The following is a 65,245-nucleotide window of genomic DNA, read 5'->3' on the forward strand; positions in this document are numbered from 1 at the left end:
AATTTTGCGCTCTGTTGGAGGCAGGATTATTCTTTTGTTGCCGAGCAATTTGCAAACGCAGATAGGACACCTTCATCCAAAGCAGCCACTCTGGGGTGGAGAGGGGGGGAATGGGGAGGGAGCAAACCCGGCCATATCAGCCGACCTGCAGGGGATGCTGTTCTTCCTGGGAAAGTTAACTTTTCACAGATGCACTTAAAATAGACCGGATGTTTTGAGGTTTGGATAATGGTGCATTGAAAAATGTGGGGTTTGCTAAATGTTTAAGGGCAGCACCTGCCCATTGAGACTGAGCAGGCACCTTCACTGTACTCTTTGGCACCTGCTAAAAACATTCTTATTTAAACAAGTCTACCCAGATCCTTAGAAGACTGAGGAAATTTTAATCTCAGAATTTTAACTTTTATACGGTTTAAAATATGGTTGTATTTCCCCCCTCTGTTTTATTATTATATATTTTTAAAGCCACTCGAAGGTTGGTTTGTTTTTACAATCAAGAGTTGTGGAAATTTTATGAAATAAAAATAAACCAATAAGATAAACAAATAACACCCCATGAACAAATCAGGCTGAATGCAGGACAAATGTTCATTGTCATATAACCTCCTGTAAACAAATCAGAACAAATGCTCTATAAAGACCAGATATAGTCTAATCACCATGTAAGCTTTGTGCAAGCAAATCAGGACAAAAGCCCAAGAAACAGGTTGCCTGCAAAATCCTTGACTTGGTGACTGCTGCTTTTTGGCAAATCTAACTGAGAGCCACCAGGGGGCAGCAACATCCCATTATGGACAGAGGAGAAGCATGAGATAACACTTCTGGTTTGCGAAAGAGAGGCTAGGACAGTGATGGCAGACCTTTTAGAGACCGAGTGCCCAAACTGCAACCCAAAACCACTCATTTATCGCAAAGTGCCAACAAGGCAATTTAACCTGAATACTGAGGTTTTAGTTGAGAAGAGGAGGTTGGAGCATCCATGTGGAGAGAGAGTGGAGCAATACAGTGGAACCTCAGTTTTCCAACAGCTTAGTTCTTGAACTACTTGGAACTCAAACACTTCAAACCTGGAAATGAGTGGTCCGGTTTTCGATCTTTTTCCGGAAGCGGAACATGTTCTGTTCTGAGTATAACTTCTGTTTTGAGTGCTACACTTCCGTTTTCAGAGTGAGGGAAGGTGGGCCGGGCGGCAAGCGAGCAGGCAAGGGATGTTGCCGCCACCCCCACCCCCACCCCCACCCAGCCTGCTCCTGCTTGCCGGCAAGTAGGAGTGGGATTGGGCTGCCCTGCTAGGCAGCATTGCTGCTTGCGCAGGAACAGGAGCTGGATCGGGGCTGTGGCTGCACTCTCCTCAAGGGAGAAGTTTAAAGGAGCCCCCACCTCCGCATCAGATCCCCTCAACCCCGTGAAGGCAGTCAGGCTGAATAGTTGGTGAGGTTGGGGGAGGTGGAGGCAGCCCGGAAGCTGCATCTGAGAGCCCCTGCACCACCTGAAGGCAGCTAGGCGCTCCTCAGCTGAGCTGCCTGATCCCACTCCTACTTGCGTGCAAGCAGGAGTGGAGGAGGGGATCTCTCAGAAGTGGAGGCTTCGCACTTCCCAGCTGAGACATCCCTGCCCTGCTCCTGCTTGCACGCAAGTAGGAGTGGGATCCAGCTGGGGTGCGGGAAGCCTCCATTCCACTTATGACTCCATCCACTCCCATTGGCCACAGCCAGAGGGTGTGTAAAGCCTCAACCTTGCAGCAGGAGGAAGGCGGCTGTTCAGAACTCTTGGTGACGCTTCTGAGCCCTCCCCACCCACAGCGGAGGCTCCCCAAGAGAAAACGCGTGCCCTGGAGGTTGTGGCTCCGTTTTGCACACACACATACCCGACGCCCCATCTGAGGCACTTCTCCTTGGACACAAGTTGAGCTGAGGACTCAACACACTGCCCTCGCCTTCTGCCAGCTCTGTGCTGGGGTAAGGGCTCGCTTGCCCACAGAGAAGGCTCTGAGTGCCCCCTCTGGCAAAGGTTCGGCACCACTGGCCGAGGGGTTATCTTTGGGGGCCAGGTTGCAGACTGTGGACCTTTTATGAAAGCCTGGGTTCAATCATAAAAGCTGCAAAAGGGAAGATCTTAAGGGTTCCATTGGACACCAATTACATACAATACACAGCACACACAGGAAAACGCAAAAGCCAGCATGAGTACAACCACTGTAAAATCAGAACAAAACCACCACACTCCCCAAGTGGCCCTCCACCCTATCCCATGCACTGCTTCCTCCAGTGGTATTCTGCAGAACGATTTATTTGTGTGAATGAGGTTCACTGTGTTTCAACAGTTGATCAGCTGTGCAGTTGGAATTCACTTGTGGGCACTTTCAGACTGCCTGTTTTTGGGGCAATCGTCCTGATTTCATTGCAGTGAGATGAGATGGCATTGGCTGTTTAATGAGAGTCCAGGGATGTTGCATCAAAGCAAGTGTCACTCCACATTTCCAATGCATTTCCCCATCACTTTACTTACTGCAAAAAAAAATGATATTTTGGGGAAGCGGATTTGTTGCATAAGCCCTCCCAATCAATTATGGAACCTGAATTTGCCAGTATTGTGATTAAATCCCACCCAAACACAATAATTGTAGTCACTGCCTCTCCCTTGTTTCCTGTTAATAGTTACAGCCCCCTGGCTGTTAGTTCTAACCTCCTGTGAGTTTAGAGAACCTAACTGTGCTTTGCAAGCTGAGGAGAAGGGGGAATGGCACACCCTTTCCCCACTCTGATTGAGATGTGTTTCAAGGATGCTAATGCTTACCTAACCTGACCTTGGATGAGTTCTAACCGCACAGAGCGAACTCCACTGGAACCAGCATGAATTTCTGGTTCATTGGCTGAGGACAGGGAATTAAAAACACTTTCAAAACATGCTGTCTCTAGCTGATGTGCAGCATCTCCACACATGTGCACACATATACCTACCAAAAACCTCTCTCTCCCCATCCATCCAGCACGGTGGGCTTCTCTGTCTCTACTCCCCCCCCCCAACTATTTCTGGAGCCTCCCCCACTCCTGCCGTTTGTTCTGCATCTGGTGTCAGCTCAGTCAAAAATTGGTCCTTCTTCCCTTGGCATATACAAACCTGTGCAGCACCTTTCCCCTCCTCCTTCCCTCCGATTTGCTGCACTCGGGCACCTGCTGTGCCCACTCCTCTCTCCCTGAGAATAATTATAGGCTGTGCCAATCAGCTGTGCAGCCAAAGCAATTTGCCCTGCAGGGAGCCAGAAGGTGGGCGACTTTCTCCATCCACAGGTAGCAGCCTCCCTGGTAAACCCCTCCTGCCAGCCAGCTTGGTACGGGAGGGGGCTCCGCGAAATGTGCACACTAGCATATGATGGTCGCTGTGCATAGGAGCACTGGGGGGGGGGGTGAAGAGACCTCCCAGCTGCGGGAAACTCTTTCCTACGACTGTGTCCTGCATGGATGGCCCAAGCCAGGTGTGGTGCCGTTCTTCCCTGCTGCTGCTCCTCTTAAGGCATTGCCATGCCCAGGGATGGCCACACAGGTGAAACCAGCCAGGCCAGGCATGGACTGATGATACCAAACACCCACCTGCCGCGCTGAGTGCATGCCACACCAGAAGCAGGGCAAAGGATGCCCTGGAACATCTGTGGCATGAAAACATCCTGGGTTTCAGCAGGAGGTTATGGGACATAGACTGACTGGAGGTAAAACAGTATGTCTACTCTGAAACCATTGTAGACACAAATAGTATTGAATGTGGGATCATGCAGAACTGATCCAATACTATCATGAGCACTGAGCACCATGAATGTGCAACGAAAAGCTCATATGGAGGAGCCTGCTGTCTATTCTTTATTGAGCCTTCATTCTGATTTATTTGTGCAGTGGTTATAACCAGATACCCAGCTGCTTTCTGTTTTGGCTCTGAATGGATATTATATGCTGTTGTTTTGAAGTGTTGGGTTTGTTTGCTTTTTACATTGTGTTTCTATGCAATTGTTTTAAACGGTTTAAAATACCGGGTATATGTAACATTTCTTATTAGTATGGCTTAATTTTTAATTGCATTTATATCCCTCCTTTTTCTCCAAGGAGCTCAAGGTGTCATGCATGGTTCTGCCCTTCCTCAGTTAATTCCTGTGACAACCCTGTGAGGCAGGTTAGACCAAGAGATGGTCACTGGCCTAAGGCGACCCAGTGAGCTGCATGGCCAAGTAGGGATTTGAATCCCGGTCTCTCAGGTCCTAGTCCAACAGTCTAACCACAACCCTATGCTGGCTTTATATATGTCCTTGTATTGTAAATAGCTTTGAGATGCTTCATGGGATGTGATTCATAAATGAAAAATAGTAACAATACAGTGGTACCTCAGGTTACATACGCTTCAGGTTACAGACACTTCAGGTTGCAGACTCTGCTAACCCAGAATTAGTGCTTCAGGTTAAGAACTTTGCTTCAGGATGAGAACAGAAATCGTGCTCTGGCGGCACGGTGGCAGCAGGAGGCCCCATTAGCTAAAGTGGTGCTTCAGGTTAAGAACAGTTTCAGGTTAAGAACGGACCTCTGGAACGAATTAAGTACTTAACCCGAGGTACCACTGTACTAATAATATGACAATAAGCATTTGTCCTGCTTTGCTTGTTGGTTGTTTACACATCTTCCCATTAATCATTCATTCAAACGGCCCCCCCCTTTTCAATGCATTTCCCCATCATTTTCCTAATCTCAAACATGCCAAAGTGCATGGTTGCACGAAGATGACAGAGCACTCAAATCCACTTTAATTGTGCAAACCTAAACTTCTGTTGTGTGCTTGATTCCCTCCCACAAGATCACAAGTCTTGAAACACCCAACAAGAGTTTAAGTTATCCTTTGTCTCCCCATTGTGCAGGTGGGGCATGGCTTGCAATGGCCCAAAGCCTGTTTGGAGGTGCAGAGATGTACTATTTAGGGTGCCTCTGTATCTCTGTGTTGACTAAGGAAATGGGTAGCAGCAATGAAACTTCATCCCAGTCTTTTGGCAATGGGTGGGGCAGGAGGAATGAGAAAGGCAAGGGGGCTGGGAAGGGTTATAGGGAGAAAGCATCCCTGGGCAGCCTGTTGCAATGTGCGTATAGGCCTGAGCATGGGCATGCAAAGACTTCTGCACACATCTTGAAGTGTTGCAGTCTTTCACATCCATGCAAAGCACATGTATGTCCATGTAGACATATGAAGAAGCCCTGTCCCGCCCCACAACAATCCCCTGCTACTGTTAACCCACCATCCAGGACAGGGACGACATTAAAAAATGATGGTGAAGTGCAAATGGCGTTAAAGATTCATCCCAGTGATTTAATTAAACATCCCTGCTTTGTTGTGCTTGAAGCAAAGTGCTCTGTGCCACCCCAGGGAGCATCTCCTGCCAGCAGCCTAGAGCTCAGCATCCTTCTGTCCAGCTGGGTAGGTTGGACTTCTGCCTGCACAGGATCCCAGCTCCATAGCAGCAATGCAAGGAGTGGCAGCAACACCACTCAGGTCTCAGTCTACCCCAGGGGTCAGCAAACTTACCACACCTCGGACCGGTGTCTCCAGCGCTGATCGCGCAGCGGGCTGGAGGGCGGGAGGCGTGTACCCATACGAGTGTGCACACGCTATTTCCAGCACACTTTCGGGTCGGAGGAGCACCGGAAATAGCTTGTGCGCATGTGCACGGGCCTCCTCCGACCCGGATGTGCCCCAGAAATAACACTTGTGTATGCGCAAATAACACTTGTGTATGCACACAAGCTATTTCCGGTGCTCCTCTGACCCGGAAGTGGGCAGCTGTGCAGCGCAGTGCTGGTAAGAGCGGACTGCGGCAGCGGGCAGCGGGGGTCGCCATGGGCTGGATAAACGAGTCCCTTGGGCCTTATCCAGCCCGCGGGCCTTAGTTTGGGGACCCCTGGTCTATCCTCAGCCAGCCCCTGCCTACCTGCCTGCCTTCTCACTTACACCCAGCCAGGGGGTGGCTCTGTCTGCTGTGGGCTCTGCTTGCACTCTCTGCTTCTGCCCCATCAGTCCCACTGGGCATCAGCCACCCCTGTTGGTCGTGTTCATCATAACCAGCAGCAAAGTGTTTAATATTGGGCAGAGTAACTTGCAAAACTGTGGTTTGTGCTCCTAGCAGATTGTGGAAATCTATAACAGAGGGAAGAAAAGAGGAAGAAAAGAGTCTGGGTCCCTATAGAAGAGCCCTGTGATTGAATTGGTCTGAAGTTTTTTGGAGTCTCGGAAGGGTGGGCGTTTGCTGCTGAAAGGGGCGCACATGGCTGCCCATGCACCCTGCAATCATTTCCGTTCCCCGCCTTAATCACTCCCTGCAATTAGCAATGTTTTGTGTCTCTCCGCTCGCAGCTGGCTGGCATGTGCTGTGGCTGGACTCACAATGCGCCTCCAGTCACCTCCGTGCATTGCCAAAGCGGATGCTGTTGGGGAGGCTATGTGCATCAATGGCTGCGAGACAAGATCAGAACACATCCCTGGAGGGCGGAAGCACAAGAGCTCCATGCAGAGCCAGTGCACGCCTTTAATTCCTGCATGGGTGGGGAATGCTTTTCAGCCTGGGGGCCACATTCCCTTCTGTGGTTGGTGGGGCCAGAGGCCACATCTTCACCAGTCACTTGAAACAGTATAGTGGAAGTGTGGAATTGGATCTATCTTGGCCCTCATGGGCCAAGTTGGGCAGGTGGGTGGGGCTGCCCACATAGCAATCACCCAACATCACAGTGATACACAGCACTAGGCAAAAATGAGTGGCAAAGCAATGGTGTTGGGTGACCTATTTTTGCATAGTGCTATGGACCAGCATTGAAGAACAATGTGGATGGCACTTTGGAAACCTCAACAGTCAGCTGATCATTGGGGCTTGGTAAGTCCTGGGTGCCGTGGTTTGCAAGGCCTTGCTGCAAAGCTCCACATAAAGCAAGCCTTGACAACCAGCTGATTGGTAGAACTTGTAAAGACTCAATCAACTGATTGTCTGCTCTTGCAAAGCACTTTGCCCCATACCCTGCACCCAACATCTAGCATATAGGATTTGTTGTTTAGTCGTTTAGTCGTGTCCGACTCTTCATGACCCCATGGACCAGAGCACGCCAGGCACTCCTGTCTTCCACTGCCTCCCATATAGGATTAGCCACCCCCAAATTCCAGTGGGCCTATCCTGAGTCCAGTGTGCCTCACGTGGGCAATGCATTCTGCAGGACAAGTGTTGCCAAAGACAATGCTCTAGCCCTGGTGGTTGCTGTCAGCCACGCCTCGTGAGATCCAGGGATCTGGCCCTGTGCCATCCTGCCTGGGCACCCATTTGCTGCCACACATTCCCTTCAGCCTGGAGTCAAGTGCAGGGTCTGCAAAAGAGCTTTTCTGCAGCTTCAGCTGGAGACATCCATCTAGCATCGATTTTCTACTTAACCCCAACCAGGGCTTGGCCTGAACTCCAAGAGGTAGGCAGTGGCGGGGTGGGGGTGGGGGTGGGGTGGGGTGGCGGCTTTCATGCTGCTGGTTTGAATTGTGCAGCTTGCAACCCAAACCTGAGGTTCCCACATGCAAACATGACAGTCTTTTGAGAATCTTTTGAATTTGAGATCTGGGTGTGTTCTGAAACCAGCATTTCATGGGGTCAGAAACTCCCAATTTATTTCAATAAAAGGGAATTATCATGTTTCTTTAAAAGATATCAATTAACAGAATCAATTGACACAGACTTCCTTAAATGTTTAATGTTTCTTAACATTAGCTGTAACTCCTTAAATCTAGCCTAAAGATTCAAACTGTGAGTTTGGAGAGCATATGTGAAAACACACAGAAACTGTAGAATGTAATAAAATTGATCAAGAAAGGGTGCCGGGTGCTGAGTGGGGAGTGCTGCCTACAGATTTATGGCGTACATAAATGTTTGGTGATTAGCTCTTGCTGGGAAAACTCATGGCATAGAAGTCTTAAAAGCGACTGAAAAACCAGAGCAGTCTCCATGGTCTTTGGTGTCGGTGCATTTCCTATGCTAAAGAAGCAGGAATCAGGGGCAAACTGCCAAATATGTCTCTTGTGCTATATGAACACTTTGTTATCTTCCGTTGCTGGGAAGGTGCATATGGAACGGTTTCTAGTGGAAGTTTACACACAACATTATCCCATGTAGAATACCACTAGGGGCATATGAGAGTGGATGGGTTGTGAGGGTTTGTTGTACTTTTTATGTCTGCTGTTTGTTTGTATTCTGTATCAGTAAAATCCTATATCAGTAAAATCCTTTATCAGTGCCCATCCTGGCTCTCTGGGGCGGGCTCACTTCTGTGGTGGGTGATCTCATAGCTCAGTGCATAGAACCAGGGGTGGAGAACTTTCAGCCAGCAGGCTTAATCAGGCCCAACAGGGTCCCAATGTGGCCCATGATGCCATTCTCCCTAAGCCACACCCACCTGCCAGGTTTGAGGCAGATGAAGGCACAGTTTTATGTCCATTTGTACTGAAACTGCTTACAAATGGACTTTAAAGGTAAGTCCCTTTCCAAGGTTTCAGCTGATGTCCTTATGATGTGAGGTGATTGACAGGTGGATGGCTCTTCCTACCTATCAAAGTTGATCTGATATAACAGTCAAGAGCCAGCCCTCCTTGAATGAATCACCCTCAGTATAGCGAAGGGGCATCCCTTAAGCACTTGAATCCATTTGATGACATCCACATACTCGGTCACAGAGAGCAGTCTTAGGGGGCAGGTTTGGGTGCAGCCAGGCCTGTGCAGAGCTTGTCTTGTTCTTGCTCGGGGTGAGAGTCTTGGCATGACAGCTTAAGTACAGCAGGTCCCTGACAGGGGCCCCTAAACCAACTTAGCCCTCTGAGACCCAGGGCAAGTGTACCTGGCTGCCCCCACGCTACATGAGCCTGGGTCCAGCTGAGTTAAGCCAAGGCAGGTTTGTCGCAGTGCAGACCTGCCAAGGCTGCCCTAGGCTGACCTCCTGATGCCCTTGGTTCTCCTCTCTGCTTCCTGCCCAGCCTAAGTTTCATTCTGTGGTCTGGCTAGTCTAGTGAGCTTGCTCTCTCTGCGGTCTCAGATTGTAGCATCTGCAGCCCTGGGAATGTCCCTGAGAGCAAATGTTCACCTTAGCTTGGCACAGAGTGGGAAAAAAAACAGCTTTCTTTCTTTCTTTCTTTCTTTCTTTCTTTCTTTCTTTCTTTCTTTCTTTCTTTCTTTCTTTCTTATCTATCAGTGTTTCTTACTGGTTTTCTAAAACCTCGAGCCTGTGCCCCGCTCAAAGGAAAAACCGGCCTCCTCTGCTGAGGCATCTGCACAATTAGAAACAGGGCCATCCCTACCATTGGGCACAGTTAGACAATTGCTTCAGGCAGCAGGTGCTGAGAGGTAGCGGCTGTTCCTCCTGAGTCCCCCAGCCTTTCCCCTCTGTTGGAACATAGATCTGGGTGTGCCGTGTGCCCTGCTTGCATCCCCTGAACTGGCATGCTGCCTTCTGGTGTGTTGGGGAGATGCATTGAAGCAAGATTCAGCTGACATTCCTGTCGTCTTCTGTGAGTGGAGTGGGATGGGGTGGGGGTTGCCTGCCATCTTGTCTTTTGCTTCAGGGAGGAAAATGCTGTGGGTCAGAACAGGAAAGAGAACTGATGAGTAATTGTTGCAAAAGTGTAAATAGGTAATAATGTGACTCAAGAAAAACAGCATTCATTGATTTTACCAGGCTCATAATTGGGGAACTAGAAGGAGAGAAAAGTACATACCCAAATGCATTTATGATATTTTTATTGCACATGTCTTCCAATGAGCTCCCAGTTGTTTTTCCTTCCTCCTCCACCGTTTTACTGTTGTTAGCTGCTCTGAGCCCAGCTTCAGCTGGGGAGGGCGGGATATAAATAAATTATTTATTATTATTATTATTATTATTATTATTATTATTATTATTATTATTCATCCTCACAGCAACACCGTGAAGCAGGCTGGGCTGAGATAGTAACTGAGGTCATCCAGTGAGCTGCATAGCTTAAGTGCAAATGTGAACCCAGGCCTCCCTTGCCCTAGTCTGACACTTTCACCACTACACCAACATAACAAGTACAATTCAGCCTTTCAGAAAGAGAAGAAATGTGCAGCTATATGGCTGGTTTTTGGCCCAGAATCATTGAACTTGCAATACAGAACTACCAACCAACAGATACAGAATATGCTCTTGTTCCACACCCAGTGGCTTCCCCAAGGTTGCTCTGTTTAAGGACAGCACCATCCAGGTGAGAGGAGGAGGAGGAGGAGGAGGAGGAGAGAGATCCACAGCATGGTGGTAGTGGGGCGAAATAGTGGCTAATGAAGACAGACAAGCACCTTTGCTGGGTCACAGGACTGAGTAAGAGCAACAATGGAACTGGAGCAGCCGCAGGAGGAAAGTGAGCTAGCTGGTGGGGTGGCCCGCTCTGCTGTGACAGAGGTCTCTGAGGGAGTCTCCAGTTTCTCCTCGCTCAAGAAACATCTGCTTCAAGCAGAGGGACAGGCACCAGCATGAAATTCATCAGGCACAGGAGTTACTATGGCGACGTCTATTATCCCTCTTTATAGGGAGATGAATCAGGAGCTATAAATAAGAAATCTGTAGCAGATTGATCCACGAGAGGTGGCATGTGGCTGGGGCAAAATGGTTGATGGGAATAATGCTCAGCTTCTTCCCCAATGTAGAGAGAGCTCAGAGGATAGAAGGATGTGTATAGATTTGCACAGGGCAGATGGGAATGTGCAGGTCAACTGCGGGCCGCATCTTATGCTAGGTGGGTAACTGTTAGATCAGAGGCTGCATCCATATGCACAAAGCCAAAGGGCCTTAGGTGAGCTTGTAAGGGTTTTGTTTTTGTGAACTCAGGTGCTTCCGGATGACCTGCCTCTTGATTGGTTTGTGGGGAAGTTAGATGAAGTTGCACTGAAGCAATGTGTCTCCACACCTTCCAGTGCGTTTCCCGCTCACTTTCCTTATTTCAAAAAGTCTGAACTTTTGAGGAAGATGATTTGTTGCTCCATATCACCCAATCAACAACAATTGTGCAACCTGAATTTGCCCCAAAATAGCAACCTTCTGAAAGTGCCCTTGCCTTGTTGGCTATTCTCCTCTTTAAGGCATCATGTGCTGTCCTCATTTCTGCTACGGTTGTGCAGAGATCCCTGTGCTGTGAACACCAGTTGGTCCAAACAATCCTACTATGCCATTGCTTTGTGCTCTGTTTGCTATTTTCTGGAGCCAATGTGGCTATTCAGACTTAGAACCATAGAACTGTAGCGTTGGAAGGGACTTGTTTGCCCTCTGTCTTTGCATTCTCTAGGTGACCCTCTTTTCCTCCCAGTTTCCCTTACTTTGTGGACAGCTTGTCTTTCCTTGGCACATTTGCCTATTAAGAGATCTGGGGGCTTAGCCTATGCATGGCGATAAGTGTGAAAGGCATCCTCAGAGCTGCTCAATTGTCAAAATGGGGCATCTATGCACTGGTGAACCCAGCAGCCTCCTGTGGAGCCAGGCCTGCTTCCAGCAGCAGTTGGCAAATCATGGCAGAGACGGCTCACTTGAACAGTTCAGTGTAGTGAGGAGGGAAATATCCGATTCCAGCAGTTTTGCTGGAGTCTCGGGGTTCACGCGAGCTCTTCTCTGCAGCAGGTGTTTTCCCATCAAACGTCATCCTTGTCAGCATGAATGCATCTCACTTCAAGCCCCATTTATTGTTAGAACAATTTGAGCAATTATCCCGACAGTCAGAAATAATCACTTTGTCCCTGTTGAATAGAGCTGTTTTTGTAACGAAAGCCCGTCTCTTTTGTGGGTGTGGATGAGTGTGGAAGGGGGGCGGTCAGGTGGGGGCGAGTGATAATTGCACTGATACTGAATGTCCAAACTCTAAGGCCGATTTGCAGGGAGCTTAAGAGTGTGTATGTGTGACTTTACTTTCCATGACTGCATTGCATTACTTGCTGAAATAAAAATATGTTCAAGTTGAAGGAAGGCTGTATCACAGAATGGAAGGGACCTTTGAGGTCCTCCAGTCCACCCCACTGTTCAGTGCAGGATGCAGCTACAGCATCCCTGACTGGTGCCCTGTCCAACCTCTGCTTAAATACCTCCAGTGAAGCATAACTATAATCAGTTGGGAGAAATTTTCCTTCTAAAATAATGTGCGGTTAATATAGAGGATCTGCTGTCAGGTGCCAGGTGTCATTAGGTGTTGTGATGGCCGCTAGTTCAGGGAGCTGTAAGAGGATTTGAGAAATTAGTGGAAGAGGAGGAGGAGAGGTCTTATCAAAGCCTAGTAAGCCCTGATAGCTAAATGGAACCTCCATGTTCAAAGGAAGTATACCACTGAATACAGTTGCTGGGGAGCAACAATGGGACAATTGCTTTTCATGCCCTGTCTATGGGCTTCTTAGAGGCATCTGGTTGGCCACCAGATGTGGAAAAGAGGATGCTGGATGAAAAGAACTTTTAGTCTGATCCGTTAGGGCTCCTCTTATGATTGTATGTAACAAATGGAAGAAGGGAGAATAGTGTTCTATCCCTTTATGAAAGTGAAGGAAAGAGAATATGTGGTGAAGGAGAGCATGGATCCAGGAAACTGTTGAGGGCAAATGCTCACATTCCTCTGCAAGAAGCCATATAATACGGCCACATTAATACATGTGGGAAAATGTAGTCAGAATACAAAACCCACATGGCTTTTCCAAGCATTAGCTATGGACACTAATTGGCAACAACTGAGCTTCCTCCTGGCAGATACTTCCTGGATTTTTCCAGAAATAGTGTTTCTACACACACACACACACACACACACACACACACACACACACACACACCTTCCTACACAGAAATAATTCTCATGGAAGAAAACATCACTTCGGAGGGAAATCCAAAATCTACAGTCATGTATTCCCTTTATGAGGGCCAATTAAAATGTCACAAAGTACTGAGCAAGCAAGTTTGAGTTTTTCAGACACTCCTGAGTAAGCTTAGCAGTTTTGGGATAAGACAATGGGTTATCTTATGGGTCAATAACTGGTTAAATAGCTGAAAGCAGCAAGTCAAAATAAATGGGTAGTTCTCACAAGAAAGTGGGGTCCCTCAATGATCTATGTTGAAAGCTGGTTTAAACTGGTTTTAAATATTGTATTTTAATGTTGTAACCTTCTGTGGAACCTTATGGTGAAGAATTTGTAATCATAATGGAATATTAATTATTATTATCATCATTATATTGGGATTCATGCTTTTTGCCTTCATAAATGATCTGGAGTTAGGGATGAGCAGTGAGGTGGATGAGTTTGCTGATGATGCCAAATTATATAGGGCTGTAAAACTATAATGATTTTAATCTGATTTTAATCTGTATTTCAGTTGATTTCTGGATTTTATGTTTTAGTGTATTATATATTTTGATGTTAGCCGCCCCGAGCCCAGTTTGGCTGGGGAGGGTGGGGTATAAATAAAATGTTGTTGTTGTTGTTGTTGTTGTTGTTGTTGTTAGGATAACTAAGAGCTCTGAAAGGATCTCTTCAATCTGGGAGAATGGGCATTAAAATGGCAAGTGAAGTTCAATGCAAGCAAATGTAAGGTGATACACAAAAAGCCCAGCAGAAAAGGGTAACAGGCAACGATCAAGGAGATGGAGCACCTCTGCAACATTTGAGTCTTTTTAGTTTGGAAAACAGACTAAAAAGTAGGGATATGACAGAGGTGTAAACAATACGCATAGTGTGGAAAGAAAGCAGTTTCCCCCCTTAAAAGTTGGGAGATTTGGGACAGATAAAAAGAAGTACTTTCACCAGTTAAGCTATGGAATCCAGGCAACAAGTTGCAGTGATGGCTGTCATCTTGGATGGTTCTTAAATGAGTTTAGACAAAATCACAAAGGATAAGGCAATATATATTGCCTTCAGTATGCCTCTGAATATCAGTTGCTGGGGGTCATGAGTTGGGGAGTGCTACTGTGGGCTTCCCACAGGCATCTGGTTGGTCACTGTGGGTCTCTTTTTATGTTCTCAATTCTTCTTTAGGCTTAATGTTTTGCTTAATCTCCGGCCTGAAGAAGAGTTCCAGAAAACTCAAAATCTTGCTCATACTTTATGGTATTTTAGTTGGCCCTAGTAGAGAGATATTGGCAAAAAACAAATAAGCCCAGTAATGGGTCCTCTGGGCTACATACAAGTTGTGTGCGGTTTTGATTAATTAAAGGAACTGGTTGCAGTATTCCCCCTGTCCATGGTACTGAATTGCCATGAGCCCTGATTGTAGATGCTGCCCAATGTCCTGAAAAGGCTAAATAGGTCAGACTGACCAAGTTAAGCTATTGCAGCTGCCCAGAGTGTATTGCACACATCTTCCCGCCTTCTCTCTTCCCTCTGTTTTTCTGATTTTTCTTATAATGGGACACATAGGCTTTGAAGCTGCCTCTCTTCGGATTATGTTAAATATCCCCCTTGAGTGTTAAAGCGTCTATTATTTGCTGGAGTATTTATTGCAAATGCTGTGAAACGGCCTTTTAATGACACTGAAATGGTGATTGGATTAGAGATCTGTTCCCTCTGTGCCCATGTGCAGCCCCATCAGGGTGGCTGCAATCAAAAGGAGGAATGTACAGGATATTCTGTTCACAGACTGGCATGGTGTGCATTGAAACTGGAATTGAAGATGGTCATCTAGGGACATCCACAAGGAAAGGTTTATTGAAGAAGGCAAGAGAAATAATAGGCAACCAAGCTGCACTCTTGATGATACACAATTTGGTGGTCTGTTTCACAGCCAGAGGCAGTAATGCTTCTCAGTGCCAGCTGCTGGAAACCACAGGAGGGGAGAATGTTCTTGAGCTTGAGTCCTGCCTGAGGGCTGCCCACAAGCATCTGAACAGGATGTTGGGCTAGATAGGCAAGTGGCCTGGTCCAGCAGGGCTCTTCTTATGTTCTTATGGCATCTCCCCACACCGCTCCCTTTGCAGTTATTTTTTCTCCCTCTCTTGAATCTCCCTTCCTTCCTGGCAAATGCACATGGCTACTTACATAGCATAGGAATGTGGGGAAGTCCTTCCCAGATTGCATCTCTTCTTGAGGGAGCAGGCAGGGGAGGTTTCAGAAAGGACTAGTCAACTTTGCAAAGAGACTCTTCCCCATGTGGGAAAGAACACATGTGTGCCATCTTGACTCCACACCATCTATCACAAGGATGAGAAGAAGTTAGATTGGGGACTACCGACAAATCTCTGAGTGATTTCCAGTAGATCAGCAATGATTTCTGACTCCCATTTGTTCACCAAAAGCAGCTTTAATTACGGTATACTGCTAAAATTAAGCTTGGAGTAAGCAGGAGTAGGCATTTTTGTGGAAGGATGGTGAGCTCTGTTTTGGTACTCAAAATAAATTCCTGGGCTCAGTGCTCTTTAAGTCTAAGCCTGTATCATTTGTCCCAGGCTATGATTAGTTGGTCTTATTAAAGAAATAAAGGAAGATTCCATAAGTCTGAAGTTTGCCCACCCCTGAGCTTTATGCATTTGATGCTCAAAGCATTCATTTGGTCTTCTCATGATCCAGTTGAGACTTGGGGGAAGGGCAGGTAGACTATTCTGGTCCCTAAAAAGGAAATGGCAGGGTTTCACAAACCTTGGCACAAGGTCTTCCCCCTCACCTCTTTCCCTGAAGATTGGAGCTCAGCTTTCTATCTAGAGTCCAAGCTGAGGAGAGTGTTGGGTGGCTCAATGGCAGAAATAGATTGTGGTTTGGATAGTTATAAATACATAGATTTATGATACTTCCATGACCGAAATTGCTTTGGGACATCTTTGTGTTTTCCTTTCCAGATTTCTGCTCAGTAATTCTCTGTGAGCTGAACAGGCATTCTTTCAGTGTGGAGACTTACCCTGAATTGAGCTTACCCCACAGTGTGACTGATAAACACAAACAGAAACTTGCAATGACTTGGCTTTATTGATCATGCATCTGTTTGCTATTTTCTGCCAACCAACCAAATTCCTACTGGAAGGCAGAGCATCCTGATTATTGTCCTTACCAGTGACTAATCAAGAGCTACTAAGAAGTTTTCCCACCTAACTGGCCGAATTTGTCTAAGATGGGGTAGTCAATGTAGTGCCCACATATGTTGCTGAGTTGCAACTCCCATCATGACTGACCATTGGCCATGTTAGCTGAAGCTGATGGGAATTGCGGAATACTACTGTGGTTGTCCCTAGTCTAATAGAAAGGGCTTCCTCAGCCTCGGCCCTCCAGATGTTTTTTGCCTACAACTCCCATGATCCCTAGCTAGCAGGACCAGTGGCCAGGGATTATGGGAATTGTAGTCTCAAAACATCTGGAGGGCTGAGGTTGAGGAAGCCTGATTTATCATGTTGCTATCAGGTGTGATTTAGTCAATCAAAATGGGTCCAGAAAGAACTTTTTTTAGGCTTTCTACAAGCCAGTTTTGATTCTTCTAGTTATTAGTCTTTCTATTTTTCCTCTTGTTATCCCTGTGGGAACAGAGAGCCCATGCATTATTTTACATAACAATAGATCTCAGAAACCTTGAATATGCTAACCAAAGTAACCTGCTTCTGAGCTTGGATGATGGACTCCATGGGGAAATCCATGGGAAGTAAGAGAAATAATGTTGTTGCAACTTGTTTCTTAATTTTCAATACTCCTCTTCCCACTGAGATCCAACTCCAAGAATATCTCCATGACCAGTAGACCAACCTTGTTGCCGATTGTGGTAGATGCTCACTGGGACAGTTAGGGCAGAAGGGAGGGAGATCAACAGCAGGTGTAGCCAACCCAAGGACAGGTAGAGCCAGCTACTTCTAGTTTGTCCCCATCCTCCTCCTCCTCCCTAATGAGTTCTACAAGACTGGGACTGGGGAGGAGGAAGCTGGCAGGCAGTGCCAATTCCTGGACCAGTTGTAAGTAAGAAGGCATGCAGGTGGGGCCTGGATGCGGGAAGCTTGAGACTGGTGAGATAGTACCTCATTCTCCCTAGTGGACCAGATTCTACTGGTTGATGCTGGGCTGTACATGTGCTCAAGAAAAAGGGCAGAAGAGAAGGCAGCAAGTGAGCTCAGCACTTTGTCACCAAGATACATTGCAAGGCTTCTTTGTGAGGGGTCTCTGTCTCACCATTCTCCAGATACTTGGTGTCCTTCCCCTTTCACATTTCTATTACTGGTTGAAGACATTGGGTGTGCATGCGTCATTCTCTGCTTTAATTAATTTATTACATTAAAGTCCACTTTTCCTCGAAGGATCTTAAGGCATCGTATGTGGTTTTCAGGTCTCCCATTGCATAATCTTGTAAGATAAGGTTATTCTGAGAGAGGCTCTGATTCACCTAACTACACCACACTGGACTCCACTACTTTTCGGCTCTAGCATCCCCACAACCAGACTTCTTCCTTTCCCTGCATTACAATTATCCTAAAGGAGGGGGCACAGATGATGCTGTAGGTGAAATGTGGGTACAGTTTGGCTTTGGAGTGCATTACTCATACTTGCACATCTTCTGGCAATTAGGTAAAATAGGTGGCCCTAGGGACCGAGTACCATGTTGCAGCCTTGTCATGTTATCTGGCCTCTATCCCCCTGGCTTAGGGGAAGATTCCTCTTCCCACACTCTAGCCTAGAATGTGGCTTTGCTGGACTCCTCAGACTTGGAACATACCCCAGATGCAGTTCTCACTGCCTCCACTCTGTAAAAAACCCCATAACTGCAGAAACACAGGGAGCTCTTCAGCGAAGTAGGGTAAACAGCTTGACCAGCCTGCCTTCAGATGGACTCAGCATGCTTCTATGGCAACAGCTCTCCTTAGGTGAGCTGGAGCCAGTATGGCCACAGTGATCTGTCCAAGGTCCTGAAAGGCCTTGCCTGTTGTGATCTTGCATAACTTTCCAGTTCTGGACATGACCCTGTCCTTCTAGTATACACCATGGCTTCCAACCAGCATGCCCTGGGAGCCCTGAGTCAAACTAAGGCAGAAAAAGTCTGGCTTTAACTCTATAGAAGGTGATTCAAGCTTTTACAAAAAAATATATTAAATGAATAAATCCTGCCATTTCAAACATTCAAAGAAAGGAAATCAAATCTCTGGCTTTGATATCGGGCTCTCTATAGCCGCCAACACTGTGCAAACAGACCTCTGTCTGTTCCTATGTGGCTGAACTTCAAAAAAAGGAAAGGCTGATCGGAGAGAAGCATCAGTGGTTTCAAGCTGGGTTGCCTTTTAGGCTTCCCACCACTTTATTTGTAAAATAGACTGTGGCCTCAGATCCTATTAAGAGGTCACTGCTTTTCATCTCTAATTGGCATCACTGGTCTCCAACCAGACATGTCTTGTATGCGTAACTGTCGGGAAACATAGGACCAGGATTTTTTTGATATATATTTTTTTAATGTTGTAGTGAGATTCAGAGCCTGATTAGACCCAGAAAAAGCAACACCCCAGTTGGACATGGAACAACCGGCATAATAACACAGCAGGGGTGTAATTCTGCACACACACACACACACACGTATGCATATGGAAAGCACATTTATTTCAGTGGGAATTTCCAGTCACTGGACCTTTTTTGTTGCTTCTTTAAAGTGGAGCCAGTTGTGACATTTAACACAATTTCTTAGGCTTGCCAAGGCTAAAATGCCCACTGTGTAGATATGTCCATACTGGCCACCTCCTGTTGCAAATTCAATTACTGTACTAAGCTGCCCAGACATGCCATGGTATTTTGCTGTCACGAAAATGCTGTACTGAATAAGCCAAGGTGTTTGCCCCACCAATAATTTGCATCATTGCAAGGCATGGTGGGAAGACGCCTCTGGGGTGACACCTGGCTACTATGTGGGCACCCTCCCAAAAATCACTGCCTCCAGGAACAACTCCATCTAGTAGCCATGAGGGCTATGCTCTGCCTCCCTGGCTGGAGGCAGTTGTTGGAAACCATATGGGTGGAAGGGGATGCTCTTGCGCTTGGGTTCTGCTTGCAGATTTCCCACGGGCACATGCTTGGCCACTTTGAGAACAGGATGCTGGACTTGACAGGGCATTAGCCTGACCCAGCAGCTCTTATTGAGCTGCTGCTCCTCTCAGCTCCTGTGAATTGGTCCCAACACCACTACTGTTCAGTAGCCTTACTTTGGGGCACATTTTAACTTTCCACATCAGAAAAAGTGCAGAGAACAAGGGGGAACAGAACATATCCTTTTATTTGGCTGCCTCTTTTGGTACATCAAGTAGATTTGTCATGCAAACCTTAGGCAAACAACAACATCATAGTGAAAGACAACCACGTACCATGTGGAGGAGTAGGCAGAGCTGGGCATGGTGCCTCCACAGGAACCCAATGAACTTCATGCACAGGATGGGATGGTGAAATGGACATAAGTGCAATAGCAATGTATCTGGGGACCCTCTTAAGCCAGTCTTCCTTAGCCACGTATTTCTCCAGACATTTTGGACTACAATTCCCATTAGTCCCAGCCAGCATGGCTATTGGTCAACAATGATGGGAGGTGCACTCCAAAACATCTGGAGGTTGTGGAAGGCTGGCTCAAGCTGAGGCCACACCCTGCATGCCATACAGAGGGAGAGCCATACCCCCAATGTCAACGCCCCCCCATGGTGCTGGGCATCAAGGGAAAGTTGAGGGACTCCAGCTGGTCACTCAAGAGAATCAAGGATGGTTTGGGGTTGGTTTTCTGCAGTTGAACATGGCAGCGGACAAGGTGTTGAAACAGTTCTTGCAGGGACTCTGCCTTGGCTCCTCTCATCTTTCTTAAACCGGGGGGGGGGGTGCAGCTGGCATTATTACAGCAACACACACCAGCACCCAAGGGGGAAAGGTAGCACCAACTCCAGCAGCAAAAGGGGGGAGGCATTTCCTCTCCTCTGTTCCCTCTCTCCCCTTCCACTATCCTCTCTGCTTCACTAGCTCATCCACTTCCACCAGGCCTCTCCATGGAAGCAAATGGGAGCTGCAGACTCCCTTGCCACAGTTTCATCCAAGAAGAGGGAGGCTTATTCACCCTTGGGGTGAGGGGTGGATGGGAAACAGAAGTAAACAGAAGTCAGAACTACCTTCTTTGGGCAATGGTGTGTGTGTGTGTGTGTGTGTGTGTGTGTGTGTGTGTGTGTGAATGATATGGGGACAAAGCTACTCATTCCGCCCCCACCCACTAAGCTTTCTGCATCCTTCCCTGCCCTCAGTCTCCCATCTCCAAATGGCCAACAAGGGGAATGCCAGTTGCCCACCCAACGCCCTCTCTCCCCTTTTCCATAGGTGAGACAGAAGTGGGTTTTCTCTGGTTGTGCTTTAGGTATCTCCTGGGCCAAACCGCATTCACAAGGGAATTTGTCACACTGTGTGTTCTGCCTGGGGTAGTGGAGGCCCTTTTCTTCCCCTTGGGAGAGATGGGTCCTCCTAGAACTCACTCGCTTCCAAGGGGCCAGCTCTGATCTCTTATTGTGCCACTGGGAGAAGGGCATGCGAGGGATGTGGTGGTGGTGACAGGCTGGCCTTCTCCTCTCCTTTTTTGGTGGCTGAAGTTTGTTGTAGGACCCGGGAACCTTCTATCCTCCCTGGCACTGGTTTGGGCTCCCTTCTCTCTCTCTCTCTCTCTCTCTCTCTCTCTCTCTCTCTCTCTCTCTCTCTCTCTCTTCTACTTCACTGGGGGAAGGAACTGGCAGATGGAGGGAAGACAGACAATGTGGCTGAGGCCCAAAGGGGTGGGGGCCCTTGTCACTGGGGTGAGGGTGAGTTCAGAGTCGGGTCAGGGGTGCTGCCTTTGGGGCATCGGGGAGGTAAGGCCTTGTAGCTGTAATATTCCACAACCTGCTTGGGCACCTCTGCCAACACACATTTGGCCAGGGCAGTCGGGGAGGCCTGGAAGGAAGAGGAAGGAAAAGGTTAGCTCAAAATGCATCAATGGCCATTAGGAAGGACACGTTGCTGCGCACTGTCACTTTAGGAATAGGAACCTAGGAAACAGCCAGGCCATAGCTCAGTGTTGGCTACACAACCAGAGTGGAAAACTGGATTCAACCAGCAGGCAAGACTCCTGATTCCCACCCATTCTGCCCCTCTGGGTGAACTTTAACAGGTGAGCAGGACTGCCTACCTGTCAGTCACCTAGTGCCACCATGACAACTGGTGACTGACACCTGCCACAGTTCAAAAGAGGTGGCCGCCACTAGCTACTTGGCAGATACAGCAGCTTCCTTTTAAGATGCACTTCCCATGCCAATCAGCAGACTGAGTCTGGAGCTTGCCTTCAAAGGCATGGTTTACAGAGAGCTCCTCTTTTTGAATCCATACTGCTTCCTCTGCTCCAAACTGCTTCCTCCAGCCATCTTGGCTGCACTAGGGATTTCCCAGTGGGGAGCTCCCTAGTACAGGCCATCCCAACATAGCTCCCTGCCAGTGCTGATCAGCTGGGAGCCCAGCTAGCAAAGGAACAATTGGGAGGTCACATTAAGCTCCTCATTGTTCATTTGTAGCTGTATCCTCCCCAGACCTGATGCCACATCAGGTGGGGGCAGGTAGATGCAGCTTGTAGTGAATGACTGAACGAACTAAACGGGGACCTATCCTGGGCCCAGTTAGTCTGCACTGACTGGCAGTGGTTCTCCAGGGCTTCAGACATGGGTCCCTCCCAACTCTTTTTGGAGATGATGGGGATTTAACTTGGAACTTTCTGCATGCACAGCAGGTGCTCTGCCACTGCGTCACAGCCCTCCCCAAAAATCCCTAATGCAGAGACCTCATAGCCTTGCAAGGTCCCCCGCTCCACAGAAGAAAAGCCCCTGCTTTGCTGCTTCCCTTCCTCCTCCTGAGCAGAACTGGGAATGTTGCCAGGATGAGGGCATTCTGAGGAAGGGCAAGTTGTCTCCCTCCTCCTTCCCGCAGAGAAGGTCCGCGTCTGCCTCTCTCTCGACTAATAGCACCTGTCACTTCTCGGCGCTCTTGGCGCCAGGGCCCAGAGGGTTAATCTCGCCTCACAGCTCACTCGGGCTCAGCAACAGACAGCTTGTCTCCCGAGGCCTAAATTACTGACAATCAAGCCCAATTAGGCCTTCGCAATGGCCAAGCGTCTTGTGCCTCCGGCTGCCAGAAATACCCAACTATGGATTTTCCTTTCCGACATGCTGTGGAGTGAGAAAACAGGCAAAGTGAAAGAGAAAACCCCCAGCAGGCCTGTCCTGCCCTGCCCCTGCACCACTCAGCCCTCTCTACCCCCTCATGTTTCAGGGCTGGGAGGGTTTCAGGGGAGACACTGCAAGTCACAGTCTATGCTAGTGGCCTAGATCATTCTTCCTGCACCACTGTGCTCTTCAGTTGCAAAATCAGGGGTTGGGGGACCCCTTTTCAGTTTGAGGGCAAAAGCAGGAAGAGCAAGAAATGTTATTTATTTTACCTTTGTAGAGAAGGCTAATTTCTTTCTTCTTTTTTACAACCCAATCATATTTATTTATTTTTTATTGGGGGGGATGGATAAACCACTTAATAAAAAACTGCGAACTCAGTAAACCCATGCCCATTGTGGGGAGACATTTAAGTCTGTGAAATATAATGGAAATGGAATTAAATAGTTTGCCAAATGTTATTCATTAATTTATCTAAAAAGGGGGTGTCTCTGTTCGTTGTATCTTATAATTAAGTAGATTTACTGGATACAGTAGATTCCCCCCCACCCCGAAAGGGAGATTTTATACTGCAATTTGTGTTATGATACTATAAGTATAATGTGTATATTGTAAATGGATTTAGAACCGGTGTTGTTTATAATTTCTTTTAAAAGTGAGATATTTCTTTTTTAAAAAAAACATCTCTAAGTGGTGTGCATAAAACAATTATTGATAATGCACACATAAACTCAGCAAAATATTAAAGAAAAGTAGGCAGAACTAAATCATATGCCTGGGTAGGCTTCCTGAAATAAAAATCAGTAGTTTCTACAGATGCTCACAAACACCTGCTCTGTTCTCCACCCAGGCAACCAAGAGGCATGATCAGAGTTCAAGGACACATTCCAGCCAGGCTGGTACTAAGAGGAGTTAGTTGAAGATGTGTTAAGAAGAGGGTACCCTCCAGCCCTGTTATCCTGTAACTCTGGGTTTAGAATCTGTAAAAGATGCATGCAACACCAGAGAGAAAACGAGTCTGTCCTAACAGAGCAGGAGAAACTAGGGGGAAGATGCAAGTGTGTCTGCATTGCAGGGCAACTTACATTCTTGAACTCTCGGAAGGGGACAAACTGCACGATGTCACGCAGGACAGGCTCGCCTTTGGGGGAGCGCAGGATGCCATCATCCCCATCCAAGACCTGCATGTCAGTGAAATCGGCGTTGCCCACACCTACGATGATGATGGACATGGGCAGGTAGGAGGCCCGGACGATGGCCTCCCGCGTGTCTCCCATGTCACTCACGACCCCGTCTGTCAGGATCAGCAGGATGAAATATTGCTGCGGAGAGAGAAAGAGAGATGAAAAAGATGAGGGGTCAGGGAAAAGGGAACCAGGAGGGTGGCTAGAAGGTCCAGCCCCCAAAGGATCTCCAAGGTTCATTGCGGGAATTTGGAGCATAGTTCCTCATAGAAGATGCATTTTATTTGAATGCCACTTTTCCAAAGTTAAAACCATGTTCAAGGTGGCTTACAACTTCTAAAATAAATAAATAAATAAATAAAATTATATAATCACAAAAATAACAATAGTAGTCATTAACAATGAATAAAAAGTACATGCTGAACAATGTCCATAACAAAAACCCCTAAATATTACCCCAGCTCAAGAGTCTGTTCCGCAGCCTCAACTTTTGTAGCTGGAGTCAGTCTTGGCCCCACCCTCCCAGGCCAGGTGGGAGGCCTGCAAGGTAGGGAGCAGGTCCCCCAGGACTCACAACTAAGGCGGTTTCTGGCCTCTTCCCATAAGCATCCAGGAGGCTGCCCACAATGGACAGTGCAGCACAAAGACCAAAGAGGAGATGCAGCTTTCAAGGTACCAATAAAAGCCTTGAGGTCACCAGCACAGAGGGTCCCTATGCCCTCTGGAAATTGCTGGCCTACAATTCCTATCATCCTTAGACATTGGCTCTGATGACTGCTGGGAGCTGGAGTCCAGCAACAACTGCAGGGATTCACATCCCCATGCTTGCTTTTCCCTGTCATCACATACACTGAGCCCACAACAGTCTCTGCTTACCCCCACCCCAAAGAAAGTCCCCTCAGGTTGGCATCCTTCATGCACAGCTCAAACCAAGTCAGGGAAATGCAATTTCCAGCCCCCACCCACCCACCTGAAGCTCAGGCCCGTAACGCCACATTAACTACTGGCACTAATTGATGGGCTCAGCAGCAAAGCTTTCAGACATTTAGCGAGCAAAGAGCTGACATGATCCCTGAAGAATCCAAACTGGCATGTCCCTGGGTCCCAGAGTACTTGGTGTGTGTAAATAATGAAGGAGAATTTAGTTAAAGTCCCTTTAGCCTGTCCAGGGCTTTCGTGCATGCATGCAAATGGCCCAAGCAAACCCTCCAGAATGTGAATCCCCCAGCCCCAGCACTTGGTAGATTTCCATCAAGCAGGACGGGGTGAGGGGGCAGGGCTATGAAGCATCCAAATTCCAGCTCACACACAAATCCTTGAAATTCTGGGGTGAGAGCAGACTTGCCACCCTAACAGTCCCAGAACATAGGACGCTGCCTTATACCAAGGCAGAGGAAGGACCAGGGAGCTCAGTGCTGTCTGTGCTGACTGACAGCAACTCTCCAGGGTTTCAGGAAGGATACTTCCCCAGCCCTGCCTGGAGATGCCAGGATTGAACATGGTACTTTCTGTATACAAAGCAGATGCTCTGCTACCGAGCTATGGTGAGAAAATGCAGGGAACCTAGGAAGCCACTGTCCACCTAGCCTAGTACTGCTGACACTTTAACTGGCAGCAGCTCTTCAGGGTCTTGGGCAGGAGACTCTCCCAGCCCTGCCTGGAGATGTCATGGATGGAACCTGGAGCCTTCTGCATGCAAAGCAGGCACTCCACAACCGAGCTGCAGCCCCAGGCTTGGTGGCCCACTTACGGAGGCTTCCTTTGTCTTCTCCTCATCCGCTGCGACTCTGGCTACCTTGGAAATGATTGGCGCCACATTGGTTGGCCCGTAGAGCTGTATCTTGGGCAAGCAGTTCTGATAGGACTCCACCACACCTTGGATTCCTAGCACGAAGAGGGAAAGGCTGGGGTTAGGGGTAGCCAGAAGCCATTGCCTTCAGTGGAGCACTGTGATAAGGCAATCTCCAGGGTTTCAAGCAGGAACATTTTCCGGTCCCAGCTGGAGATGCTTCTAGGGATTGAACTTGAGATTTTTTTGCAAGCAAAGCCAAGGCTCTTCCTGCTGAGCTATGGCCCTTTCCTGAAAACAGACCTGGAAGTGCCAATCCAGGTACAAGTACAGGCCTGATGGACTCAGGGGTTGGGGTGTGTGTGATAGACTCGGGAATTGGCTTGGGGTGCGTTTGATGGAATGAAGACTCCAAAGCAACCCTGGTCAGCTTCTTACCTTCACACTCATCATCGTTTGGGTTGAAGTTAATGGCAAAATCATGGGAGATCTGCCCAGGACAGGAAAGACAAACATCAGCATGTATATGAAAGGGACCCACAACACCAGCCCCTCCTTCTTGCACCCTCCTCTGGCACTGATCCCTCCCCATCCTCCCTTATTTCCAACCCTGTCCAGGGGCCTCTCCCCCCCCCCCAGCCCCATCATTTCCCAGATGGTCCTTTACTTACTTCGTAGTTGGGTGGGATTCTGGCTCCAAAGCCTAAGGCGGAGAATTTCTTATCACTGTGGAGAAGCAGGGTGCAAGGTCTTAGGGGGTGCACTGGAAAGGTTTCCCTGCATTCTTGGTTTGGCACCATAAACACATGAAGAGGTGCCCCAGGAAACCAAGGTCACATTCACATTGTAACACCCACACCATATATTTTAAGTAGATGGCTTTCCCCAAGCTATCCTGGGAACTGTACTTGGTTAAGGGTGCTGGGAACTATAGCTCTGTGAGTAGTGGACTACAGCACCCATGATTCATTGGAGGAAGCCATGTGTGGTGGCTTTAAATGTATGGTGCAGATGTGACCAGTGACCTCTCTCCTGTTCCTCCACCCACCCACTTCTGGAAGATGGTCAGGGAAAGCCCAGGACATCCAGCCATAATAGTTCCATAATAGATGCAAGGCAGGATATAAAGCAATAAAATAATTAACTGAAGATGCATCTAAGACCACGTCTCATTTGGTCCTGACCATGTTCTTCAAGACACAGTTGTGTTCATTTCAGGGGGCGACTCTGGTATACCAAGTACGTTGATGAATATGCTACAGCAGGAGTAGAGAACTGGTGGCTCTCCAGGTGCTGCCAGACTACAACTCCCATCATCCCTGAACCCTGGCCATGCTGTCTGGGGCTGATGGGAGCTGGAGTCCAAAATCATCCTCCTTCTACAAGCTTGGCTGAAAGAGGAGGCTTGTGAGCTCCAAGCCCCCAGTCTCCCCCCCCCCAACACATGAATCTTGCAACTGTTCATGCCCTACTCTCTCTGCCCTGCCCCAGCCCAGAAGGGAGCTCAGGTCTGGTCAGGAAGCAAGAGTAGGAGCCAAGACACATCCGGTCACCTGTCATAGTCTTGGCAAATCTCCCCCACGGCTACCAACGCCTTCAGGTATTCATTGGGCTGGTAGGGGTTGATGTAGTGGAGGGAGCAGCTGTTTCGGGGGTCTCCGTTGGAAGCTGTGAAGTCAATGGCCACCTGGGAAGGCAGAAGAGCAGAGAGGAAATACAACACAGGAGGATACTCCACTGGTTAGCCAAATTATCCTCTTGGATAACCTCACATCCGCACTTACCTTTTGCCACACGTTTCCTTCCTTTAAAGTTCCATGTCCAAGCGTTGTCCCCCCCCCCCCCACTTTCCCCAGGAAAACACGCTATTTAACGCTGAATCGGAACAAACAGCAATTCATGTTTTCATTTGTGATGGTCTGCCAGGGTGATTGGGGATGGTGGGATTCCAACTACCCTGAAATGTTACAGATCCTCTAGTTTTGGTTTAAACATGCCAAAGTCCACGGTCCCCACATCAGATCTCATTGCAGACAGGCAACATACTAAGATGCTTACAAGAGCATCTCCCTGCTTCGTTCTTTCTCTCAGTTTCACTCAAACTACAGTCTGTTCTTCTTTTACAACACAGACACCTAGATTAAAACATCCCTTTGCTGCAGGTGGGGAGTTCTGTCTTTTGCGCACACACCCAGAAAATGTTCTAACAATTAGTTCCCATGGAAACAAAATGCCTGCAACAACTGGCACGCTTGTGACAAGACTTTTGTCTAGCCAGGAACTGCCTCAGGGCAACCCGCACAGATCGCCCTTCTCACAGGTGCCTGATATGAAAGTCACAACAATTTGTATTTGCCTTAACAAAGCAGCCGCCTCATTCTCCCACTTGCTCTCCGCTTTCACACCTCTCTCAGCCGAGAAAAGAACAGGCACTCCAAGTGTGTTTATTGGGTTGAAATAAACCGTTCATGCAGTGATGCAGACGTGCCGCTTGCAGGTTTATGAGAATAGACCCGTCAAAACCAGAAGCGAGTTAGCAGGCGGCAGATAGATCCCGAAGTGGTAGGCTTGAAGGTGGTAGCCTTGACGATGGCCGCCTCCCACTCAACAAGGCAGAACCAGGAAGCTCTGCTAAGATCCTCGCTCTATCTCCAGCTGCAGTGCTTAGCAGTTTTACAAGGAGAGTTTGGAGCAGCCCTGAAATATCTGGCAAAGCCTCCCCAACGCAGCATGCACACCCGGCCAGCCGATGTTTCTGACTATCAGCTCCGCAGATGACCCCATTTACTGAGCTTTCATCTTGACTTGTTCGCGCAAAGCTGACACGGAGCTTAGAAAAGATCCAGTCCTTACTGAGCATTCCTTCAGATTTATTTGCGGGGGAACTTCTAATTTATTTATTTATCACATTTATATCCCATCTTTTCCTCCAAGGAGCTCAGGGTGGTGGATATGGTTCTTCCCCTTCCTCATTTAATCCCCACAACAACCCTGCAAGGTAGGTTACGCTGAGAGACTGGCCCAAGGTCACCCACTGAGCTTCATGACCGAGTGGGGATTTGAACCCTGATCTCCCAGGCATAGGGTAGCCAGCGGGGGGCGGGGCGGGACAGCTGCCTCCCATCAAGTTAATAAATAAAAATACTTAACTACCGATTGCATTGCAGATAGCTCAGTCCAACTCCTGCCCCTCTCCCACATAAATCTTGCCTACGCCCATGCTCTCAGGTCCAACACTAACCACTATACCATGGAGCTCCCTTCCAACGAGGCATAAAGCATTCATCTTGCATTCATCCTGATTTGCCCGCATAGCAGTTAGGCATCTCCCATTGATCATTCATTCATTCCACACTTTTCAATGCATTTTCCTGTGACTGTCCTAATTGAGAAAAGAGGGTTTCTTTAGTTTCTAAAGTCGATTTGTTGTGTTAGGGTGCTTTAATCCACTGCCCAAACTTAAGCTTCCTCGTAGGCGCTTATATTGCTCCCACACAGCAGTGAAGCACCCTATAACTCCCAGCAGCCCCAGACAACACAGCTGTGCTGGCTGGACCTGATGGTAGTTCTTGTCCGAAACATCTTGAGGGCACCAGGTTGGAGAAGGTTGCTATTTAGCCAAGCAATTTGCTGACTATGGATGCGAAAGGGGCCCAGAGCAATGAGCCTCTTCTCTTCCTTGGAAGATGAAGCAAACTTGTTTTCTGCTGTTCCAGAGGGTAGCACTTGAACCAATGGATTCTAATTACAAGAAAGGAGATTCCAACTAAACTTTAGGAAGAACTTACTGATGGCAACAGCTATTAGGCAGTGGAATGGACTGCCTCAGAAGTGGTGGACTCTCCATCATGGGAGGTTTTGAAGCAGAAGTCGGATGGCCATCTGCCAGGGATTCTTTAGTTGTGATTCCTGCATTGCAGGGGGTTGGACTAGATGGCCTTTGGGATCCCTTCCGACTCTACAGTTCTATGATTCCTTCTCCTCCCCTTGCTAAGCAGCTGAATGGATCCATCCCAACCTGATATCTCCTGAAAACTGGCATTTGCCACTAGACTTGGACTCAAAGGGAGGAGTGCCATCTTGGTGCGCTTTCCCGCTTTGCCCACCAGGGGCAGCACCAAGCACAGCACAGCTTTGTGCCACCTGCTGCTACCATTCCGTTCTTGCTCTGCTGTTCGCCTCTACGTTGCGGCACCAACAAGCAACAGGCCTTGGCACCTCCAGACATGGCGAGCCTCTAATTCCTGGGATCGTTCTCAGCTCGTATCCCAGCGAGCGGAGAGGCTGAGAGCCAGCAATCTGTTCCTTGAATGTTCTAGGATCTGACTCACTCCAAGAAGGAGAGTTGCTCTTTCAAAACGCAATCTGGGCGCTGGTTGTTTTCAAGGGAGAAAAATCTGTGCGAAGCTGCAGCAAAGGCCTGGCAGCAGGGACTGTGAAAGCCTGAGGAGGAAAAGGAGCTGCTCCCCACACATGCCCACCTGGCAGCTCACCAAGGCCTGGGGGAGGATCACTGAAGAAGCCTCCATTTGCAAAACTGCCTGGCCAAGCCTGTGGTTGATTTGCACGTGACAAGCTGGCCTGCCAAGGCAAGGGCTGTTTGTGCGCACACGTGTGCAGATAGCATGCCCTAAGCCTGTATCCTACCACAGTGTTAGCGACAGCAACCAGGGAAGTGACATCCCCATATGGAGGAGAGTTGACAAGCCTAGCTTTTGCTGAGATCGACACTGCCTTTGAGCATATGCAGTGTTTGGAAGATTTTCTGTATTTCTATTCTATTGCAATGTGTGGAATATGCTTTTGAACCTTAAACCACCATGGTGATCCAGGACAGTGACAGGCTCCCACGGATTTGCTGCATATGAAAAGGCAGGATGTTGTTGCTTCACATATGGAAATATAAAGGGCTCACTGGTGCCCATTTAGACTGGTAGGGTGGAAGGCAGGGAGGCCAACAGTAGGTGGAAACAGAGCCAACAACAGGCAGATTCAGAGCCAATGACAGGCAGAGCAAACACATTCTGCTTTTGTTTCCATCTTTCTCCTCCAGGCTGAGCATTGATGCTGGTGCCCATTGGGACTGGTAGGGTAGAAGAGAGGGAGCCCAACAGTAGGTGGCGCCAGAGCAAATGGCAGACAGAGCCAACTAGCTCTAGTTTTGTCCCCACCCTCCTTCTCCCTGCTGAATTCTACAAGGACAACACTTGTAATTGAGGAGGAGGAAACTGATAGGGTTGGTTGGTTGGTTGGTTGGTTGGTTGGTTGGTTGGTTGGTTGGAAGTAAGAAGGCAGGCAGGTGGGGATGGCTGGGCATAGCAGTGCCCCATTTGCCCTAATGGACTGGCCTCCAGTGAAAGACACACACTCATCAGAAGACTTGCCTTAAAAACCCAGACCATCCTTATGATGTTCAGTTGAGGCTAGAATGGGTTCACTGGGCAGTGGGGGAAGGCAAGCATTGCTACTCACTGTGAAGTGGATCTGGCAACCACCCATGATGTAATCCAGGAATGAGTAGACCCTGTGAATCTTTCAGACAAAGAGTGTGTTAGCCAATGCCATGGGTGGGCATATTCACCTTCCTCCTGCAGTCTTCCAGGCATGAGGAGGCAGCCATTAAGGCTGCACATCCAGGTCGAAGGTGGCGGGGGGGGGGGGAGAATTCAATGAGGACCTGGCTTTGCTTACAGCTCAGCAACCCACCAGATTCCAGAGGGGAAAGATTTGGAGAAATTCCCAGTCAGAGATGGGCAAATATACTCCATCTTGCTTTCTCTCCATTTCTCATTTTTTCCGAATCTTAAATTCAGTTCTCTGCAATTCCACATCGGTTAGTTTTTGGTTTTTTTTAATGTTTTCATCAACATTTCAGTGTTAATTTCTCCCAGTATATACAACCCTGTATGCAGTTTTGCCAAACGTAAACATTTTCCCAAAGCAATTTCCCCATATGTAATGCATATTTGTATGTTACTTTCACTATCATATGCATTTATATGCATGCTTTATTCTTTTAGATGTACAGTATTTCTGAACACCTTACTTGTTTGGAGAAGTACTTTACAAAATTCTCAGAACTGCGAATTTTGAAGATGACCGTGAATTAGTTTGCTTACTTTTTGGGAAAGTGTAAATGGGGTCAGTTCCCCTTTTAATGCAAACTGAATCAAGTTTCTTCCTCATCCCTACTCTCTGATACTAAACTGACACTGCCAGACTGGGGGAGTGAAGGGGTAGCCAGCAGCAAAAGGCTCAGCATTTCTGCTGGGTTGCAAAGATGTCTTGCTACCCTTCTATCTCTACCCATGTAGATTTCCCCCTCCCCCAGGCACTGTGCAGCCTCTTCTCTCAGAGGAAAACTGTCCCATCCTGTGTACATTTCCCCCACTGCACAACTCACCTTCAAGTCTAAGAGAATGACCACACCCGAGTTCTTGTAGTTTCGCTTCTTCAGCTTGTACTTCGGATTCATACAATCCCACTGGATCTGATTTGGGGAGGAGAAGCAAAGGTGAGCAGGTGTGCCGCCCTTATGAGAGGTCAGCACTGCTGGGAAATGCAAGCGTTCCCTTCCCATTCCAGGTGTCTCCCTTGCAAGCTGCATCAAGACAAGTGGGGGTCTGTGCAAGCAAGATCACAGCACCTGGTGCTGGACACATGTTGCGTTCAGCTGGGACCAGGTAAGGTCTGAATGAAAGGGGAACCTGACTGTGTGTATGCCAAGCCTTGGGGCATCCTTCCCAGGGCATGCTCACGCTAAGTCCTCTAGAACAAAGAAAGGGAAAGCGGGTGGGAAGGGCTGGTGCCAAGGGATGGCATGGTTAGGCATCTGCCAAGGGTCCCCACCCCAGCAGGGCCCCACGGAAAAGAGCCCTTTGCAGGGAGGAGGTTGGCTCACAGGCAGAGGGGCTCCTTGTGGAGCATGTCTTCCTCAAGGGGCCCCCAAAATGAGAGGGGGAACCCTTGTCCATTACAAGCAGATGTGGGCTGCCCCATGGGCCTCTCTCACACTCCTCTCCACACACCAACCTTGTTGCCCCCCATCGCTTTCTGCATCTCCTCAAAGGTGGTGTAAAATTCTCCGATGAAGTCGTGTTTGCCCCGGGAGTCATAGTCAAATACGACACACTGAATGCGGAGAGAGAAAAAGAAAGAGAAAGAGAGAGATGCTTAGTGCATGGAAAGGGTGAGCAAGCCCCCTTCTGGTGCAAGGCCCAGTGGTGGAATGGTCCAGGGTTGGAGGCAAGGGTCAAAGATCCATTACTATTTCTGCAGCAGGGTCCCAGCAGAGTTCCAGTCTCCAGCATCCTAGAACTGCCCCATCAGCATGAAAGGGGAGCACTGAGAAGAAGCCTTCTCACCCTTTGTGCTGATTGGAGCCAATCAGAGTGAAAGGAGGTGAGTCTGCCACTAAGGATTGGCTCCTAGGGTCACTCTGGAGAAGGCACACAGGAAAAACACAGAGGAGGCTGGAGTGGTGATGGTTCTGGATGCTCCAAAGCTAAGCCTTTTGGAACACTGAAACACAAGGTGCTTCCCTTTCAAGAGAATATGTGCATGTCCTGCTGTGTACAATGAAATTTCATGGAAATCACAACTAGATATTAGAGCACTCTAGATCATTTGCTCATTTATGTGGACAGAAAATAGTAGATCTCTCTTATATATATACCGTATATAAAATTAAAATTTCTGTTTTACAATTTCAAACAAACATTTTACATACTTTAACATATCCAATTACTTCCCTTCTTCTCTTTCCATGGTTCATTTTGCATATTTTACATCCCTGCATATTTTACAATAACTATTACAATTGGTTTTCCACTATTACATCCATCTAAAATTATTTACTCTGTTGAATTTATCTTTATGCTGCCAGCGTTTTCAACTGTACACAGATATTTTCCATATACTCAAGAAGCGTTTTCCAGCCTTCTTTAAATGTATGTTCTTCTTGCTCTCTTATTCTATATGTTAAATCCGCAAGTTGCGCATATTCCGTCAACTTAAATAACAGATCTCGCTGGAAGGCAGCACATGGAAATCTGCACTGATCATTGCAATGCATCCCTAATGATTGTTATTTAATAATTAAAAAATTATTGCTTGTATAATCTTAGAAGGGGGCATGGCAGTAAGGGGACGTTGCTGTGACTATCATGAAGGGACCCTGCTCTTCTGAATTCACCCCTGCACTCCTGGCATGGTCAGCCTCCCTGGTGAGTGTGCTGTCCAGTCACAGGCTCCCCCCCCTTCCCATTTTGGACTTACCCTCAGCTTCCGCTTCTCTTCACAGCTGCACAGGGAGTTCAGTGAGACTTTAAATGGCTCCCACACGGGACTCAGGTTGTTCTTGACAAACTGCAAAGCACAGGCAGGAGAGGGCTGGTGATTCCTGACAGCAAAGTCTTGCAGAGCGGACCTCTCTTCTCAGGGGGCTGCCTCCATTCTTGACTCCCTTCACCCGGAGGCTCACCTCAGCTAGAGCCTGAGCATTTCCCCAAACTGCCTGAAGACTTCCTGGCTTGGATTGCGTCAGAGGTCACATCCATACCATACATTGGAAATGCATGACATCCTCCCAAGGAACCCTAGGAACCGTAGTTTGTTAAGGCTGCTGGGAACTATAGCTCTGTGAAGGGTAAACTACTGTAGTCTCTTTCTACATTTACGTTTCAGGTTTATTTCCTTGTTGTGGCTTTCACCCCTTTAGAATGCACAGTTCTGGTTTTCTCTCTCCTTGTGGTAGTATTATTGTAGTTTTCTTAAGGCTAGTAGTGCTTTTATAGCCTGCTTCTGTGGACACGAGCTCCCCCCACCCTCGTATCTCTCTCTAAGGCCCTTGTGAAATTCCAGTAAATAAACACATGATTCAGGACATTCCAGTTGCCTCTAGTTCCTGAGGAAGGTGTAAAAGAGGTGATCTCACTGCTTGCCCCCAACATTTCTCCAGGATTTTAGAAAGACCAGCTCAAAGATGAATAAAGGAGCAACACACCTGGATCTGAACCCTCATTCTCTCTTCCACTCTGGGTTCTCAGTCAGCTGGCCAGGAGTGAACGTATTGGGGAATTACACCTTTTGGTCTCTGCTGTACACTCTTACCTCTGTGCGGTGAACCAGCTGCTCACTCCCATCATCATTGATCCGGTAGATCTCCAAAAAGGGATCTGATTTGCTGAAGAGATCCTGTGGGGAGAGAGGGTTTGAGTCCCATGATCTTGATGCCAGGTCATTTATTATTATTGTTGTTGTTGCTGCTGTTATTTCATGGAGGAGAGGGCTATCGAAGGCTACAAGCTGTGATGGCTATGCTCTGCCTCCACAGCCAGAGGCAGTAATGCTTCTGAATATCAGCTGCTGGAAATCACAGGCATCCATGCTTGCAGGCATCCAGTTGGCCTGATCCAGCAGGGTTCTTCTTATATGCTTAATAATAATTAATTAGATGTATTATGTTGTTGGCTCCCCTCCGCCCATGGGTGCGTCAATAAAGAGCACAGAGCCAGACCTCCCAACAGAATGTGGCTAAAAATGGGAAGGCTCAACCACCATGCTGCTTGCTCTGTGTGTGTGTGTGTGTGTGTGTGTGTGAGAGAGAGAGAGAGAGAAAGAGAGAGAGAGAGAGAGAGAGAGAGAGAGAGAGAGAGAGAGAGAAGGGGGGGGAGAGAGATGGGTCCTTTGTGGCCCCTGTTACCTTGTCATCCAGCTTCTTTGCTCGAAAGAACAGTTCCACAAAACCATTGTCCCCAGAAATCTCTTCAGACGTCACCTGTTGTGGGGCGGAGGTTCAAGAGGGAGGCCAGTCAGAAGCCATTTTATTTATTAACTTTGTATATCACCCTTCACCTGAAGATCTCGGGCAGTTCACAGCATAAAAATACAAAATAAAAACATAAAATACCTAATAAAAACAAGAACAAAACCAAAACAAACCCATAATCCCCACAGTGCCTCAGGTCATGGAGGCCAGAAGGCTGTCATAAAATGTCCGCTTCTGTGACTGAGCTGCTCACCGTAATGGTGGACTTGCCCGCATACTTCCCGTACTTCAGGAACAGAGGCTTGGTCACACGCTTCTGGGCCACAATCTGCAAAGGAGGGCAGAAAGAAAAGATTTGTTTATTTGACCATGTTTTCTGTGCTGCTTGGTTGTAATAAAACTCAAGGTGCTTCGCAACAAATGTTAAAATGAACATGAAAAATCTGTTAAAAGCAATCAATCAAAAACCTTTAAAAGATAATGGAGATGAACAGTAAGTTAAAAAGAAATCAAAACACGTCAACATCTGTGTTGATAGGCTTGCCTCAAGAATAATGTTGGTGTTGAAAGCAGTATAGAGAAGGTGCCTGCCTGATGTCAATAGACAGGGAGTTCCAAAGTGTAGGTGCTGCCACACTGAAATTCAACACCACTCCTACTCAGGAGTAGATCCATTGAAGTTAATGGACATGACTTACTTCGGTTCATTAATTTCAATGGGTGGATTTTGAGCAGGACTTAGTTAAATGGGGTTGGACCAGATGACACTCGGGAGGCCTTCCAAATCTGTGAGTCTACGAATTTCAATTTTTGTACAAGTGAGGAATGACTATTATACAGCATCTATAACAGACTGAAGTGATAAAGTGGGCACTATGGGGGTCAAACAATGGCGCAAGTATATCCCACAAGACACCTTCCCAGTGACGCTTGCCTTGGCTCACTAGCAAGCGTCACCTCTTTTATCTCTGCTCTGCAGGGGCCCCAGTATACCATTCCTCATGCATTATTACACCCTCCATGTGATGCACTGCTTCATTTGGAAGGAGTGTTGGAGTCTATTGGCATACTGGGGTGCAGGAAGGAGCTTGAGGCAGTCCCACATATAACACGTTTCAGGAACCTAACCTAGAGGTTACCAGAGCATAGACATAGACATGCAGTGCATAGTAATGGAGCTCACTCCCACAGGAGGCTGCGGTGGTCACCAACTTGGATGGTTTTAAAAGAGGATTGGACAAATCCATGGAGGAGAGGGTTATCAATGGCTACTAACCCTGGTGGTTATGCCCGACCTCCCCTGTCAGAGGCAGTAATGCTTCTGAATAACAGCTGCTGGGAATCACAAAAGGGGAGAGTGCTATTGCATTCACTTTCTGCTTGTGGTCTTCCCACGAACATCTGGTTGGCCACTGTGAGAACAGGATGCTGGACTAGATGGGCCATAGGTCTAATGCAGCAGGCTCTTCTTATGGTTTTTTTTAATGGGAAATGATCTCAACACTGGCTCAGGGACCAAAATGGGTGAGTCACACAATGGTTCTGCCTGACAAAAAAGCACAATGAGGGGGAATCCTGCAGCATGCTGGGCGTGGGGGAGACTCAGCAGGCAGACCTGTGGAAGCTGCTCAGAGCCTCAAGATACTTGCTCATCGGTGCTTTTGCACATGAGCCACACAGCAAAGCCACAGGAGGCTGGCAATTGCTGGCAATTATCCCATGGCGAGAGAGTGGAGAGCTCCATTCCGCATGCTGCTTCTTGCTTTTAAGGGGCAATTGCCATGGACGAGCCACAGCCGGAAAGTGGATGGCAGGTCTTTGCAGAATTTGGAAAGTCCATTTTAAAAAGGGACTCGTTTGAGCTCAGCTTCAGCATATCTAAAAGGAAACTGAATCCAGTTCACATTTGCCCCTTTGCAAAATGGATTAGTTCACTTCACATTCAATGCACAGCTCAATTCAAGTTCATCCAAGCAATCCTTAGAAATTTTTTGGTCCGCATTCATTTGGTTACAAACTGCTGTGCTGACGGATAAAATATATCCTCGGGCTGGTCACTCCCTCTCAGCTCAGCCTACCTCACAGGGTTGTTGTGAGGATTAAACAAGGACAGGGAGAACCACATATACCATCTTGAGCTTCTTAGAGAAAAGGTGGGATATAGATGCAATGCAGTGCAATACTGAACTAGGACTGGGCCTTTTTGTTGGCTCCCAGATTGGCCATGCAGCTCTTTCCCTTTCTCTCACTTGGAGCAAAGGAGAGCTGCTCTGTTCTGCTACCACTGTTTGTGCCAACCTCATGTGGCGGCACCTGCCCCTCCTTACCTGGCCCACTGTGCATTCCATGCCGCCCAAGAAGTCGTCATCGTGGGTCCCAATGCTGCTGTGGCCATGAATGTCATACACCTCAAACCGCAGTTTCTGCACCTCCTCAAAGTAATAGTCAACCATGAAGACCTTGGCAAAGATGGGGTTCAGGTTGCTTCTGATGACCTCTGATCGGTCCACCTGTGGAACGCATGGGAGGAAAAACAGACATTCAAGATGAGTGGAATATCAAGTTCAGGGTTAGTGGAAAGAAAGCTTCGAAATGAGCTGCTCACAGGGCTGGCCATATTAGGCAGAGCGAGGCAACTACCTCTTGCGGCATATCTTGAGGGGCAGGGATTGAACACAGATGGATGTACCATGCAGTCTGTCTGCTGTGCTCAGTGCAAGTAGAGGACCCCATCCTATCACCAGTGTCAAAATAAGATTCAGCTGCCAGGCCAGTTAGATTTTTTCATGGAGTGGGGAGGTGCCATTTTGCCTGAGACAGCAAAATGCCCTGGGCCAGCCAGCCCTGGACATCAGATCCAAGTCCAACCACCTTTGCCACTGACCTACTTGTGGTCTCTGAGAACAAGAGCAGCAAACCTCACAGCGTTGCTGTGAGAGTTAATACAGAACAAAGATTGTAGGCTGTTTTGCAAATTCACAGTGCAATCCTAGGCATGTTGCTTACTCAGAAGTGAGTCCCACTGGTGTACTTTGCAGAGCTGAATGACAAGTGTGCGCAGAACTGTAGCCTAAACATAGTGTAGACATTATAAAGAAGGGGAGAAGAGACAGGGTCACTACACCCGGAGTAATGCCAGTTTCTTGAGCAGGCAAAGCAGGCAGACTGGTGCCATTAACTGCCTGTACCGGGAGGTTGAAACACTTCATGCTGGAGTCACCATTTGGTGTCCCTGAGCCAGAACACAGAGTCTGTGGTGAAGACAGACCCAACTCTGATCACTTTCTCCTTCCCCTATGCCTTGTTGGTGAAATATCACTGAGTCCAGCTCACCAAAGCATTTGTTCTTCTAGTTCATATTAAAACAGAATGCAAAAGGGACAGGGGTATGTATGCATTATTTTTGAGTTCAGAAAGGGCTGTCACACAGTGGTACAGCACATACACCCAGTTTAAACCCCTGGCATCTGTAGTTTGGGCAGAGAAAAACTGCCCTGTCTGAAACTCTGGAGAGCCACTGCTAGCCAATGAAGACGATACTGAGTTAGATGGACCAATGGTCTGACTCAGGACTCATCCTGACTTCCTTCTGTGCCACATTACTAGGCACAGGTGCAGACTTTAGAACTCTGTGTCCAAATGGTGTTTATTATTATTATTTGTCCTGGCAGCTTACCTGGGAAAACCTGCACTTTACTGCTGAACTGAAACAAATGCCAATCAGTTTTTTTCTGTGGATTGCCACTTGTTACGATTGGAAGGCAGCTTCCAATGTTCCTATTGAAATCAGCTCTTATTCAAAATCATGAGAACTGAGGTGAGGCTAGGAAAACTCCATCTGAAACTGTGGAAATCTGCTGCCACTCAGAACAGCTAAGAGTCTTGTGCACCTTAAAGGTAAAGGGACCCCTGACCATTAGGTCCAGTCATGACCGACTCTGGGGTTGCGACGCTCATCTCATTTTACTGGCCAAGGGAGCTGGTGTATAGCTTCCGGGTCATGTGGCCAGCATGACTAAGCCGCTTCTGGTGAACCAGAGCAGCACACGGAAATGCCGTTTACCTTCCCACTGGAGCGGTACCTATTTATCTACTTGCACTTTGACGTGCTTTCGAACTGCTAGGTTGGCAGGAGCAGTGACGAGCAACGGGAGCTCACCCCGTTGTGGGGATTCAAACCGCCAACCTTCTGATTGGCAAGTCCTAGACTCTGTGGTTTAACCCACAGCACCACCCGTATCCCTTAAGGTCCCGTGGCACCTTAAAGACAAGCAAATACTGAGCTAGATGGACCATCAGCCTGACTCAATAGAATGCAGCTTCCTGTGACTGAAAGTAAACTCAGGGCTTCACCAGCTAAGTGATGAGCTTCACGTTTTTTCTCCAGAGACCTACCTCTAAGTCCCCTGTCTTCTGAAGTTAGGCAGGGGATCGGGAGGCAGTTGTGGTTGTGGCACCCCATGTATGGAAAGTCTTCCAGGGGGGTGTACTGCCTTGCATCGCATACAAATTTGAGGTTTTTCCAGTGCTAGGCAGAGAGTTTTTATGTTTGTCCAGGACTTCCAGCATGTTACTGATGCAGTTTTTGTTTTCCCCCAATTGGTTATTTCTGCTGGATATTATTGCTTTGCTGCTTTCTGCAGATATTAACACTGAGTTTCCTTGTATTTTTTATTTTATAATTTTAAATTATATGCAGCCATTTGGTTTAAACAAAATAAAGCTAACATGATGGCTCATATGAGTATGTTGAATAAATAAAAAATAGAAATGAGTAATTAAAAAAACAAAAACACCAAACCAAGAGTTTTTCCAGAAGTAACAGCTTTGTAAACACAGACACACATGGACAGTGGACTTTTATAGCCTAAATTAAAAGGCCTTTTTCCAGTAAGAATAAAACGAATTCTGGAGCCAATTTTTTTTTTATATAATTAATAGGAAATGTCAGAGAAAATGCCGCAAATCTGCAGGCCCTGTTCCCTGCATTCTCTACATTAGCAGTATCAGTCTCTCTCTCTCTCTCTCTCTCCTGGATTAGCAGTGGAATTATTCTGATGAAGGAAAGGATCTGCGCTTGCGATGGGAAGAGTGAGTGCCTTCTCCTGCCCTTTATCTCCAGCTCCAGAGGGCTGGTTATTTGAGGCTGGTTATTTGCGGCACCCGGATAGCATCGCAGCTCCCTCCCTTCCTCTCCTCCTCCTACCTACCTTCTTAAGGGATAGAAAGTGACGCTCTTATGGAAATGGAATAGAATTTTGCCTAAACATTCGGGGAATGGAATCGTTACTGTGGTGAATGCAGATGAGATGCTAATGAGCCATTCCTCAGGCACTGATCCCAGTTTTTGTGGGGAGGCTTTGTGAGGGTGCCAGGTTATTTTTTGGGGGGGGAATTGTCAGGGTGGCTGGCAGCCTCAAGCTGAAGGTACTGCCCTGCCTCTCCACCAGCATCAAGAGGGCCACTCCAGACTGGTGCTTGGGTTTTTTTGCAGCGTATACTGCAACACCGATTCAACCATAGTTCGCTGGCGGTGGGTACAAACTGGACCCATCCACACATCTGTCTGAATGATGAGTTATCCTGTAATAATTCCCCAATGTCACCACATCATGGCCATCTGGAGTGAAAGTGCTGCAAAAAGCGAGGCAAAAAAAATAAGCCAGAACATTTGGGGTATGGAAAGTTGCCGGATTTCAGCAGAAAGTTATGGGACATGCACTGACTGGAAATGAAGCAGTCCAAAAACTTTTGCAGGTGCAAACAGTATGGAAAGCAGAACCTCGTGAGACCACCCCAATACCATTATAAGCACAAATAATCAGGAATGCAAAATAAAAAGGGGGCCCTTCCCTAGCCCTTCTGCTTACTTGGTCAGGGGCTGTCCCCTTTCTCTCTTGTCTAGAGTAGATCACAGGTCCTCTGTTCCTAGTATGTGAGTAGTGCTCTGTAAACAACAACTCCCCCTAGGCAGTGGTGGATCAGTGGCTGTCCCAGGTTCAGTCGCCAGCATCTCCACATAGGGGTGGGAGAGACCCCTTCATGAAATTGTAGAGAGCTGCTGCTAGTCAGTGTAGCAGATAATACTGAGCTAGATAAACCAAAGGCCTGACTCAGTATCAGGTGTCTTCCTATGAATCTATCCCAGGCAGCCTGAGCTTTCTTTCACTTGCTATCCCTTCACTGCCCCAACACATGCGAGCACAATGATGGCATCAGAATCCACTATTCCATCAGGGCTGGCGCCAGCAACTGCATGACAGCATCCCTTGCGGTGCCAGTGAGGGTGCCAGGGTGACACTGATTCATAGCAGTTCAGATTGGCATTGACATTCCCCAGGAATGTGGCTTGGCTGGCTTGCACGAGCCATCTGCAGCTTTCCTTCTGCGGGCACCACTTTCAGTGCCTCTGCTCTCCAGTTCTGGCACACTGTGGCAGTGGAGATGGTGTCAGTTAGTTGCGGCAGGAGCCGATGACAGAGTTGGCCATGCCTTGGAGAAGGAGGCAGGTGAATGGGAGGAGTGCAGGTGTGCTGGGGCCCTATGGAACAGATCCCTCTCTGCTCAATGAGCTTGTGCAGGAGACGCTCCTGGTGCTGTTTGTCCAAAAGCGATTTCTTTTTTGTTGTTGTTCCCAGTTCCTCAAGCTGAATTGAAGCCTTTCAGACCAGCAGCCTTTTCCTTTGGGGGAAGGAAGAAAGTGCTCTTGCTTGCTTTCCCACCTGAAAGTGGGAACTTTCTTTCTCACCCTGGCAGGGAAGGGAACAAGATTAGCCTGGCACAATGCCTCTCTGCTTTCCATATTGATTACGCAGCAGCAGGGAGGGCCCTTCCATTTGCTTCCCCAAATCCTGATTTCATTTGAGTTTCAATGAGCCAGCCAGAGGGATGCACGCTCCGTGGCAATCGATTCCCCTAAAGCTCCTTCATCTCAAGAAACTTCACCAAAAACCTCCCCCCTAATGAGAAGGGATTTATTAATTTGATGCAATAACTGTCAGCTCTAATCTCCTCCAAACGTGCGGCTAAGATCATCCTGGAGCAGCGCTCGCCATCCCTCAAGACGTCCTCTGAGGGTTTAATGCCAAGAGTCAGTGGCCAAACTGGACATGTCAGAGCGGACAGAGCAGCTTCCAAGTCCTGTCCATCATGTATGCTCCAGCTGGAGCTGCTGGCTGGGATTTTCTGTTTAATGGGTTGGCTCAGTTCTTCCCACTAAGCGACAGCCGCTTCAAAGCTGCTTGTCCAGTTGCACTGAACAGCAGGGGGCTTTGAGAGAAACAAAAAAATGAGGCTGAGGTTGAGTTTCCTTGAACGGGTTGAGCCTCCCTCAACCTTGGGTCCTCCCAGGTGTTTTGGACTACAATACCCACCAGCCCCAACTGGCCAAAACATCAGGAGGGCCCCAGCTTGAAGGAGGCTGTGCAAGTTGCTGGAAATGAGACTTTGGAAAATTATCCCTGTCGTGTTCTGCCTTTTGTGGATTCTGGAGCATGTGTTTATCTGCAGTGGGGCAGGCGTTGCCCTGGCATGTAGCCTGGAAACAAAGAGATCTTTGCAAAGATGCTGTGATGAGCCGCCCATTTTCAGTTGCACAAAGATAGGTGATCTATCCCAGTGGTTTCCAATGAGTGAAGTACTGCAGACCCCTTGTCTTTCAAAAGCTAAGCCATGGACTCCTTACTTTTGAAAATGTTGATGTCTCTGTGGTAGTTTTTGATATGTGAATGGTGCCAACCTACCCTCCAACATGCCCCAGCAGAAAACTGGGATGTGTGTCTTCCAGGCTACACATGATCCACACAAGAGCATGTTGCCTCAAACCGCACATTTTTGGGAATTGCAATCTCATGTGAGATGTGTATCTGGCCATGATCTTGCACGCTTTTGGGTGCCATGCTCTCATGCAAGAGCGCAGCCCCCCAAAACAGGATGTCTCAAGAAAGTTGAGGGATATGTGCCATGGACTCCCTGGGTGGGTTACTAAGACCCCTGGGGTCTGAGTCCCACAAACTGAGGCAGCCTTTCACTAACCAGCAACCAGGAAAGGTAAATGGTTGTTTCCTCTCAGGGCTCAGGGCTGCCCTGGTTGCACAGCAAGCAACAGGTGCCGAGCTGTGGAGTTGGCCCCGGTGTCAGCTGCCAATAACACTTTGTCCACAGAAGCCTGAGCAGCTATCGGACGCTCCCAGAGGAAGGCAGAAATCACTGCTACATTGCTGTACTTCTGTAATGATTTTTAAATAACGACAAAGCACAAAATGGTAACTTTATCAACGTCAGGGCAAAGCGCGCCGTTGGGATGCTGGCCAAAGTGATTTTCCATGGCCGCTAATATGGGCCAAGACGGCTGGGCTCCCTCGAAAATACAAGAGCCCATTTCAATATTGATTTTCGCCATGCCATCTAAGTGCAAACAGTGGGTTTGCACTGCCTGCTTCAGACAATAAATTAGCCTCAGCAACAGCCAAGCGGGCTTGTTCCAGGAAGGGAGACTTTCACTATGCTCAGCACCGCTCAGACCTGTCCCTTTCGCAGGGTGATCTTCAGGACATTTCCATGCTGTGCTGGGCCAAAGATCCACTTAGACCAGAGCTTTGTTCTCTGGCAGAGGCCAGCCTGATGCCCTTGGGAAGCTTTCAAACAAGACACGAGACCTTTTGCAGAGAGGCAGCAGCTGTGCTGCCCTGTTGCAGTGAAACCAGCCAAGATTCCTGTAGCACCTCAAAGGCAGACATGTTTATTAGGGTATGGACGGTGCATTTCGAACAATATGGATCCAACTGCCCAAAGAAGTGGGTGTGCATAGCTGGCTCATTATCTACTGGATTAAGCTTCAGAATATGCTGCCTTGGATCTATTGATACGAAAGAACACAAAGCTGCGATCTCAGATGAAAAGCATCACATGCTCTCTGGCTCTGCTATAATTGTCTCTTCGTCGTCACATTTCAAAGTAGCTCTTCCCCAGAATCGAGGCCGAGTCTGGCTTACTGGGCCTCTGCCAGAGAAGGGGATGGCGAAAGTTAGGACTGGACAACTCTCCTCCTCCTCCTAAACAACTTTCAGGCTGGTTTCCCTCCCTCTGAAAGCGGCTCCCTTAATTCAGCCTTTGTTCGGCTCCGTTTCCGCTTCACTGTGGATTTTTCACAATGTGGTAGGCAATTAGAGCCCGTTTTCCAGAGCTCAGCTTGCTAGACTAAATGAAAGAGTCATGAGAGGTGTTGCTTGCTGCCAATTAAATTTCTTTAGGAATGACCAGGTGGGTGGGCCACATTTTGCTCATGGCCTGTCATATATTTGGGATTGAGAAGGGTTAACTGAAATAAAAAATAAAAATAAAAATCTAGCTTTTAGGAGGCTTTTCTAGGTTTGGCTGCCCTGCAGTTCTTGGTGGCTTGGCTCACTTTGGCTTCTCTCGTTCTGCAATGCACCGCTTCTCTGCTGAGGCTGGGGCTGCCCAGGCTGCTTATTGCCTTCTGCCATGCTGGGACAGAGGAACATAGGAAGCTGCCTTACTCTGAGTCAGATCAGTGGTCCAGCTAGCTCAGTATTTCCTACCCGTGAGTCAGGGCGCCAAATGCAGCTCTCCAACCCCTCTCTCTGGCCCTTGGGATTTGGCTCATGTCATACACCCCCCCTAATTATACCTCCACCAGCCCTTTTTTGCTTTTTGCCTGGATGGAATGTGCTCTTGAACTCTGGTCATTAATCTTGCTTGCCTCTGGCTCCACCTTCTGCTGGCATGTGGCCCTTGGAAGATTGCCCAGGACTGAGTGGAGCCCTTGGGTTAAAAAGGTTCCCCATCCCTAGCCTACACTGACTGGAAGCAGCTCTCCAGGATTTCAGGTTTCCTTTGCAGCCCTACCTGGAGATGCCAGGAATTGAACCGGGGATCATCTGCATGCAAAGCAAATGCTCTACCACTGAATTATGTCCCCCCTGCCCCTTTTGGCACAGTTTTGGGCTAGGCATCCCTCTGGAAACTATTCTGAAACTAAGCTTATTTAAAGTAAGCCTTGTAGAACGAAGAGAGGCTGAAGCAGAGATCCATTCAAGACCAGAATTTATGTGATTCTGCTAAACCTTAGCTGCTAGGTAGCTCAGACATTAAAAAAAACATAGCAGAGCTTTCGTGCAGCAACTTTGTCAGTCTGGTAAGAAGGTGACGCATGACCCAGAACTTACAAATGACGGATAATGACACACACTAAAAAAGAGATTATAACGTAGGCCATGCTGCTGTAAAATTGAGCTGTTTAGAGACACACACACCCCAACCCCACAATTAGGCTTCATGAGGAGTGTGATCTGTATTAATGCAAATCTTAAGATCTATATTATTCAAGGAGGGCTGGAGTGTTTTATTCTTCACGGCAGCTGTCTGGTGCCCTCACCTCAGGATGTCTTGCAGTGTTGCTGTGGGTCTGTGGTCCTTAGGGTTCTTCCTGATGACCTCCTCCTTTATTGAGCATTCATCCTGATTTGCTTGCACAAAGCCTGAGTGGAGCTTAGAACATAGCTGGTTTGATGAAAACCAATAAAAATTTAAGTTGGGGGGGGGGGAGAACATAGCTGGTTTTTACTGAGCTTTCATTCTTGTTTGTTTGCAGGGAAGTTCTATGACAATGAGCCTTCATCCTGCCTTCATCCTAGCTTGGCCTGCATCCATCCTAGTTTGGTGCTTCTATGTCTTGCCGTTAGCTCTTTGTTCATCCCCCGTGTTTCAATGCATTTCCCAGTTGCTCTTCCAAACCACAGATGTCAGTTCTTTTTAAAAGCAGATTTGTGGCACCAGGGCAACAGAGCCTTTTCATCTGCTTCAGTGGCACAAACATTAAGTTCCAGTATGCACATCACAACCGCCCCCCCTTCCTGCGAAATAGTGGCATTTTCAAGGCGCTCTCAAACCATGCAATCCTGGAGTTACCATTCCAGCATTTATGGCATATTTCTGTACCGCTATATCATATCATAAAATATCTGGGCACTGTACAACACTAAAGCATAAAGAGAGCTAGTGTGGTGAGTGGTTAGAACATTGGACTAGGACCTGGGAGACCAGGGTTCAAATCCCTGCCATTATGCTTACTGGGTAAGCTTGGACCAGTCAGTCTCTCAGTCTAACCTTCCTCACAAGGTTGTTGTGAGGATAACATGGAGAGCAGGAGAAGCAACTGTTCCGCCTTGAGCTCTTTGAATGGAAGGTGGGATATAAAGCTAACAACAGCAATCAACATTTTAAAAAAATACAGATAATTATCAAAGAGACTGAATAAAAAATAATAGTTAAACTGCCACAAGAGCCTGTCGGCATAAAAGGGTCTTCAAGGGATGCCTGAGAGTCAAAAGCAATGGCTGCAGAATTTTCAGGGTGACTTAGAAAAATTAATGAATTGCAAACTGATGTGTAAGTGTGGATAACTGAATTTAGGATTGAAAAAAAAGGAGAAACGAGAAAATTGACAGATTTCTCCTGGGAAAATGTGTATAGGCTGTAATCCTGTATACGCAATTTCCTGGGAGTAAGTCTCATTGAACTCTGTGGTGCTTACACATCTGAGTAGGCATGTCTAGGACTGCATGCTAATTTGCCTTCTTTTGAATTTTCAAAAGTTGGCAAGTACGTTGGTTGACGGCTGCTACAAGCAGGAATTGAGTGGAGGCAGAACAGCTGATTTTTGCTAATTTTTAAGAACTGTCGAACAAACCCAGCTTGTTGGCAACCTTCCATTCTTCTGCCCTTGACCAAAACACTTCTATCAGCCAATGATGTCTCCCCTGACCTTGCACTGGGGACCCACAGCTTAGCAGTTGCCAACTTTTTTTACCAAGGCACCTGTGCCTTTAAAAACAGCTTAATCTGAAGAGCAGGAACTGTAGCTCAATGGCAGAACATATGCCTTGCATGCAGGAGGTCCCAGGTTCAATTCCCAGTATCTCTAGGTAGGGCTGGGAGAGATTTCTACCTGAAACCCTGGAAAGCCACTGCACATCAGTGTAGACAATACTGGGTTAGATGGACCAGTCGTCTTCCTTGGTAAAAGGTAGCTTCATGTGCTCTTGTGCAGATTGTAACAGGAGACAGCGCTGACCTCCATGTCATAAAAGCTTCACCTGATCCAGCCAACGTTAGTGGCACAGGAGCAGCTGGGGCAATTCTTTTCCTGGTCAGTTGGCAACCTTGATCAAATTCTCTTTGTTAATAGCATGACATCTGCTTGGGACCTAGCTAGGAGGACTGAAGAGTGCACTGTGAGCAACTATGCTTATCACTGCAGTAAAGTCTGATCCCACAGGAAAAGGGACAGCTGAGGACTGTGTGTGTGCATCCCTGCAGTTGAGCAATCCAGAAAGCTTTAACAGCCCTCATTCATCATGCAAATTGCAAGGGAAGAGAGAATTAGTGGGAAGAATGCTATCACTGTGGAACACATGAGGGCTTGGCCTGCTTGCTCCCAAGGTTGGCAGGAGGCCTCCTTTGTCATCCAGCAAGCTCCCTTCCTCTCTCGAAGAGCCCACTGCCCACTTCCCAATGGGGGGGAAATCACATTCCCGCAGAACTGATTTACACCACCATCTTTGGCTTTTCCCCACCACCCCATCTTGAGTCAATTGGGCTTGCAGGGCTGGGCCAACCTTGCAGGGTAACCCCCTGCTGCAAATCAAGGCACATTAGAGCACCCAGAGCTAGCCTAGTTATTACTGCACCTGACACCCCAACCTTTTATGATAATGAGACACCCTAAGGAAGGAAGCTCTATACAGTACTGGCGTGCATGGACACATGTGCACATGCACAAAAGCATGCACAGGATTGGAAAGATTTCTCTTGTGCAAGCTTTGGGGTATCACAGAACTCTTTACCACACACCGGATGAAAATGGATCCTTTGGGACTGATGTAGCAGCTGTGAGCAACTGAATAGATTTTAATAGGGTTGAATCCCCCAAACATTTCCCCCTTTCCATGTTCATGATGCCATGGAAGTTGCAGGACGTGAGCAGGGTACTACACAAATTAGTAGCAGACAAGAAACCCCTTTTGGAGAGGCAAGAAGGACATGAAAGTTCAAAGAATTCCAGGAGCTCTCAAGTCCCAAACCTCACCTGGATCCTTACTAATCACTGCAAATATAGTAAGCATGCCCTTTGGGAGGGGGAAACTCCCAAAGGTTTTATGGCACCTTGAATATGAACAGCAAATTTTATTATGGATTTTACGGGGTCCACTTCATTAGAACCATGAAGCATAATTCTCAGTTGCAGACATAAAGAAAGAGAGAGAGAGAGCGCGCAAGCAAGCACTTAGTTTGTAAGGGGGGCAAAGGCTCGTGGTGCCAAATGAAAATGAAATTCAAAAGGTGCACATAGTGACAATTCAATTAGAGCCAGAATGAATGTGAGATGAGCAGAGTGATGTTTTACAACAGCAGAGACAGGCGATAAAACAATCCACTTGGCAATGCTGAGTGAATTAACATCTCTAGTGGGAAAGGAAGGCATGGTCTCCATTCAGACCCAAATGAATAGGGTGGCACTGAAGGGCTACACTTCCTGCATCTGATGATGGAGTCCATTAATGTCTATGCAGTCATAAAAACACATCCTCTTCAAGGTGCCACAAGACACTTCATTGCAACTGACTTACCACAGCTGCTACCCCTCTGGAAATGACCCTTTAGCTTCTCCCAGCTTTGTGTCCTCAAGATGTTGTTTTGAGTTGTGTGACTTAACTAGACACCACATTTTTTCAGCGTCTGGGGCCCCTCCAGGATTAAGGGCTCTGAAGCTTAAACTTCATTCGTTTCACAGTAGATCTGGCCCTGCAGTGAGAACAGGATGCTGGACTTAGATGGCCCCCCTTTGGCTTTACTCAGGAGCCGGGCTTGTCTTATGCCCTGTGCCAGCAACCTGCTCTCATGCCCTGGGGTGCCTGGTGGCTCTTGTCATTCCCTCTGCAAGCTGAGCCAGAAGGTCCATCAGCCCGAGCACATCCTCTGGAATGGGTAGCCAAAGCGTCTTCTCCAACCCCAGAAGTCCCTGATGGAGAAAAGGGCCTTGGACGTTTCAAGGGACTGGCTGTCCATCTCTTCTAGCCCACCTGCCTGGCCTCTATTGCCACTGCCTGCTCAGCGATTCATGCAGAGGATGAAAGCCTTCAGTGCCAACATATAACGAGCATCTAAAGCTACAGGCAATTAACCCTGAAACTGTTACAAAAGAGCCATGTGCCGGGAAGTGAGGAGAGGGAATCAGCCTGAGAGCCGGGAGCAATGAGAAAGCCAGGCGTTCTCCCTCTCCTTTGCAAGTGCACAAAGGAAGGAAAGGAAGATTGCAGGCAGCAAGTGGTTGGCAACAGGCCCAGGTGAGGGAGTGAGCAGAGAGTTGTCTGCAGGTGTCGTGACCCAGGAGTTGACTGCTGTGACTCCTCAGAAGCCCCCCTCCCGAGGGTCGGCAGCAGGGCAAACCAAACCAACCTCATTCCCCAGGACATTCCAAGAGATAATAATCAAGATTGTGCAGAGTGAGGTAGCTGTCTCAGGTGGCTGATGGAGCAGGGCAGGCAGTTCAGGGAAGGTGTCGGAGGATAAAGCTGTGGGTGCCATGCAGCCTGCCCTCTGCACCCTAAGTCCGCTTCCAGGCTGTCAGCATTTTGCAGGAGGAATTCAAGCACATGCCGGAACTGTAGGCTTGTGCATTTAAAGCAGATTAAAGTGCTCTGTTGCCCCGGTGAAACAAATCCGCCTTTTGAAAAGACACTGACTTTTTTGTGGTTAAGAAAAGGGCAGGGAAATGCACTGAGAAGTGTGGGATGTTGAATGAATGATCCGCAGGAAGACGTGTAAACACCATGCAAGGCAAATCAGGGTGAATGCTTATGGTTGTATAACCTCTCCGCAAACCGTTTCAGTAAAGACCAGACACAGTCTAACCTCCACATAAGCTTTGTGCTGGCAAATCAGGATGAATGCTGAGGAAGCAGATCGTCTGCAGGAGTCTTAAACCTGCCTTCTGCCCTCAGGTGCAGTACTGGAATAAGATCCAACTGCCCTTTCAATTGGTTTATCTACTTGGAATGCAGCTTGGGAGTTGGGGAGGGTCCAGACCACTTTGCCCTTAGCTCAGGCAGGAAAATGCCTCAGAGCTGACCTGGAATTGAAGCCGCAAATAATCATGGTTTAGTCCCAGAACATCTCCTTGTTCAATGTCAGGGCTTACTCCTGAGGCATGTGACTTGATAATGGAGAAGGGTGCCTCAGAGCACATCAAGAGGGCATTGCCTTCACCTCACTGAATAATCTCCACCAACTTTCCACGCTTCTGGGATCAGGGAGAAGAGTTTCAAAATTCTAGGCAGCTTGTCCATCTAATGCAGGTCTGGGGGACTTTTTGCCCTGCAGATTTTGCTGATCAACGGCTCCCATTGTCCCTGGCCATTGGCCATGTTTGCTGGGGCTGATGGGATTTATAGTTTCCCAAGGCTCCCCACACCAGGTCTCATGCAGTTGTGGTCCTCTGGGCAAGGAGGGACTGCATCTCTTCTAGGAGTTGTAATGAACCTTACCCACTACGTTGTGCAGCCATAGCAGTGACCAGAAGAGGAATGACTACTGAGATGAACACAGACAGAAGAAACGCCTTGGTGCATCTGCAGCAGCACAACCAGACCCCTTCATCGGTCCCAGCTGCAACAAAACATGTCTTTCCCCTATCAGTCTCTACAGCCACAGCAGGTGCTGTAACTCCCCAGCAGTTTGACTTCACCACCAAAGGCGCACTTCTTTATTGTCTCCCAAGATGGACAGATGCCAACCATAACACCGTTTATTAATTAAATTATTTACATGCTGCATTTTGGGGCATTGCTGTCCCAAGGTGGCTCACATTATCAGAAATAAATAAATAAATAAATACTATCTTTTAAAAAATAATAATCAACGGCAACAGCACTGACAATTATTATAAAAGGCCAGCTTAGAACAGTTACAAAGACTAACAAAAACAGCTAAGCAGAGCTATAATTTTGTAACAGCTCTGCAAAGAAAGCCTTTATGAAAAGGAAGCAGAAAAAAAGGCATGGTTTCTAAATCAGTTTAAAAATCTATAGCATAGAGGCCATGCACCCCTCTGTGGGGACAGAGTTCTATTCATTTATGAGATTATTTATCATTATCATTTTAAATTATTGTGAACAGCTGAAGAAATAATTAAGGTCACTATCATCACTAACTACTAATTAGAAATGCAGATTCTTCTATTCCCATTTATCAAAGCATTATGAATGTGCATTCTTCAAGCTTTGCATAGAAAACGTTCCAGATTTTAATAGCATTTATTGGTATCTCCTCTCTCTTTTTAACTGTTTGCTTTTTTAATCTCTGGTTTATTACCAGACACATTTAACCTGTAAATAATTAAGCAGATGAGAAGGTGAGTTTGTGATGCAAATGCATTTTGCTTACTGAGTGGCCACAGCCCGTCATCTCCTATTGGAAAGCAAAGGCCAGGGATGCTGTCCAGGGCAAACTTGGGCCTCCCTAGTGCCTTGATCTTAGAAATGAGCCACTGAGGCTGGAAGGGGACTGGTATCCTCTTCCCAGTTTGACAGTTCACAGCCAGCAGGAACCAGCATCAATGGAAGCTAAGGGTAAGAATGCCTGGCACATGCTACTCCAGAAGTGCTCCTGCCTTCAGCATCAGTTAAGTGCTTTCAGTAGGGATCCATTTGTATTTAACTCTTACAAAGCACTCAGTAGATTGACAGAGATGCATTAACGCTCACCAAAGATGTGCTTGAGAGCAGAATAGCCAGAAAGACCCTTCCATTATATTGCTGCATCTCCCAATGGATTCCCTTCTAGGCTGGGAGTTGCCAGAGAATAAAAAAGGTAAAGGGACCCCTGACCATTAGGTCCAGTCGTGGCCGACTCTGGGGTTGCAGCGCTCATCTCGCTTTACTGGCCAAGGGAGCCGGCGTACAGCTTCTGGGTCATGTGGCCAGAATGACTAAGCCACTTCTGGCGAACCAGAGCAGTGCACGGAAATGCCGTTTACCTTCCCGCCGGAGTGGTACCTACGGTATTTATCTACTTGCACTTGGATGTGCTTTCGAACTGCTAGGCTGGCAGGAGCAGGGACCGAGCAATGGGAGCTCACCCCGTCACGGGGAGTCGAACCGTCAACCTTCTGATCGGCAGGTCCTAGGCTCTGTGGTTTAACCCACAGCGCCACCTGCGTCCCTTGCCAGAGAATAGGAAGAGGTAAAAAGACATACTGGAGCTGTTTGACATTCAAGCACCACCACAGCAAGGTAAGACCATCATCAAATTGACTCCCTTGGGGCACAACCTGTGGCATAGGTCTATGCAATGGGGGAGGAACCCTTTTCAACCCGAGGGCCACATTCCCTTCTGGGTGACTTAGCAAGGGCCACATGCCAGTGGTGGGTGGGGCCACAGGCAAAAGTAGGCAGAGCAACAAATGCAGATTTTACTTTTGTACAAGAGGCTAGTTTCTACACACTCACACATCCTTCTTGGTCCTCCATCCTGGTAAACAAGGGTCGTTATCAGTGTTTATGGGAACACTCCACAACCAGAGAGAAAAAAATCTCCATGGCCAAAATGGGGTCAGTGATGGGTGTGGCCTGGAGAAAAGGGGTGTGGCCTGAAATGGGGTGTGCCCAGGGCCAGATAGAGGTTTTTGCATATTAGGTATATGCAGTCCAGTCTGCCATAGCAAGCTAAGAGCCAACACAAAACAGGCTAGAGCCAGCCAAGCGCAGAGCTCCAGAGTGAGCCAAGCTGCATTTATGAAGGAAGACAAAATGTCCCTTATACAGCTACATCCCTCGCCATGGAATCACATTCACCCAGTGCTATACCAGCTGCACTGGCTCCCGGTGGAGTACAGGATCAGGTTTAAGGTGCTGGTTTTAACCTTTAAAGCCCTATACGGCCTAGGACCCTCGTACCTACGGGACCGCCTCTCCTGGTATGTCCCACGGAGGACCTTACGGTCTTCAAATAAAAACATCTTGGAGGTCCTGGGCCACAGGGAGGTTAGGCTGGCCTCAACCAGAGCCAAGGCTTTTTCGGCCGTGGCCCCAATCTGGTGGAATGCTCTGTCACAAGAGACTAGGGCCGTGCGGGACTTGATGTCTTTCCGCAGGGCCTGCAAGACAGAGCTGTTCCACCAGGCCTTTGGCCAAGGCACAGTCTGACCCTCTTCTTCTGTAATCCTCAAAGAACTCTAGCCCAATGGCTGCCATTAATTTGATTCTGAATTGATTGTAGAATGAATTGATTTTAGAATGTATTTCAATTAATTGATTGTGATTTTACGTAAACTGTGCTATTCTTACTGTTGTTAGCCGCTCTGAGCCCAGCTTTGGCTGGGGAGGGAGTGATATAAATAAAATATTATTATTATTATTATTACAATCTTTAACCAATCAGTTAGCTTTATTATTATTATTATTATTATTATTATTATTATTATTATTATTATTATTAAAATTACTAAAAAGTGTCCCCCAGTTAACCAGGCTCCTGCTTTAAAATTACACGGATGGACACACACACACAAAATAGTAAAAACTGCAGATGACTGGTACCCTCTTAAAAGAGGCCCTGCCTTTACTCTCTCATAGAAAAGAGGGGAAACATTGCAAAGATAACAGAGGCATCCTTCCTCTAAAAACGTCTGCATTTTGCTTCAGGAATATGGTTTTACCCACATGAAAATATATGCAGTTTTAATTGCTAGATTAATTAACTAAATCTCATAGGATTAACTGAGTAAGATTTCTTTAATCAAGTGACAGCCCTAAGTTACTAATCAGTTGAACTTTATAGTGTGTGGGGAGGGGGAAATAGTCCTTCTTGAGTGCAAATCAGGCAATCAGAGTTCAAACATGATAAAATTTGTCTGATGAATCTCCGCCAAATCAGTTGTGCTGGGCATTGTAAAACCAAGACACCTGGGCAATTAATGAAAGGCTATTGGAAGTGGGGCTATGTCCCACCTCCCCTCTTCCCCAAGGCCAGCCCTTTGTGGCCCTCTGATCCTCCCACACACAAAACCACACTCCTATGAAGTAGCCTACAATTGTTCCCATCTATGGACAGGAATTCAACCATTACAAGCCTATGTGGTGGCTGAAACACGTCTGCATAGCAAGCACCACACCCTGGGAACTGCCATTTTGGAAGCAAACAGTGAATCCATCTTTCTGCTCTATAGTTCAATGGGGCAGGCCAGTTTCCAATTTCCATGTTCTCCTCATGAGCCTTGTCCAAGTGAAACCATCCAGGCAATGGGGATTGCAAAGGTTTGCATCCATCCATTCAATCACTCGTTCGTTCTAAAACCCATTCAGGCCTCTCCTTCCTAGAAGCTCAGTGAGATCCAGTTCAACAGTTGAAATCATTATTTTGAAAGCCCTGCCCTTCCACTAGCTCAACCTTGGTCCACAAAAGCCAGTCCGTCTAGAAAAGGCTTATACTCAGACTTTTACAGGTCCGTAAAAGCAGAACCACCATCAAAAACGCTTCTCAGAAATACACCCTTGCACTTCTATATGGGTGGAAATTGGAGGAGGGTGCCCTGAGTCAGTTTCATGACCAGGATGAGCTAAAAGATGGTGAGCTATAGCATAGGGCCCGATATACCTCAAATAATGCCTAGAAGAAGAAGTGAGAGAAAGGGGAGGGCTCCTGCAGCAGTGGCCCCTTGTGCTTCCAGCACCAGCAGTTGGTTCACTCCGCTCTGCGCCTGCTGAAGATGGTTGCAGGGCAGCAGGTGAAACCAACCTGGTTGCTTAGCAACACCATCCTCCCATCCCTCACCAGCCCGCCTTGCCTGCCTCCCCACTCCGACCTTCCATTCCCCGTGAGCCTGTTGCCTACCTCCATCCACTGCCCTTGGGACTGCATGAGGAGCACCACGCAGGGATCCGACTTGTTGAGTGTGTCGCGGTCAAGCAGGTGCTTGCAGCTGACCCGCAGCTCCACCTTGGAGACGCAGGTGGCAGAGACAACGCCCAGGTTGGCCTGGGAGGTTGGGTCCAGTAACTCATTCATCCTGCTCAGGGAGGAGGGCCCTCGCTCAGCAACAGCTGCAGGTAGCAGAGGCAGCAGAGAAGAGTGGCTCAAGGGCTTGGGTGCCCAGGAACATCCACAGCCAGATCTGGGTTCCGGTGATGATGGGTTGGCTGCAGGGCGGCTTACGGCACAGCCAAGGAGCCTGGCTCACCTTCAGCCCTGAGGCGTCGCCACTTACCAAGGGACTGCTGAGTTTTGTCTGCAGTCTATGTGGTCAATGCAATCCCAGAAGCTTGAGGAACATAGCCTGAAGGAGGCACTGCCTCTTGTTTGCTTGGCTGCTGCCAAGCAGAGCTAATTAAAGGAGTTTGTCTTCTCCCTACAAATTAACAAGTTGTGTTTTGCTGCCTCCTTCTTCTTCCTCTCACCCGGATGCCAGATCCCACTCAGCTTCCCTTGTTGCTGGCACAGATCTAGGCTGGGTGCGTATGTGCCCTGGCGCCCTCCCTGGAGAGATTGGGGGAGGAGATGGCCCTGTCTTCTGGCCTTTGCTGGTATTCGGGACTTCAGACAATAACAGGGCAGGTTGGGGAGGAGGACAGGAGTGTGGGGGAGAGAGACGAGGCTCTTTTTCCAAGTCACCAAGAGCAGAAATAACCTGGCAGTCCCCTGGATTTCTGGATCTTGGGTTGACACAACAGGAGACAGGGCACGTATTTCACAAGGCAGATCTACCAGAGGATACCCTGACGTCTTCTTGTATCTGACGCAAGGCTGGATCTCTAGACACGAGTGGAAACCGCAATCCACAGCAGCACCGGGGTCTTTGTGTGATGCTCACAGACTGGCAGAAAGGGTTACCTTGCCATGGGAAATGTGCTGACAAGGTCACTCAAGCAGCTGCCTAAAGGATACATAAAAAACACAGGGTAGGTAAATTGACAAGCCACATCCCAAACATTCAGAAATCAGGAGATATCTAATAATGTAAGAAGAGCTGTGCTGGATTAGACCATCTACGCCAGAATCATGTTTTCATGCGGGTTGGGGATGGCAGCACGATGCTTTGAGGAAGCACACAAGGCATGAAGGCATAGTGGTCCCTGGCTGTTGTTCTCCAACAACTTGTATCCAAAGGTAGACTGCCCTTGAATTTGGATGCTCCGCATAAGCATCATGACTAAGGGCTGAGATTGAGTCGGAGACGGTGAAGTCAATTTACGTGAGCGTTCTGAATCATCACAACTGAGTGCAAGAGCAGAGTCTCTCTTGCAACCTTTCAAAATGTGAGGATGCAATGGAGCTCTGATCCATGTCAGACCAGTCATACCAAACATTAGCTTAACTGACAATTATTATGAAATATTTGCCAAATGGTCTATGACTCCACAGAGGCCTGAAACATGTATCTTCTCATTTGTCTTTGGAGTGCCGCTATGGTAATTGTCAAAAAAACTGCTACACCATCTACCTAGTGGAATTGTCCATTTATACGGGAGTTATGAACACAAACACAAAGGAGGAAAAAATCAAAGAAGTAACAGGTTTGGGAATCTCAGTAGATCCTATAATTCCTCTCCAGAAAGAAAGATAGTTATGTTAGTTTCTTGCAGCAAAAGCAGCCAGGTGTTTTATCACCCCTTAAAGACTCATGAATTTATTGTGACATAAGCTTTCATGGGCTACAGTGCACTTCAACATACAATCATCTGATGGTAGTTTGTAGAGCACAAAAGTTTATATTATAGTAGATTTGTTAGTCTTTAATGTACCACAAGACTCTTTGCTATAACTTTTTTATTAGGGTATCTGGAATGAATAGGATCAGATTGGGATATCAAATTAAAATATTTCTTATTACTGGCATAAAGAATTTTGGTAGCTGAGCACTGGGAATTATTGAATGGCAAAGTAGGATATGGTCCTTAGTTAAATGTGTCAGATTCACTTCCCCTAAATGAAAAATAGGGAAGAAATAAGTAGGTAAATAATAACGAGGAGTATTTTCAAGAAATTGTTTTTCTTTACTGCACCAAGATCCTAAACCAATTAGATTGATATTATGCACTATTTTTCTAAACAGATTATTGGATCCAGATTGCTCCTTGCACTTGTGAATTGCTAGTGGGTTCCCAGAGGTATTTGGTTGGATGATGTGAGAACAGGATGTTGGACTAAATGAGTCTTTGGCCCAATCCAGGAGAGTTCTTATGCTGGATATAATGGCCAGTTTGATGTAGATTAAATTCAAGGAAGTTGCAAGGTGTGGTAGATTGATTTGGATGGAATTCAAGATAGATGCTAAACAAAACATTGGATATCTGTTAAGAATTGCAATTGGAAATTTGATATTTTTCTCTGTGTATGTTATAAGGGGAGTTACACAAACCATCACCTGATCTCTGCAGGTACTTTCCTTACCATCCCTTCCATCCAATGGGGTTGGATGGGCACCAGCTTGTATTTTGCTCATGTGACCTGCTAGACCTTTGCTGTAACGTCCTTTGGTCTGATGTAGCAGGACTCTCTGTTGTTCCCCAGCAACAGGTAGCCTTGCGTCTCCATGTGACGCATTTGCACAAACTGTTCGTCACGTATGCACACTTTAATTAAAAACAGAAAGTCGTGAGCACCTATCGCTGCAATGGTGCACCTAGATTCCAACCCTCCACGATGCATGCTGGCAGTTAGCTGTGTCAGGTGTCTCTGCCTGAGCCATCTCCGTCCAATTGCTCACAGACATTTTGGAACTCTGGGTCATATCAATTGAGAGCTCCCTCCCTCTCTCTCTCCCCTTCACTGGAGGCTGGTGGAGCAGCAGGATGAACAGGGCGACATCTTTAGAGGCTTTCCCCATAAACTGGAGAAGACAGAAGAGAAGCCTGTTTTCTTCAGAGTCCACCTGGTGTTTGGGGTTGAACTGGAGAGCCTCTCTAACCTGGGAAGCCCTGTTTAAGGCTTGCTGCTGAGGCCCCAAACCAGAACCGGTAGTGCAGTGGACTGTCATTGTGGCGTTTGGCACACCAGCGACTTCCTATAGAAAATAGTATTGGGTGTCATGGGAGTAACGTGGGTATCAAATATATAAAAGGATGTCACATCGAGGAGGGAGAAAGGTTGTTTTCTGCTGCTCCGGAGAAGCGGACACGGAGCAATGGATCCAAACTACAAGAAAGAAGATTCCACCTAAACATTAGGAAGAACTTCCTGACAGTAAGAGCTGTTCGACAGTGGAATTTGCTGCCAAGGAGTGTGGTGGAGTCTCCTTCTTTGGAGGTCTTTAAGCAGAGGCTTGACAACCATATGTCAGGAGTGCTCTGATGGTGTTTCCTGCTTGGCAGGGGGTTGGACTCGATGGCCCTTGTGGTCTCTTCCAACTCTATGATTCTATGATTCTATGATACATCCTTGTGGCTTTTCTTTCTGCCCATTCTGTCGGAGCAGAGCTCAGCACTTTCTCTGGCAACTATTTCCTGGGCTCTGGGAAGTTCCAAATTATTGACCCTGCACACACACACACACCCCATGGCAAGTGGAAAGCACAGCAGGGGGTCCCCCCAAAGGGAAGGAAGTTGGGGGCGTTCCTGTGGCCAAGGACTTACTTAATTGTGCACAGCTGGTGCCTCGGCTTGTCAGTGCCTGGGATTGGCGAGGAGACTTTTTGATGCATGTTTCTCTCCCCCCCCCCCCGCAAAACATACAACCCACATTTGCCAGTGCATGGAGATGCTCAGAAGCATGCAGTCCCATATGCATGCACATGTGGGGGCACACTCATGTGTGTGCATGCTTCACAAGCACACTCCTCAGTGTAAACGCCGTCGATTATAGATGCACACTTCCGTAAACATTCCCACATTCATGGGCAGTTAATAAGCTTGTTAGTTGTTTTTGTTATTGTCCAGAAAGAGAAATGCATGTTTTGTGAGATACAAGCATAAAATCAAAGTTACTTAACATGTATAATACAGCAACAATCAGGCTATGAATTAACCTCCTTGCCACCCAAATGGTAAATAAATGTTCAGGCAGAAGTGTGTATTTTCTTGCATATGCACCCATTTCCTGGCTGTTGCATGTCATTTTCCTCAGAGGTTTTATTCACACACATCCAAGAATGAACACCTTGATGTGCAAACACTGGTGTGCTTCCTTTTGCTCCTTCTAAGCCTATCAGGAAGCCAGTGTAGGTATCTTCTTACCAACGCTCTGTCATTCACGCATTATGGTGCAAATACAGTTTTGCTGACACATAAACATTGCTGTCTAAAAAAGTAGTGCAGGGAGTATCCTCCAGGTGTGCATTTACACACTCACTGGTGCCTGCACCCCAAATGCACACTCATACACAAACAATTTCCTGCATGCACACTTCTATCAGGCTAACACAACTGCTCAGGCACAGAGATGACGCCCATGCTGCCACAAACACACCTGCACAAAGTTTGCGGGCTCTTCCCACGTACCAAAAAGAGAAAAAGGCAGGCATGGGTGTAATGCCCCTGTGCTCATGTTCAACGCCACGTCTCTGGAATTTCGGTTCACGCATCCACACCTTTAGCGTTCACGTGTCTCCTTTCGGAGTAGCTAGAGAGCCTCCCTTTCCCTGCGCGGATCTGGAGCTCGGCGGTGGGGAGGCTGGCTGGCAGCGTCGGCTGCCCCGCCGCGTCCGGAGCTCGTCCTGCCAAAGTTGCTGGCAAAGGCGCTGACCTCTCTGGCGCTGGCCCGCTGCCCACCCCGGGGCAGCCCACCCGCCGCCTGGCGCCTTGGCTCCTCTACTCACCGGCTTTAGCCACAGCGCGCGTCCCTCTGTCCGCCTGCCAGCAGCGCTCGCTCGCTGCTGCGCCTCTTCTGCCAGCGCCAAGATCCGCGCTCTGCCTGCCTGCGCCCGCTCTCTCCTGCGGAGCTCCAAGAGCCAGACTCGACGACAGCAACAGCGCAGGGTTTAACTGCTTCAGCGCCGGCTCTCTTCTCGGTCGCGGGTGGAGGGGGGGGGGACTGCTCAGTCCTCACAGTGGAAAGATTGGGGCGCTGTCCCACCAACCTGCCCTTAGCCAGCTCCCACCTGCCTGCCTTCTTACTTATCCAATCCAGGGGGTGGCACCGCCTGCCAGTTTCCTCCCCCTCTTGAATATCAAGAGTTGCGCTTGTAGAACTTAGCAGGGAGGAGGAGGGAGGAGGAGGAGGATGGGGGCAAAATTAGGGTGAGTTGCCTGTCATTGGTTCTGGAGCCTCTTGTTGTTTGGGCTCCTTGCCTTCCGCCTTGCCAGCTCCAATGGGCACCAGCCACCTCTGAACGCTCAGGATGTCTCCGAGAAGGGTTAGGTCCTTTGCCTGAAACCAGAGCCTCCCCTCTTTCCCATTTTTATCACACGTCCATCCTGACCTGCAAACAGGTTACCGCAAAATAAATGCACGCTCTCCCCCAATCTCAGCAATGCTCGGAGTTTTGCAAAATCTGGCCTGGTGGTGGTGGGAAATTCTGCTTGTGCTGCTTGTTCTCAGTGACCCAGCAGCACACCTGTGCCCTTGCCCTTAACGGTGGGGCCAATGCCTCCCACAGCACTCAACCTTTCCCTCCAGATGAATTGATGCAGCCTCATGGCACGTGCTGGCCCTAGAACTCACAACCAAAAACGCCATTTAGAATCATCATCTTCCTCCTCTCTCCAAAATCATCTTGCTGGTATCCACCTGTCTTGTTTGCAGCACCAAAGTGACCTCCTGCGATGCGCAATGTGTGTGGAGGTCCTGGGTTGTCCAGATGACAAGAACCCCCTCTCTGCCTCACTGATGTCCAAAGGAAAGCAGAGCAATATATTTGGCACCAGCTTGGCTGCAGGAGTTGCCAGTATTAGGTGCCATCCAACTGTCTTAAGGACTCCACTCCAGATAGCGGAGGTTAAATATCAGAGGAGTTTTCCTTCTCTTAGAAGGGCTCCCTTCCCATATTGATGAGACCCATCTGCCCCTCACTTCCCTCTACATCTTCCCTCTTCTTGCCCATTGGACCCACTAATGGTCTCCTCCACTGGAGCTTGTTTTCACATGCAGGGAAAGTCCCTAACTCACCAAGGATTTGAGACCAGGGGTGCCGACTTGAATAAAATATGGGAGGGGGAGAGATAAGCCCCACACAATCAATCATGTGAACACCATTTGAATGGCAATGCCCATCAACTTTCGGGTGGGCTCCTATGTTTGAGATCCATTGGCTACCCTCACCTGGTTTAGCTGGCCAGCCAAAGCCATTTCGCAGGGTGTGGCTGCTGTTGCATGCTGACAGCTTCTAGGAGCCACAGGTGAGAGCTGAGTGCAGAGTGGGCACCAAAGGTGGACAAACTATACCGGAAGGAGCATGACGTGTCCCCCACCAGAGGTACTACCCCTCCCCTAACACCCCATTCACCGCAAAACAAAACAAAAATCTATTGAAACAATAACCTTCCTCCACCACCAAATCCACCCTTTCATTTCCAGGTGGATCAGCCTGGCTTCAAGCACAAAGAGCTCAATGCATGGCATGCTGGCTAACCTGCCAGGGCCAGTGTGGTGCAACGGTTAGAGTGTCAGGCTAGGACCTGAGAAGCTGGGGTTCAAATCCCCACTCAGCCACGAAAGTGGACAGGCTGACCTCGGGCTAGCCAGCAGCCTGATCTATCTCCCATGGTTGCTGGGGTTATAACTCAGAGGGGGGAAATACTGCCTCATCTACCTTACAAGCTGCTTGTGAAGATAAATGGGGAGGAGACCCCTGTCTGTCACCTTCTTCTTTTTTAGCTCCTTAGAGGAAAGAGGGAATATCAGATCATATCGGCTTCTCTAACCGGCCCTCTTTCTACAGCTCAGTTGCTGAGCTCTCTTGCAGTCCTTGGCCAACTTCCCGCCTTTCCATTTTGCTCAATGTTGGAGTCTCAGTGATGTCTCTGCCTCAGTTTCCCTCCTTCTTTCATGCCAGGGACAGAATCACACCTCTGCTTGCAGACTTGGCGCCTCCTAATTTTCCCCGCCTTCGATTTTCAGCTGCTAATTTGGCGGGAGCCTGCCTCAAAAGCTTCACACCTGTCTCTGTGAAAAATAATTTGCCATCCTGTGATCATTCTGGGCAATGCGCCAGCTTTGATCTCTGCTGCCCGGGGGCTCCTATATAGTTGTTTTCTTTGTCAACAGACTTCCTGGGAATTTTTCTGGGGTCGCCGTCCCTGTCCAGAGCCCTCTTCCAAGCTGCAGACTGAGGAAGCAAGGCTGTTTTCCAGCACTATGTGTTCGGAACGTAAAAGTATCTCTGCTGGGTGGGACCAAAGGCATATCCGGTCCAGTAGCCAGATGCCTCTGGGAAGCACACAAGCAAGGCTGCAGGGCAGAGGTAGACTGCCTTTGAACAGGGAGGCTCTAGTCATCATGGATAGCAGCCATTGAGAGACCCGTCCCTCTTTAAAGCCATAAAATCTTGTAGCAATTAGCTGCTTTGAAGAAAATAGCACCAGATGTTGTTTGTTTTTGCATTGAAGAATTTTGCTGAAAATTTGCTGGCACCAGTATCTCTGCCATGGGAAGTGATACCCGCCTCCCTCCAGCTGGTTAGAGCTTCAGGCCACACAGGTAGGCAGAATGGTTTGCCAAGCCTGCCAGTTCTACAGCAACAAGTTAGCGGGAGGACTGTAGCTCCATGGTAGAGCACCTGCTTTGCACACACAAGCTCCCAGGTTCAATCTCTCGCATCTCCGGGTGGGGCTGGGAATGACCCTTGCCTGAAAGTCACTTCCAGTCAGTATATACACTACTGAGCTAGATGGACCAATGGTATGACTTGGTACTGGGGAGCATCCCATGCTCCTTTGTTTCATTTGCACAGGGCTGCAAAGCCAGCGCTTCTTCCAGACAAAGGGAGCCCAGTGAGTGCATGTGCAGAGTTATCACTTTGCAACATGGCAGCCAGCACTGCAGGGCTGGCAACCTGCAAGCAACAGTTGCATGTGAACCCAACTGCTGCCCCTGGGGCATAAGCTGGCCTGCCCTACCATTGAACTCAAGAGCAGTGTCTTAACAACAGCTCTGCAATGGGGCTATTCACATTTTCAATCTGTCTCCTTGCAAGAAACCTGTCCGCACACCAAACCTTTTGCATGTTTGTGGGAGTGCACACAATTCTTATGTGCATACACACTTGTCCACTCTGTTTCTGGGAAGGAAAGGAGGGTGCAAGAAAGATGGGGGGGGTGATGGAATTAGCCAATTTTTCAAAGATTTTGCAGTGCAAATGCTCTGGATGAGCCTGTTGATGGAGGCCACAGCAGGAGCTAATCCCCTCACTGCTGGCAGAACTAGGACACCTGCCTCTTGGTTCAGTAAGGTACACAGCATGAGGCAACTTTGTGGGGTCCACATGCTGGGATCCACGTGCGCCTCCATGCAGAAAGCTGGGAGCTGACATGCTCTGATGCAAGGACATCTACTTTGCATGCACAAGTTCCCAGTTCAATTCCTGGCATCTCTAGGTAGGGCTGAGAAAGATTCTCTACCTTAAAGATTCTCTACCTTAAATGCTGCCAGTCAGTGCAGAGTATACTGAGCTGGGTGGACTAATGGGCTGACTCAGTATCCTATGTTCCTTGGAGTGCAGGAAGGAATTGTGAAGGGGCAGGAAATTCCACTATAGAGGCTCAAGGGCTCACGTCTAAAAGAGAGCAAAACAGTATGCTCTGCTCTCATAAGGGGCTGCTATATACTGAGTCAGACTGCTGCTCCATCTAGACCAGCATTGTCTACACTGAGTGGCAGCAGCTCCCCAGGGTTTCAAGGAAGGGGGCTTTCTTTGCTCTGCCAGCAGATGCCGGGGAACAAATTCCAGGCCATCAACATGGAAAGTCAATGTTCTACCCTCCTTAACAGGGTAGGAGATCATTTGCTTCTGGGCAATCCTTGGAGGACCATATGCCAGCAGTAGGTGGAGCAATGTGTGTAACTTGAATGTGGGAGGCTAGTTTTTACCCACACTTGCACAGCTCCTCTATACTCCATCCAGCCCAGGATGCATTGTCAGAGTTCAAGGCCAAGCAAAAACACTGGAGGAGGAGGAGGGTGTGAAGAGGGGCTGGGGAGGGGTGTGGCTTGGTCAGAAGGGGTGTGGCTGGGGAGGGTGTGTGGTTTGGGGAACATTCTGAGGGCCAGAGAGAGAGAGAGAGAGAGACCTGGAGGGCCTGATTCCTTGCCTCTGCACCTCAGTAATGGGCCATGCGGCAACTGATTGCACGTCTTGTTCCACTTAGAATCTCACAGAGAGTCTAGGAAACAAGAGCTGCTCCAACCAACAGGACCAGTGTATGAACTGAAGATTAACCTTATCTCTAGGCCCTTTGATCCTCAGCAGGAACAGCAAGTTGGATGCAGGAGCTCACAAGGTTCTTGTGAGGCCACCAACAAGTCAGGCAACAGACAGAAATCAGAGCAGGAGGGGTTGGCTGGAGGCGGGCAGGAAGGCCCCCCAAAGACATCCACAATTAGGAAGCCGCACTGCCGGTGCTGCTGGAGTGGTGCTAATCTTGTGAAATTGTGTGGGTGGGCAGATCTGCTTGGCAAGGAACCAGGCTTTCTAACTCTAGAAATGTGGGGACTGGCTGCGGTTAACAATGTAAGAGGAGTCCAGACCCTCCAAGTGTCCCTATTTTGCAGGGAAAGTCCTGGATTTACAGAAGCCCTCCATGTTTCTAATTTGTTCTCGGAATGTCCCACTTTTCCTTAAGACTTTTATCAGAGAAATGTTAGTGGGAATGGAGTTACAGTGGTACCTCGGGTTACATACGCTTCAGGTTACATACACTTCAGGTTACATACACTTCAGGTTACAGACTCCGCTAACCCAGAAATAGTGCTTCAGATTAAGAACTTTGCTTCAGGATGAGAACAGAAATTGGGCTCCGGTGGCGCAGCAGCAGCAGGAGGCCCCATTAGCTAAAGTGGTGCTTCAGGTTAAGAACAGTTTCAGGTTAAGTACGGACCTCCGGAACGAATTAAGTACTTAACCCAAGGTACCACTGTACGCGACCCCCAAGCCAAGCAGATAAGTAACTATATAACCTTTAGAAGACCTCTGACGGCAGCCCAGTATAGGGAAGTTTTTTTAATGGTTAATGTTTTAAAATGTTTTTATATGTGTTGGAAGCCTCCAGGCATAGCTGGGGCAACCCAGTCAGATGGGTGGAGTATTATTATTATTATTATTATTATTATTATTATTATTATTATTATTATTATTCCCTGTTTTCATCAGAGAAATGTTGGAGGGTATGAGAG

General features: G+C 47.9%; 1 protein-coding gene across 1 annotated transcript; it reads right to left on the reverse strand.

Annotated features, from left to right (window-relative positions):
- Nucleotides 1-19,211: 19,211 nt before the first annotated feature.
- CPNE7 (copine 7) lies at nt 19,212-60,074 on the reverse strand. Its single transcript, XM_083513683.1, has 16 exons — nt 59,736-60,074; nt 54,818-55,856; nt 37,234-37,416; nt 35,160-35,234; nt 34,841-34,915; nt 34,249-34,332; nt 33,415-33,504; nt 32,170-32,268; nt 31,541-31,627; nt 30,610-30,669; nt 26,691-26,824; nt 25,809-25,863; nt 25,576-25,627; nt 25,099-25,232; nt 23,250-23,486; nt 19,212-20,905 (listed from the first exon to the last, which is right to left on the reverse strand). The coding sequence occupies exons 2-16, from the start codon at nt 54,989-54,991 to the stop codon at nt 20,762-20,764; spliced, it is 1,683 nt and encodes a 560-aa protein (XP_083369809.1). The 5' UTR covers nt 54,992-55,856; nt 59,736-60,074; the 3' UTR covers nt 19,212-20,761.
- Nucleotides 60,075-65,245: the final 5,171 nt, after the last annotated feature.

Source organism: Podarcis liolepis (genome assembly GCF_965112155.1).
Source record: "Podarcis liolepis genome assembly, chromosome: 7".
NCBI lineage: Eukaryota > Metazoa > Chordata > Lepidosauria > Squamata > Lacertidae > Podarcis > Podarcis liolepis.

What these genes read in the sequence shown, in the direction of transcription:
- CPNE7 (XM_083513683.1), bottom strand. Translation starts at nt 54,991, where the DNA reads ATGAATGAGTTACTGGACCCAACCTCCCAGGCCAACCTGGGCGTTGTC. An exon ending in AGCTGGTTCACCGCACAGAG is followed by an intron (nt 33,505 to 34,248) that starts GTAAGAGTGTAC and finishes TGTGCTTTGCAG; the next exon opens with TTTGTCAAGAACAACCTGAG. An exon ending in AAGAGAAGCGGAAGCTGAGG is followed by an intron (nt 32,269 to 33,414) that starts GTAAGTCCAAAA and finishes CTCCGCATTCAG; the next exon opens with TGTGTCGTATTTGACTATGA.